The sequence below is a fragment of the Cinclus cinclus genome, chromosome 1, assembly GCF_963662255.1.
Source record: "Cinclus cinclus chromosome 1, bCinCin1.1, whole genome shotgun sequence".
Lineage (NCBI taxonomy): Eukaryota > Metazoa > Chordata > Aves > Passeriformes > Cinclidae > Cinclus > Cinclus cinclus.
The window spans coordinates 119,297,469-119,369,557 of NC_085046.1; the positions used below are offsets into that span (position 1 = coordinate 119,297,469).

Sequence of the window (72,089 nt, forward strand, 5' to 3'; positions counted from 1 at the left end):
TTGGTCTTTAAAGGCAGTAAAGGTGTTAAACCTTTAACCTCTGAAGGAGCCAGGGGTTCTTCGTAGCTCCCTTAGTAAGAAGGAGGTTACTGTGCTCCAGTGTTACACTGGGAATAGATGATCCTGTGAGATCTGGCTGTCTAATGATCTGCTGCCCTCTGTTCTCTACAAATGGTAAATGCAACAGCACGGGTTTCATCAGGTCTGTGGTGTGCGTGATCCTGTGGATGGTCAGGGAATTAGAAGGCTGTACTTTAGCATGAATCTTGAAGTTATCTCAGATGCTGTCTTTAGGGAATGTAAGTAGGAGGCAAGTTAAGGCACAGCGCCTTGCCTTTCTCAGCCTGTGCATTAGCAGTCTTGTACAATTGTCTGAGATAAACAACTGTTGGCCTGTGGTGTTCAGCTTAATTTCTCAAGAAAATAGATCCAAATGAATGATGTAACTGTCATAATTTATTTACTAAATTAGTTTTTCTTTTGATGAGGAAAGGCTCTAGTAGTCTTTGCAAGGCTAGAAAAATTGGCTGAATAGCAGCGAGTTTTCTTTAAACGGGACTACTTATGCTGTCCTTGCCTGCTGGTTATAGTCAAAATGGGTTCATTGGAGAAGAATCCTAGAAGCTCAAAACATCTGGGAACAAAATAGACAGAAATAGGCTTTGAAGTGATGTCTGGAGGCTGCCATAATCAAAATCCTGTTTATGGGCAAACATTTGGATTTATATATCTATAAAGCCAAGAACTTAGCGTAAGTGAAATTCTAACAGTTGATTCCAAGAATCATTATTAGTCTAGATCTATTTATTACAGAAAAAGAAAGAATACTTCTATGCATAAAAATATTCAGTAATAATAATAATAATGTTAAAATTGTTACACGCATATTTTTTCATTCCTATCCCTTTTTTCAAGCCATCCCTTATCATCCTATGCATGTGTTTTTCTACACTGTGTCCTATCTCTCCACATCTCAGGACCTCTGCTATCACAGCGAGACTAGATTTCTCTATTCTATATAATCATGTATGTAATAAATATCTCACTTGATGCATATCTGCCTGTTCCTGTTACCTGTATAAAACTATAACTATGGCATAAAAATGAAAAAAAAAAGTAAAACAAATCAGCCACCTGCTCAGTTGGAAGAAATCACCAATTTTTCTGCAGAAAACCCAAGCTAAACCAAGTAGATCAAAGTCACAGACAGGTCAAGAAAGTTTCAAACAGAGCAGGCCTGGCAAGCCTCAGTTCTGAGACCTTGCAAGGCTCATACCAGGTTACCAGCAATGACAGTGCTGCAGAGTTAACGACAGTCTCAAATCTGCCCAGTTAGTGTTAATGACTACTTAAAGTCAAGTTACCAGCAGAAGAGAACAAGCATTGATTTGCTTCAAGGCAGCATTTACATGTGTACTAAAGAAAATTTCTCCTTGTTTTCATTTGTTTACTTGGTCCAAAAGAGCTTTTTTTTGCTGCTGGTCAGTTCACTGGAAAGAAGTCTTTAGCTATGAAACCCACTTCTGCAATTAATTACAGAAAAAAAAAATTTCCTACCTTTCTTAACTTCCAAAGCACTAATGCAATGAGTCAGACACACGCCAGGGCTGTGTGTCTCTGTTAGAGGCAGTGGGAATACTATAATTTCCAGCATCTGGGATTCTGGTCCTACGTGAAGTTATAGCCACCATCATGTTTTCCCAAACTCAGATGTAAAGATTACCATGTACATCAGCTAGTTCATCCATTAATTATCAAAGGAGTTATTGATTAAAACTTAAGTCTTCTTTCCCCTCTCACACTTCCAAGCCTGAAACAAAGCTCCTGAAAATGGAAATAAGATAGGTTTATCTTCAAGCAAAGCATTAGGGATATCCTGAACAGAATAGGTTCTTTACAACACAGAATCTACACCACTTGTAACTGACTAATTCCACGTATCTTTGCATTTACTGCTCTTTAAAAGAAAGTGTTAATTTAGGTTTAATTAAAAGTAAACCAGAACTGTTCTAAAAGTCATTTAGGTGTACTCATTTACCAAGGCAAACGGCTTCTTTATGTAAAACCACTCAGATTGTTAAAAGAATCTTTCAGCCCAGGAATCCGTGTGCCTTGAAAACTGTTTTCTGAAATATAAGTCTTGCTGATTATTTAGCAAGTAACAATATAGTAGTTTTCTAAAGTCTGTTTTATGTTTGCAATTCAGCAGGTATTTTCTTGGGGCTTATAGATCTATATTCTATTTACATAGATGTGAATGTTCACAGCTGGATATTCATTAATACCCTGAAAAGGATACAATGAAAGTTAATTAGTATCTCAAAGAGAGACTGAGGATAGATACTAAGTGAATTTTCAGAAATGCAGTAATTGAAAGAAATAAGCACCTAACAAAGATTGTAATCTTTATTTAGACAAGTCTCCTTCTGTTTTAATAGTTTTCTTATTGCATGGTATTGCTGGGCTTAAATGATTCTCTGATATCCCTGATACCAGACAGATATCAGATAAAAGTTTACCTGAGTAGAAGATGGAAATTGTTGTTGTAAGGTTGTATCATTTTATTGAGTTAGTCTTCTAAATGCTGTCTAATGGCTGTCTAATCAAGTGTCCTTTTTTAAATAGGTATTGGTTCGCTTTGAAATATGGCTGTCAAGTTGCATTTAAACAAACAAGTAGCAGAAGTGAATCAGAAGCAGACCCTTCCAACTTCATTCAAAACAAGCTATTGATGCAGTGACTGATATTAACATGCTCAGGGTGTTCAAGACTTTGCTTGAGACCACATCACAACTTTTTCTTCAGATTTACATCCTCATAGGACATGGTAAAACTAATTTCTATCAATGTAAGTCTGTCTTTTTCCTTCTGTTGCAAGTTATCTTACCTAAAAAATACAACTTATGACTGCATAACATTTTAAACATACCTTGGAAAACATGTTCCACTGTATTATGACTCTGCACTTAATTTGAATTTCTGTCTAGTAGATGGTCCATTGTGCTAAATCGCTGAGAAGGAAGATTTCACTATAGAAATGAAAAGTCATATATGAATACTGTACATCATAAATATAAAAAGTTATGATATCTGATAGAAACATAATGATGCATCAATTGAAAATAAGCTCTTAAATGCAATTAGCATGTAATTTGTAGAGCAGTTTGTTATGTGGGGTTTTGCTTACAGATTCTTTTAAAACTGCTATTGGCATTTGGAAATCAGTAACACAATTAAAGCAGCCCCATGAGCTGTCACTTCTATCACCCATGTTACAGGTGAGGGACAGAGTCAAAAATAAATCTAAGGATATGTCAGTATTGTAGAATGCAATATGGTAAAGAGATACTGGTTCAACTCTCAGAAGAAAGACAGCAGTTGTACCATTTCCAGCTCTAAAACTAGCAGAATTATTGGCAGGACATTGACTTATTCAGGGTTGGAATTTATCTAACTAAAAGGGGGATACCTGCATTGAAATTCAGTGTTCCTTCAAAGTCCCTGGAGTCAAAATTTACTCAATGAAAAGGGGAAGGCAAATCTCATCTTGGATATGAACATGTGAAGGATCAAGTCTTAGTTATAGATTTCTACATTTTAGACACAGCAAACTCACATATATTGGTCGCTGAAACTTAAATTCTTATGGTCTATTTGCAATACTTTGGGAATTTCTAAGTCTGTGTATGGGGATGGCAAATATGACATGCAACTTAGGCAGGACCATTAAGGACCAGGGGCTGGGCAGGATAACATATGTGTACCAAACAGCATCAGATACCTAGATTTAAGTAACTGAAGTATGCCTCAAAATTAGGATGATTTGCTTTGAAGCAGAGAGTAAGTATAAAACTGGGATAAAGAAAGTGTTAGGAAAGCATTAAGACATTTTCTAAAACTTCATTCAGAAACCGCAGTGTAAAATATGTATCATTTTCTCTGATTTAACATTTTCTCCTTGTGTTTTGTTTAGATGCTGCCATTATTATATCTTTTGTTGGTATCTCCTTATCAATGGTTGATTATCAGATATCACTAAGAAAATCTCTGCCTGACAAAGATGAATTTCCTGTGCTTTCCAAGTTCATGTATCTCTTCTATAAATTGCTTACAATCACTTCTTGGATACTCAGTATTTCATTGATCACTCTTAGTGTCACTAAGTGTCAGAGTTTCTCTAATTCTACTGATATTTCTTTGGATCTGTGACTTCACTTGGACTTTAAAACAGCATACAACATTTTGCAAGTCTAAAAATATGGAATATCTGTACATAACAGTAGTTGAAATAATTCAATTTTTTTCATTTTTTAACATAAAGGGGAGAAGAACAAAAGTTTGCATTTCTATTTCTTTTGCTACTCATACTGTAAAGACTCTAGGTATTTTGTTTGTATATATGTTCTGGAAACCTTTCATTATCAAAGAAATATGTTTTACAATTCTAAGTGCCTTAACTATTTTGAGTTTGGTGTTAGGTATTATTTTTCTTATTGTTTATTACAGCCATTTTCATCCCACTATTTATTGCACACATCAGGCATATTCAGATGAAGTTGACAGAGTGGCAGGGCAAAAAGAACAAAAACTGGTAGATTTCAGAATTTCTTAATGCAATGAACATTACAGGTTTTTTTTGTTTGCTTGTTTTTTTGTTTTGTATTGGTTATTTTTGTAGCCTTAAAAGCAAATTCTTGCTGACAGTGTGTTTCTCTGTCATTATTACTTATGTTATTATTACTGAAGAGTACATAGTAGACTAGAGTTTTTTGTTTTGAATAACTGTTTTCCAAAATACAAGGACTCTGTAACATGAACATTTATGTACTGGTGAAAGTTACTTTTGGCAAAGAAATTATTTAATCTATTCATCCAACACAATTCAAAGCTTTAGTTTTCTAGCAATGCAAATGTAACATAAGAAAAGCTGAGAGTTAATTAAATGAAATATAGCATTCTGTGAACTTATGTTGATTCTGTTAAAAACAAGGCTTGTTTGGGTTTTTTTGGGTTTTTTATTGTTTTTTTTCCTTGCTGGAAGGGAAGAAGAGTGCTTTTAAAATAACTGAGGGCGTTAATAAGTGATCAGTTTTCTGCTTCTCCCCATTACTGTAAGAGCTGCAGTCCTTCATGTTAACACACTGGTACTGCCTTCTCCCTGAACATCCCCTCCAGAAGAATAGCTTTGATTTATGGCTCAATCACTGTCTTGCCACAAGGAAATTTGGGGAGATATTTTCAAGCATTTTATCATCTAGGTGTTTTAAAGACTTCTTTTGTTGATTTTGTTCTGTTAAACTTTCACAAAGTCTTCTGTATTTAGGGGTGATGGCAGCTTGTTCTGGGATGTGATAGCAGCCTGAGTGATTTATGGATGGCAACAGTAATCTTGTATGCAAATGAAGAACTATCCCATGAACCTTTCTTCTCATTTGGGCTCTAATATGCAACACTTTAAATGCTGATTTCCACTGAAATATGAGGCTATGCAGGGCAGGTAGTGGTACAGGGTCTCCTGTCTTTATCGCTGGGGAGAAGAGGACCAACTGTTCTGATAACTTGCACTCACAGGGGCAGGCAAAAGATAAAACTAGCTTGTCCATCAAGAATTTTTGGCAGAGGGCTGAGTGAAACTAGACAATATTTCAGTTCTGTGTTCAAATGCTAAATCAACAACAATGAAATAAGGTTGATAGCCACACTTTCTACAGAAATAAAATCTCGTGGGGGGGGGGGGGGGCAATATTTCAGAACTGCTGTGTTTTAAATCTGTATTATGAAAACCTCTCTCCTCCTTTCTCCTTCCATTAAGTCACATTTGCTGTAAGATCAGCCACAGGCAAAGGTAGGGAACTAGGTTTGAGAAAGGAGGTTAGAGATATGAAAAACTGATAAAGTTTGCCAGGAACCAAATCTGTTATTTATTGACAACAAACGTGTTTCTTTCCTGTTCCATGTCCACACTTCTCTTTACCAGGCCAACCACATACATCTCCTTGATTTTATACAAGGAAATTGATTTCTGTATGCATATCTTGGACTGAATGGTCTGCCTTTCTGAGGTTATATATGAGAAATTAGTGTAGTGAGGAAGAGTTTACTTCTAAAATCCTTCATTCCTGCTTAGGGGTAAAAAAATGTGGTCCAGAAATTAAGACAGAAAAGCATAATCCATGAGACAAGGCAATAGCTTTACTAAAAATAGTGTAAAAAACAGTACCTTCACTTCTTTCACTCTGGAAGAGAGATATCCAGATTTGTTAGCCCTGGAACATATTAGGTAAGAAGAAAAAGCCCAAGGTTTTAATGCACCGTGATTGTCCTAAGCTCTGTCTTTTTCATTGCAGAATATTTATTACTGGTGATGGTGTCCTTGGCAGCAAAACACAAGCCTGCTTTTAGGCTAAACGTACTCTTATTTTGCTGTGGAAAAAAATAGAATCCTAATTAGTGAAGACAATCCCTATTTGGCTTCCCACACTTTTACAGTTTGTCAATCTAAAATCCTGAGAAGAGACTAGGATAAGGGATGGTGGAATATGGAGAATATTATCTCTATCTTGCAGAAAATGACAAAATGTTGTCTAGCTATTTTTTTTAGAAGATGGCCTCAAACTTTATACGTGATCTGAGAAGCAGATCTCTGGGGAAATACGAAGTCCTAGTGTGGGCAATTCAGCCCTGGGGCCTCCAAGTTCTCTGTCTACTGCCAGAAATCTGGGGCCTGAGTTGTTCCTGAGGAAAATTAGTTTCTCGTGTAACAAAATAATTTGTCTTGGTGATTTTTTTCCTCCTTTCAATGAACTGACAAATTCCAAAGAGAAGTCTTTCATTGCCATCTCCCTGGCTAAATCCTAACACTCATTTTCTCTCAGGGGAGAAAAGCTGAACATTGTGCTGCCTTCTGTTGTTCTCCTTATGTCTCCTCACTCCCTCTTCTGTGCCCCTAAGAAGAATGTTACACTGAAGTTGAGTTGGTGAGCAAGACATCTAGGTTGTTATTTATATCACTCTAATTCAAATGCACACCAAACCAAATTACTTCAGTTTCAATCCTTATTTTATGCTTTTAAGTCCTAGTGGATATAAATTTAGCTGTATACTAAACCTGGAAATGGTAATTTGGGAAATAATTTAGTTTATTTTCATAAATCTTAAATATTTTCAGTGTCCTTCCACCAATATGTCTCCATTTTCCTGTCATCACTCAGGTAGCCTCAAGAGATGGAAATTCCTGGTGGCTTGCTCCCAATAAATTTTTATCCACAGGGGAATATTGGGAGAACAAAAAATTTTTAACTTTGACCTTGAGTTCAATCTTTTCACTTGATTCCCTTCATTTTCACTGTTATGAAAATGGCTTCTCATTCATCTGGTCGTTCTAGCTCAGAATCACTGTAGGAGGGAGGATTAGGAAGCACATGAATTGTCTCCAGACACATTTCATATCACTAGTGACCACTTCAGACAAAACAAACAAAGCCCCACTTCACCTGGGTGTAAAGTTCAAACAATAGACTTCATATATATCCTTTCTCTTTCCCAGCTACCCTTAAAATTCAGCTGCCACTCAGTTCATGCATTGCGCTTGACCTTGTCATTTTAATCTAACAGCAAATTGAAAGCAAATGTTTTTTTTCTTTTTTTTCTTCTTGTGTTAACTATGCCCATTGCATCTTACAAAAAGTATTTTAATAAGTTAAATAAAATTAATAAACAATTTCTTCCTGTTTTGACTACTGGCAGACCTGGGTAAGAAGAACAACATCCAACAGAGTTGTTTTAATTATCCTACTAATATTCAATGTGCCATTTGATGGCATGGGTGAGCTCACCTGATGTACCACAGATAGCACTGATTTATGAAGCCATAATTGGGTTTCCAATAAACATTTGTCAAAATAATGTATTCATTCAAACCAAAGCCTTCTTTATTTATTCATATAAAAGAGCACTTAACTTTCAGCAAAGAATTGCCTGCCATCAAAAACACTCCATAAAGGGGGGAAATTTATGAAGATACAGTACCAGAGGGTGATTGGTGGAAGACTAAAGTTTGCTTTAACCCTTCAAAGAGCTGACTTCCATGTCTTGTTTGGTACTGGTTCTGTATGTATTTCTCACTAAAAGCCTCAAGCCCAAACATTAAGCTTTGTACATTTAGACGTGAAATTACCATCTCTTGTTTCTACCATCGAGTCTTATATCTCTAAGACTGTTTCAAAGCTAACACCTCTTATTTTTACTGTACAGTCTAGAAGCATGCATACGGCTCAAAGTTCACTAGGCTTACCTACATTCTGCCCACAGGTTTCACCATGTGTACATTCTTCCAAAAAAGGCAAGCTTTGAGAGGTTAAACAACATATCTAGTCTTAACCTGAAGTAATACATGTACTTGTCATTAATTCAAACTGAATAATGTTCTACCTCTTTGTGTTCTTCTCACTTTAGTTTAATATTACACAATTTTAGTAGAAGAATAGCAAAGTAGATGGGCTATACAATTGATATTTGAATGGAGTACAGCTAACCTCTTGGAGTCCACCTTCAACAAAAAATGTTCTTCTTTTACCTTCAGTTGGCTAACAAATACAAGTCACTGAAGGTTCCCACTATGCAAATCTTAATGTTTATTAGCTTAGTAAAATGTAGACTTTGGTGTAATAGGGAGTGTTGCTTCAAAATTAATGTATTTTGCTAGCACCTGTTGAAAATACAAACTGCTCTAATCTTCCTGTGACTATATTCTTGTTTCCATATTTTTAGCATGCTTCTTATTTCAGACAGTGAACACAGATGTAAATAGCAGAGTAGAATGAGAAAGAATAGGAAGATTTCCAAGTGCACATTCATGCCTCAGAAACTTTGGTGTGATTTTGCTAATCTCAATATATATTTGTATATCAATATCATTACCATAATCATTACTACTTGTGGCATTTGTCAAGGTGAAGAGAAAGGCAATGCTTAGCAGAATATCTCTGTTGCAACTGGAATACAACTAAAAGTTAGTGGTAAAGTTCTGTAATGCTGTGCCTGCTCAGCACTAACAAGTAATCTTAAGTCTCCCTGATTTAGCACAGGTATTTTTTAATGGGAGCCTAGAAAAGACACAGTTAACTGTTTTGGTCTGTGGGCAGTAGGTAAACTGCTGAAAATAAAGGGCTAAATGTTACTGTATAGTTCCTGGCTGCTGTGAGAGAGTAAATGACAAAGCTACAGGTTTGCAGGTCACTTGCAGAAAGGTACAGAGAGGGAAAGACACAGTGGATAGAGAAAGAGTGAGCTGGTATTTTTTCCACATAATGTACTGCACACATTCAATATAACTTGAAGTGTGTTGTGCTGTAGTAGAGCAGAAAAAAACCTCCAACATTACTTTGTAGTTTGTCTTACAGCAGGATCTGTACAGCAGGAATGCTTGTGCCATTCCTAGTAGAAATTTTCTATCAGATTCTGAAAAATAGAATGTTCCAGTCAATCTTAATCAAGATCCATTCAAGATGTACACAGTCTTGTCAGTCAGAAGCCTCTTATGTTCAGACTCTCTCATGCAGTCTCAGCCCCTTGTCATCCTCCCTGTTTTACAGAGCAGACTGATTCCCTCTTCTGTGAAACAGATTTTTACATATTTGAAGATCATGATCATGTTCTCAGCCTTTTGTAAATGCCAAACACAGGAAACTACTTAATCATGATTGCCTTTTCTTCTAACTGACGTCCTTCCTGCTGCTTTCTCTTCAATTTCATCATGTCCTCCTTGAAATTCAGGGTCAAAATTGTTATGCAGTACTCTAGCTACTGCTGAATGTGTCCAATTGATTATTTCTTCTGTCCACAGGCTATAATCCTATTTTTGTATAGTAAATACAATTTTAGTAATTTTTTTATGATGTCATGACTTTTAATGACTCACAGTCATTGCACTGTACAAATATTTCTGTTCAGAAACATTGTCTTATCTGTTCTTTGCTCTTTGGGCATTTGATTTCCACTCCAAGTTCAGCTCCTGCCTTCTTAAATGCCTGGCTTCCTTCAGAGATTTGTTTTCAGGAATAAAAAAACATCTTCTCCTCTTCAATGGCAAGTATTTATTAAACCAAATTTGTCTGGGTGTTCACATAAATGTTTGAGGCACTTCAGAAGAGTACCATCAGTGTGGAGGTGCACAACACTACCATGATGGAGACTGCATGCTGTTGACAGTTTTGTAAGCCACCAGGTCTTTGTTATACTGTTTTAATTGCATGAAAAAGCAGAGTGAGAAGAGAGCATTTCTGGAATCTGGACTCCGAGAAATGGAAAATGTACAACGATACAGAAAGATTACATACTACAGATCTCTTCCATCTGTTTGGGACTGTATTTTGCTGGGCTATAGACATTCCTAAACTTAAAGTCTTAGTCACAGTTGCTTTTGTCACCACTCCAAAGCAAAAACAATACTTCATATAGCTCTGTGCTGCTTTGCCACATTCACTAGTATGTGGCGGTGTTATCTGGGTGGTACTGATACCCTTACTTTCAGGTTGGTATTTACCTCAAACTTTTTGACAATTAATTCAAATTGTATGTTAGGTTTATAGGGTTCTCTATAATCAGCAGAGAAAAAAAGTCATATCCAAGGTACTGCCATCCTGTCTGCCCTGACACCTGTTTAGTTTAGGATTTGGTAAGTGTTCCTTTACAGTTGCCCTTTCCCATTGATTACAGCAAGAATGTTAACAGGATGAGGTTTAGTTAGGTAAAACTTTGTTAACCTGGTACCCAAGTTACGACTTTCTGCACAGTGTTATGTGTTAGGTATTGCTTCAGTGCAAATTGCTGATATGTACCTATTTTCTCACTTGAGAAGAAAAGAGGAAGCAATTTACTCCTGGTGAGCTCTCCCTGGGTTCTCTACCATGACTTTCACTGCATGGTCTTAACTCATAGTCTGCAGAGCTGAGCAGCACAGTTGCATAAACACAAGGAAAACTGGCTAGGACCCACAATATGGCCTAATTCCTTACAAACAACTTCTTAAATGACACTACCAGAACTTGCATAAGCTAATGAGTGTGTGCTTTGGCAATCAGTTACCATAATCAACATGATTTTAAAAAAGCATAATATAAGCAAAATTATATTTCAAGTTGAATGTCCATTTCCACTATGATGTGTTAAACAGACTATTTTTATAAAAGAAATAAGCATGATGGTTTCAAGCAAGAATGAGTATTGTGTAGAAAAAAATAATATAAAATTATAATTAGTGATTTGACATCTATAATTATAATCAGACGTGGACAACAATTGTAACTATCAGCAACTCATTTATTCATTTCTTTGAAGAGAGAAATGAAACCCTAAAAGGCCCTTTCTCACTTATGTTCTGCCAGACAAAAAAATAATGTTTACATGTATGTATTTAGAAGTATAATTAAAGCATCTGGGTGTGGCCTTCCTCAATCAGAAAGAAAAACAAAACACAAACTCACAAGTTTTGTTTTTGTTTTTTTTTTTTTAATTTGGGTTTTTCTCAATAGTGAGGGATTGTCCATGGGAGAATAGAAACTAATAACTTGCAGGCCTTGTCATGGGCAATAATTGTTTTTCCCCCACCAAAGTGGGCTGGACCTCTGAGACTCAGCAGTCACCAAAGTACACATGTGAGGTGGGTGGCCCCTTGTTTCCTGGTTAATGGCTGTTATCCTTGTGTGCTTTGAGAAAGGTGTTCAGCTCAACCAATTGGGAAGAAAACAACTGAATCCCACTAAAATACTAGGTCTTCCAGCTTCTGTTTATCAATAACATTTTTAAATAGGTGACTGTCAAAGCAATGATAAATCTGTTGCTTAGAAAAGTACCAACAGTATTGTGTTGGTGGTATCTTACATGTGTCAGACAGCCATATACCAAGCCAAGAATTCTACATGATTTAAGACCTCCATCTGAATTTTTGTTTTAAAAAAGGGCTTTCTCAACAGTAGGTTGGAGAGACTCTGATACAGTTTGCTGCAGATAATCTCAGAAAATTGATGAGTGTTGCGCAGGGGAATAAATTGATTCATTCAATATATCACCATGCTAAAACAAAACAAAACCAACCAAACAAACAAACCACCCTGGTTCATAAATTTTAGAAGACTGGATTCTCCTACTGCCTGCTTAGCCCCAGAAGCAAGTTTTCAGCGAGAACAATTTACCATTGCTAGTGCTCTGGCAGTCAGAGCACAGCCTGAGAAGTCAAAACATGCAACATCCCAAGCCATTAAAAAATAATTTCAGAGAAGATTTGCCTGTAGCTTCTCCCTCTCATTCCTTCATTTTCTGTGAAGGCTCACCTGGTGCTTTTTCAGGAGTTAGCTCTCCTGCTGCTGTCCATTGGGAAACTATGCATAGGTAGGACAATATGGCAGCAGGATTTTGTGTACCACCTGAGTGGAACTGAGGTGTAGGGGAGAGAGAGGAAGAGAAGGCAAGATAGTCCTTGCTCTCTTCATAAAGTCTCTGTCCCCTATCTCCACTAGTCCCCCACTTGTTACTGTGAAGAGAGCACAGGAGGAGAGGGGCACAGCCTGGATGTGCAACCAGAGAAATGCCCCAAAGTGCAGATCTTCTACTATGCCGCACTGCTGCTGCTTATCTGGAGATATTTTGAGTGTTGCATAGTTCCTTTGCTTCTGCAGGCCTGAATATTGCACATACATGTCCTACTTTTTCCATCTTTTTTGTTTCTGTGCCAGTGTTCCATCCACACATTATGATGCCATGCAGCCTCCCTTCATCTTTCAGTTGAGAAATGCTAGATAGCTCACCTCCCTCTACACCAGAGGTTCTATAATACCTAAATCATATAATCCAACCCTCCTACTGAAGCAGGGAAACATGAAAGCACCTGGGTGGTTGTCAAAATTCCCAAAATGGAGTTGTGTTACAGTTACAGCATTCAGCAATGTTCCTGGCTTGGAATTTTTGGGCTGTGAGAACTTGAAGAAACAAACACACTGAGAAAATCTCCCAGATCCTGAAGTAGCATTGTGACATGTGAGCAGGCCATAGCACTTAGCATTTCCAGGTAAAACTGGGAAACATAAAAGGAACCAAATTGCCAGAAAGAGCTGTAGCTTTTACAAGGCTTTCAACACCAAAGTATTAACAGAAAAGCCTGATACACTCATCATCATTTAAATGGTTTGTGAGAAATCTCAGCCTACAGGTTGTTGCTCTATCACACAACGTTTCCTGATATTGCTGTTCCTGTAACTTCCCACAGAGCGAGGTTGAATGGTCACACCATCCAGGTGTCCACAGGAGCTGCAGACTGACCGTGCTGCAAGGGCAGGCACCTGGGGACCACCTCTAAACCCCTCTGAAGGGAGGCATTAGTGTACTCCAGTGAGCTGCTTAGTGGGCACCTTGGGCCCAGAGACTTTTTTACTGTGGATGTGGTGCTGTCTAAGAGTGTAAGAGTGAATAAAGGCCTCCGGTCTTCAGCCAAAATGTTCCTATAATGTTTCTCTGATCCATTTGCATGGTCTGGTTTTGGTCATTGAGTCCAGGACTCCAGAGCTACTGACCTCTCTTCCTTTTGACCTAAATCTGTGTTCCTATAGTCTGGTTTATATATGTCTGTACAATCTGCATTTATTTTGTCCTGTGTTCTACCTTTCGTACTCTATGCAATGTTGATGACTGCAAAAAGAGCACTTCTGCCAATGATGTCTTCTGGTGTAACAAACAGAGCAAACATGACACCAACAAAAATAGCACAAAGAAACACAAAATATTTATATATATATATATAAAATATATAATGAAAACAGATGGTATAAGCAACCTTAGGAGTGGGGGCTGCTTTTCATTCTCCTAATCCTTCCTTGACATACTTGGTCTGTTGCCTGCCAACTAATCTCCCTCATACATAAACTATTAACAATCAGTTCTAGCATTAATAGTGTGGTGATTGTCTTTATCTAGGCACTATTTTCATCTGAAAACTGTTTACATTAGAAACACATTCTTAGCAGAATTGCTAAAAAACGCTTTGTAGTTTTTCAAATAGGCATCAGGGCATTGGTATGGTGATTTCCTTGCATGGTAATAATGTCAGAAGTTAGGTTTGTGAAGAAAGCATTCTCCATTTCTTAGATTTAATTATCTTAGTGTTTAATAAAGAGAGGAATGCAACAGAGGGACAAAAGTAATTTCAGATACAAAATATTTTTTAGCAACTTTTTGTATGACTCCATTGTCTCCCTACTTCCCCTCTAACTGTCAGCATTTTCTTTTTCTCTTGGCTTACAAAGATGAGAGGTTAGCAGTGTCAGCAGTAGATTTTCTTTATATCCACAGAAATTTACAACACAGGTAATGGCATATTTTCAACCCACCCTGTCCTATCAAGGTTAGGCTGTTCATTTAAGTGGTGTCTGCCCAAAAAGAGGCCAGGTAGCAGAAACTTGAACATTAAATTTTTAAAGAAAAATTACCATGTGGAAAAAGTGACACCAGTGTCACTTATGTCAGTTAGAGTGTGGGATAAGGAATTATTAGCTTTCTTGTTTTGATACAGTAGTTAAATTGTTTCAGTTCCCCTATACAAGAACTTCAGTGGACCTTGCCAACTACCAGGGAAGTTCTAGTGAGGTATTTAACTCATGGGCTTAAGCACATCTGCAGCTAAGCAGTGAAGGTAAGCTACATAAACATGGGTTGAGGGTTTGGATTTACCTGAAGAATTATAATTATCCTAGGATTATTCAGCAGTCCCCGGATTATTAGAGAAATCTTTCAATCCCCTATTACCCAAGACTTAGTCTAACAGATCAAGGGTTGAACAGATGTTTGATTGAATGGGATAATAATTTAAGTAAGCCTGACCTCTCTCTGAGCTATAAAAGCTGCAGATGAACTCCAAACTGAGATAAAATTTTGTTTCTCAATGCTTTCTTGAAGGGCTTGTTTTTGCAGCAGTACCACGCCATTCTACAATTTCACAATGTGCTGACCTCAGATACTGAATGCAGTTCTTATTTCCCCATCTCAGAAAAAGAATGATTACAAAAGATTCTATGGATAGACAAGAATGATCAAAGCTATTTCACAACTTTCACAAAAAAACCCAAAACAGTTGTATCAAAATTCTTCCAACTAGAGGGAACTGAAAGGTGATATATTACACATCTACAAAATAAGAAAATAAAAGGAAATAATGATTCCCTATTTACTTACCTGTGGTGATATAAGAAGGGAGCATCAAATAAAAGAGATTTGCCACTTCTAAAACAAACGGAAACACACATATGCTATGAAAGCTCTTGCCATAGATATAGCAGATGTTAAGAGATTATGTGATTTTACTCAGCCACTGTGGGGATGGGAGGGAGGGGTGGGGAGCAACCGAACAAAAACACAGAGAATATAAATTATTTGAGGGCTATTAAATGTAGGCACATTTTTATCACAAGCTTGTCCCAGTTCTTCACCACAAGTCTAAAAGGTGCTTACCTCCAGTCCATTGCAAGTACTGGGCATGCAGGAACAGGACCTGGAGGTGAAGCTCTAGCACTGATACTGAGTTTTCCACATAAAGAGAGTACTGAAATTTGTCATTACAGAATCACAGAATGCATAAGGTTGGAAGGGACCACAGTCAGTTGTCTGACAACCTCCATCCCTGCTTATGCAGGGTCATCCTAGAGCACAAGGTACAGTGATCATGTCCAGATGAGTAACCATGTCCTAGTGTAAAAATTACAAAACAAAAACCAAACAGGAAACACAGCGATTGAATGTTTCTGTTCCAATCACTGAATCTAACTTTCTTGATATCTTACTAGGGAGACCAAGATTAAAGAGAGCAGCAGATGAAAAATGATGAATACTCCTTAGAAAACAGGCCATGAACAAGGTCCTTCTGAGTTTCAACTGATAGTCTCTGACAAGCTAAAATGACATTTTAGGGCCAAAATCCAGCCAGTGACACCAGCCCAGAGCAAAACCTAGGCTATTGCCAGGTCTAATGTCCATGCAGGAGCAACACTTAGGGCTGTAAAAGATTCCTACCGCAAAGACCTGGTGCCTGTTCAGAAAACCCCACAGCCAAACTTTAATGGGCTCCCGAGGCCCTGAACAGAAGATGTGTGTGTGTGTCCCAGGTGAGGCTGCTCAGGGCAATGGAAGCCAGTTTGTGCAGCCAGGGCCCTGACAAAGCCTAGGGAAACATCCAGCAGGAGCAAGCTAAATCAGTGTGTTTGGTTTGACAACCTCTGCTTTGTACAGGAAGTCAGAGGGAGCTTTCTTAGTCTCACTGACTAATCCCTGCCCATCTTATAATATTTATCTGCTCAAAACAAGCATTTTAAACTTAAAAACGGGTCAAGTTTTGTCCTGCTGAGGTCAGTAATGAAATTCCAATTGATTTCAGTTGGGTCAAGACTTTACCTCACTGTTTCTTTTCCTGAGCTGCTGTTTTGAAGTCCAACATGGTAATAAAAATAATTAGAGGAAATGCCGCAGACTCTCTTTTTCCAAGCCTTTTCTGGAAATCACAGACATCCCTCCTTTGAGTGCATTTTATACTCCCTACTTTGACCCTTGTGTCAGGCTAATGCCTTTCTGATTAAGAGTCAGATAAACCTGCTCCAGAGTGCATCAGTATCACTCCCTTTTGGCCAGAGGTCTAGGTCAGTGATGTGCAGAAATATGCCTTTCCTCCTGACCTGCTGATAGAAAAGTGTTGTGCTACTGTAGGGCTTGCTGCTCTGAGTTAAAGACCACCTAACAGATAAAGCAGAAGTGAAGTCCTTCCCAGGGTGATTCTTTATGCCCAAATTGTTTGAGCATTTTCATAGTAAATTTTTACTGCGAATACTGGAAGTGGATGAATAGTGATAGTACCTTCTTGTCATAGACCCAGGGATTTCTGATTGTTTATTTGTGCTTGGGAAGAATAAACAAACTGGGTCAGTGTGACTAGTAACATGCCAAGTGTTTAAACATATGAAATTATTAAGTTAATGCTTTCAGTGTTTTTCTTCTCTGAGGGCCCTCATTGTTCAGTGTTTGGCAAATAACTTTTCCTAAGATTATATTCTTCTCTGCTCTCAGTGAGTTTACTAAGGCAGTCAGAAATATGTGGACTTCCATCTTTTAGCTGGGAACTGTGGAAATGACACAATGCATGGGATTTAGGTGTCTACTTAAACTTACCAGTGAATGCATATGTACACTAGCTGTTGACAAACTTATAACTCCATAGGGAGCTCTTCAACTCACTGTCCAGTACCAATGGGATTCCCTTGCCTAATCATGTGTGTTTACTGCCATTTTTGATGCTCCAGAATATTTCACCTGGCTCCCATTTGCTGCTCTTGAAGGGCAAAAATTTTCTGTAGGTCTTGGGCCCAACCTCCCTTTGTTCTGTCCCAAGTATCCTAGAGCATCTCAAAGAGCTTCAACATCTGTCTTTAGGAGACCGAATACCTCTTTTGCTTATTTATCTTGGGATAAGGTGAAATTCTCTCCTGGCTTCATTGATTGTATTGACTAGGTCTCCACTGATTACTTTGAAAGTTTAAGACAACCTTGGCTCAGAGTAGGCAGTTAAATTCTGGTGACTTTCTTTCTGAAACCTACTCCTTGTGCCCCTAAATAAAAGCTCCCAAGTCTTCAGGATTACAATCAGTATTTTTCAACATACCCTGGTTTAAGGAATTATTATTTATTTGGGTCAGCTTGCCCTTTAATCACAGCATGCAGTGGTGCTGGTGTTCTCACATGAGACATTAAAGGGGATTTAAGATGCGGAAGAACTTGTATCAACAGAACACAACAGAGATCAATTTAATATTTTGTGAGTTTTCCTTTAAAACAAACTTACTTATCCAGGAGGTTCAGGTGTTTGACAACTTGCTTAATAGTAGCCTTTGGAAGACCTTTTGTGCCACTGCCAGAAGTTATTTTTTTTCTGATTGGGATGATCAGTTAATTCAATTATTACCTTTGCTTATAAATGGCAAAACATCATTGAGCCTTAATTTTGCTGTAAAGCCTTATTATATGACCTGATGATACATATTATTCAAAATTTATGCAGTATTTTGCAGTGTGTTTATAGTAGCAGCCTCATGTTAATAGATATTATTACTCCTTTGAAGGTATAATTCTCTCAGTGTGTTGCTCTGTATAGTTTATTTGTACTAATTTGTGAAGTGCTGAGGAATTAATAATAGTTCTACACTCTATGTAGGTATCATATGGTGTTCAGATCTGAATTTTTGAGGAATTAATGATTTGGGATAGAACAAATGAAAAATTCCTCTCTTGCCTTCCACTGAGAAGACATGAACCATGACCATAAAAGGGACTCATAATTACATTAATAATCTCTTCCACAGACTGCCTAATAGCTCAGTTAATGGATAGCAAGCTAGATTTATATTTATATGCTATTGTTACACTACAGATCAACAGAGCTTTGTAATCTTGCAAAGGAGACCTCAGCTTTTAGGTTTTTATCTTTACTTTGTTTTTCCCTTACAAAGAAGAGTTGACATACAGGCAGCAAGGCTCCATTGTATGCACATTTGATATGAGAATTATATATTTTTTTAAAAAAGTGCATGCTACTGCACTTCATGGTATGGAAAAAGACATATGATATATCAAAGATCCCACAGCAATGCATGTACCCAGGGGACAAAGTCTAAGCTATGGTGTGTAAACTTAATTTGATCATTTCCTGACTTAACTTGGCTGATGCTAACCCATTCACTTTCTCATGATGTTAATACTTATGTAGAACACATGGAAACGTAGACTATAGTTTATTCAATTTTTGTTTTAGTTATTTTCTATTCTAGTGCATCTGTTTCTACTGGAATAATTCTGTCATAATTGATTAATGTTAGAAAAAATTAAATACCTTATTTTATTTAAGAAAAAAGTTCCATTAAGAAATCTAATCTTTGCTTATACCCTGAAGGTTTGCTAAGCTATTCCAATAACTGTCTGTAAGGTGCTTGTTTGCATGCATTTGGAGGAGGCAGCAGTGAAAGTATTTGCAGGTATCAGCTCCTGATAGTATGGTTTTTTTAGTATGTTTTTTACTAATTTTGGATTCCAATTCTGCCTGTACAGCAATGAGCCAGTCAGAACTACTCCATCCATTTTAATGCTGCACTAACTATTGGAAAGGCTATTGCATTCTCTGTGCTCCCATCTTGAGCTCCAGGGAGGAATTTCCAGAAAAAAATGAAAATTCAGGCTTAATTTTCTACCTGTTTATGTCTGCTTTCTCTGCTTCCTTTTTTGACACAGGTCTAATCCTACTTGAGATTTATGCCAACCATCTGATAGATGATATTAGTAGTAGCATCCTGTAGTTTTATGAGTAAAAAAGTTTTGTAGTTGTTTTCCTATGCAGTTCATAGACCAGCTGGAGTGAGTGGGAAATGCACACCTAGCATCCAAACAAGGGTTGTACTATTCCTTGTGCAAGGACTGGAATAGCCGTCCAATGTCCCTGGAGTTCAGCCTCTTGAGCAAAATCTAGTCTTTTGGTGCCCAAGTTAGCCCTTTGGTGGCACTTGTAGTTCCTTCTTAACTTCTTAGAAAGTTCACTTTCAAGCTCATGACAGCAAATTCTAACTCTAATGTTTGTATTGTAGAGTTTTTGACAGGAACTGTGAAGAAGTGTTATCAAAAGCTGTGATTCAGATGGTAAGGGTTTGTTCTTGCATATGGTTGAGTTGGAAGAGCAAAGCATAAGGAAAAGTTTTTTCTTTTGGATAGTAGCATGGGTGAATCCCTCCCTAGCACTCAGCCTCTTCTACCTTTCAAACTGATGTTCTTTCTTAACTCTGCACATAAGCATGTGCTTTGCTAAGTCGAGCCATGGATTTAAATGCTCAGTGGCATTGCAGTCTAAAAGAGCATCTTAGCTTTTATATGGATTTAAAAAAAAGGTTTGATTTTTTTTCACAGCAGAAATGGTTAACTGGAAAAACACAGCCCAGCACCACAGGCTCTCTATATGTGCAAGGGCTTTAATGACCCCCAACTTTCAAAAATTTGTCAGACATAAAAGCAGTACTAATCCGATTAGTAACTGTGATTGAGTAAATCTACTGTAAAAATGGACCGTGCCCTGTTTTGAACATGATACCATGCTGGTCATTTGAGAACTGCCACTGTGAAACATAAAAGTCTCTTTGATGGAATATTTATTTCATGAGTTTGAAAAAAGGGATAATATAGTGCTGTTTGTTTTCAAAAATCACTTGTAGAATTTTATTATCCAAGGAGCCAATATTCAAAACAATGAAGAAAAGACATGCTGTTCGGTAAGAGAGAGATGAAAGCTCATCAGAGTCCTAGGAAATCAAGTGGTTAAGTCCAAGAATTGCTCACTCTAATTCTTTTTACTGCAGCACTCCATATAAATAAAAGGAAGACAAGCACTTTAGAAAACAGTATCTGTTAGGTTGATAAAGTCAGGACTCTGTTGTGTGGCCTTGGAAACTCTCATTGAGCTGTCTATCTGCCCTCCAGAATATTTCTGCATGTCACTTTGGCAGACACAGCTACTAATTTTAAAGCAGAGAAGTGTGTTCATTCCTTGGGGCTCACATGCACTGCAATTAGTCTTACTACAAAATGCCAAAAAATCTCTGGCAGCTAAAATAAAGTCCAGGGAAATGTCCACACCACTGATGAATGAGTTCCTTGAAAAGAAGTAGGGGTGGGCATGAGCCACAGCATTTGGATCTTGATCCAGGTTTGGAAAACCTGAGGACTGTGCTCTGGCTTGTCCCATTTTATATATATATATAGATCAGCAGCAGCATTTGTATCCTGATTTAATTTACTGTTTATTTTGAGTACATGCACATGTACACTTGCAGGTTTTACAATTCTTATCCAAACTTCAAATAGAACAATAAATAATGTTGTATATGTAACATATCATATTGCATTTACCCACATTTAGAAATACTTAATTTCTGGTCAGAGTGTCTAAGAGGTTGTCTTGAGTCAGGAATGCTTGACCAGCCTCTCTTGCTCCAAAACTAATGTTCTATTTACCTAATTAAATATTAGCTCAAGCTGTTTGCATGTCAAAACATGCCAGCTATTGAGAGGGGAAAAAAAACTGCTTTCCTAAGCCAGAATATGCATTTTTTCAGACATGAGATCTAATTTACCAACCCAGCTGAAAATCTTTTAATTTTTTAAATAAAATTAATTCAGCTTGTAATGATGTGCTTTCATTTTGTTCACCAAAGTGAAAAAAATGCATCATTTTTAGGATATATGGAAATCTGAATTTGTCCTGCAACAAGTCTCTTGCTTCATGTTCAGTTTGTCTGTATCTTTGTACAGAGGAAACATTTTAGACTGCATGCACAAGAAACTATCAGGACATTGCTCCTGCCTGCAATATCTAGCCATAAAATGATTTGCTTCTGGATCCAGGCAGCTATTGAGCACTTGTGGGAGAAATCCCAGGTGAAAAGTCATGACACTTCAGTTGGGGCAGAAGGAGAAGTCCTGAGCACTGGCAGTGTTAACAAATGAGGCTCTAAACTCCAGCTGTGAGACAGCCCTCTACAATGACTTTGCTAAACACTTGCTGTGAAATCTGCATTCCTTTGAAGAAAGTTCCTGAATTTAAAACTCATTGAACATTTTTGTTTGACTCCCTTATAGTAAATATAGACAAAGTAATATTTCTCCTCCATAAGCTGTGGTCTGTTCATTGAGGAGAAAGAGGAATAGATATTTTCAACCATTGTAACCATTCGAGCTCTTCATAGTTTTATGTACATATAGGTGTCTTAATATAGATAGATGCAAACTTATATTTTAAAGATATTTCCATAGACCATGACTCTTATGAAAACAGATGTGTAAAAAGTTAAATAGGAGGCTAAAGAATACTTCAATTAGGCTGGGGTAGGATTTCTGGAGTGTAAAGATCAGTATTCTTTGTTCCAGCCCCAACAACCTACATCTGTGTCTTACTTTTTTTTTTTTTCTATTTTGAATCTTAACTTATTTTTTTCCCCAACAGTTCAACAGGTGCAAGCTCTGAAAACAAATCACTGAAATGGCTTATTTTGGTAGTTTTCATCAACAGATCCTGCTGTATTAGAGGCACTGTAGAGAGGCTCAGCTTATAAATATGAAGTAAGGTAAAAAGCAATTTCCTAGGCTTGAAAAAATGTGTCACAAAAAGGAAGATGAGTGCCTGGAAGGGTTGGCAGATGGCACCTTAAGACTACAAATAAAGGTTCAGTACATTTACCTTCTTTTGAGTATTGTGCGGTTCACTCTATACAAAACCCCAAAGGTAACAGTGGCCATAGCACACGGTTATTATGATTCTAAAATGAATCTTTGGTCTTCAGAGAGTTAATTTATGACATAAATTGTCTATAAAGCAATTACATACATGCACGAGGACAAAGAGTAATAGATATATAATATTTTAGTGCAGGGTAACTATGGCAGAGTCAAGGCTGGAAATCTTAAGGACACAGCAAAATTGTCCCAGTAATTTCTGATCTCTGTGAAACATTATATCCTATAAAAAGGGGGGCACAAATCAGGACTGTTAAAACACAGTCTTTTTTTTTTTTTCACCAACATTTTACTTCCTGACACAAACTGAACTTGATCCACTGCTTTTTACATTTTCAACATATCCTGTTTCAGTACATTTCAAAATCAGACTATTTGCTAGAAAATGGTCTGTTTGTATATTGAAACACAGGAATTGCATATTTTCATCCTTCTGAACTAAAGAATCCCAAATGTATGGTGTCCTAGGGTGCTTGCTAGGGATGATGGTTTGTGTACAACAAGTGATAAACAACTCTTTGTTTCATTTCCAAACAGCTTTATAAATAGAGCTCATTTACAATCTCATAAACTTCATTCTATCCTGAGGCCTTTCTGAAGATCTTCATTTGCACACGCACAAATTGAGAATTTAAGAGGTTTACTTTAGTTTGATAATGATCTATTAGGGCTGATTATATACATATAAAACTTCAGTCTCTAGTACAAATATTCTTTCACATAAACAAAGCATCACCTCATTTCACTGTGGTCTCATTTCTGGATGGGCTATCAAGTTCATAACATTACTTCATGGCAAAGTGACTTGCTTTTGTAACATAGTGCTTTGGAGCTCGTGCTGTTTCAAAAACACAGAGCACCAGGTCTTCAGCATTTTTGTGTAAGATCCTTCTTAACAGAGGCCATAGTTGAAATCAGGTGAGATTTTACGTGTATGTGTATGATTTTATATGAGGTATGTATATGTGCATACGTGGAGCAGGGGGAACAGAGGTGAAAGGATGGTACTAGTAGTGGGGACTTACACTGTCCTTGTCATTTAGAAAGGGTATTTGGCTTGTCACTGGTTATTATCTAAGCTTCTTTGTTTTCAAGTTGTAAAATAGCTCAAATAGCAATTCCTGATCCCTTGCCCACATTCTTTTCTTTCAAATTCCTTCCTAGGCTTCTGCCTTACAAAATGTTATGCATCTTCCTAACCTTCCACATGCAGCAAATGACAATCCCTCTGGCCTGACCCCAGATTTGCGACTGGCTTGGAAGGTGCCCTGCACAGAGCTGTGGAGGGAGTGGTTGTGGTCACTGCCACAGCATTGCTACTCCCCAGCAGGATGAGTTGGGCTGGGGAGAGAAACTGGGAATGCATTGATTGAGGACAATTCAGGTTTCTGCCTTACACCAGCATCTGAGGTTGTCCCACAGACACAGCAAGGAGGAGGTAAGAGGAACATGCCAAATAGGAATAAGTATATCCCAGACACTGCATCTGCTGTCACGGCTTGTGCTGCCACACAGAAAAAGGCTCTTTTGGTGGTACTGGCTTAAATTGGCTGGAAGGAGTCCAAGGGAGGAGGGAAATTCACTGGGAAAGAGATGAAGTGCTGCAAGGAAGAAAAGAGGACTTCTGGAAAACCTTTCCCACCTGAAAAATACAAGAAATATCACTTTATCACTGAAATTCTCTGTGATCAGTGTCCAAAAGCTATTCTTCAACAAAGGAACAAAAGGAAAGTCTGGTCACCTGCCAGTGCCCCAGTGCACTTGACAATTCTACCAACCAGTCAAACAATGAAAATGTTCATCCCTCTTTAAACTGTGCCTGAATTATTTAATATAGACTGACAGTGCAATATCAGCAACGTATGAAGTACTGAAAAAGATTAATGCTATATTCCAAATGAAAACACAAATGAGTATGTTAACCATTTTTCTCATCCCTTTTTGACTCTATGCAGAGCAGATCCCAGTGGCTGGTTTTCCTCTGGACAGTTCATGAAACCAGCTATATCTGGAAAGACCGGAGAAAACACAAAACAATTTAGATTTTATGCCAAATCTAGATTACATTTAAAGCCCTAACTAACTTTTTTACCAAGCTTCTTGCACAGAATTTATTTCAGGTATGATACTGTACATTTCTGGTGCTGCAAGAAAGTCACAAAAATATTTCCTGGTTGGATTAGTCCATAGATAGGTGCTCATATATATTTATAACCAGCACAGATAATTATGGCTAAGAATATGCAGTGAAAAAAAAAAGGAAGGATAAAAATAATTTTAAAATCTTATCTAGATTCACTTATCTTTTTCTTCCAAAGGACTTTATTTCAGGAAAGCATTCCAAGAGAAGGCTGCAATAGTTAACTGTCAAAAAAAGGAGATTCTTTGTTAACTATTTAAGTGAGATCTATATATATAATATCCTCACATGTAATGTAAAGGACTGAGTCAGTCTCTGCATTCAGTTTGTTCCCACACTTGAAATGAACACCTTCTGAAGAAAACTGTAGTTCACTGCTGCCAAAGGAGTGACATGGATAGAGAAAACAACAGGGCTCCACTGCGGATGAGTATGTGGTTGAGGCCCAACATTGCTTTCTGATGAATATACAGTGATCATTAACTCTAAATATCACTAAGTATTGCCTACATTAAGCATCTTCTTATTTCTGAGAGAGAGACTATTTACAAGAGCACATAGTGACAGGACAAATGGTGGATGGCTTCAAACTGGAAGAGGGCAGGTTTAGACTACATGTTAGAAAAAATTCTTTACTGTGAGGATGGTGAGGCACTGGCTCAGTTTGCCCAGAGATGTTGTGGATGCCCCATCCCTGGAAATGTTCAAGGCCAGGTTGGATGGGGCCCTGGGCATCTTGTTACTGGAAGGTATTCCTGCCCATGGCATGGAGTTGGGAACTAGATGATCTCTATGGTCCCTTTTAACTCAAAATGTTTATGATTCTTATATGCTGAAATCCAAGTTTGAGCACCAGAAAGCCTTTCTCAAAGCATTATTTTTTGCTGGAGAATAATGTCAGGAGAAATGGGGAAAATTTTTATATATTTTCCTTTTTTTTGGGTAATAATCACTTGTTTTTTTGGTTATTCTGTATTTCTGAAGGTACTGTCTGACCTCTTGGGTAAGAAAGGACAATCTAACTGCTTGCAGCACTGAAATAAGGGGAGCATAAAATAACAAAGATGAAAGCTGTAAATTGACCAACACTGAAGTTAGACATCTCAGTAGTTCACGCAGAGTGTATAGTTGACAAAAGCCTATAAACCCAGGTATTGACCTCATTTTGCGGTTACAATCTGTAAATTAAACCCTGTTGGTCAGTGGGACCCTCAGTTCATACACCAGCACTATCCTAACTTCTCTCTGCTCCAGCCGATTTGTTCTCACACGTTTGCCGTCGGAGGCCGGGGGCTGCCCTGGCTTTGCTCGCTGGGATCCAGGAGCCCCTGGCATTCCCTGCAGCAGCGCCGGGAGCGGGCAGCGTCCTGCTCTGCCCTCCCTCCCGGGGCCGCCGCGTCCACAGGGAAGGACGGGGACAATTCTCCAGGAAAGGACGGGGACTTTTCCCAGGGAAGAACGGGGACATTTCCGTGAGGAAGAACGGGGACAATTCCCTCGAAAAGGACGGGGACATTCCCTAGGCAAGGACGGACACACTCCCCTAGGGAAGGACGGGGACAATTCCCTAGGGAAGGACGGGCAGACGGAGCTCTCCTGCTCAGGCCCCAGCCAGCGCGGCCGGCAGATGGCGCTGTCTCCCCGCGGAACCGCCGCCCTCCCGCGCCCGTCCCGGGGAATCCGGCCGGGAAAAAACGGGACATTTGGGACGCTGGGACATCGGGACACTGGGACATCGGGATGTTGGGACGTTTGGACGTTGGGACAGTGGGACATCTGGACATTGGGTGAAAATTTCTGCACTCTGAGCGTGGGGGTGGCACAGGAAGGAGTTGTCCGGAGAATCTGTGGGTGCCCCATCCCTTGCAGTGTTCAAGGCCAGCTCGGATGGACTCGGGGCAACCTGGTCCCCTGGAAGTTATCCCTACCCACGGCAGAGCATTTGAACGAGGTGATCTTTAAGATCCCTTCTGACTCAAACATGTATGTGATCCTGTGAAGCAGATTATGCTTTATTAATATATTTTATACTTTAGCAGCTGATGCAGATGCTCATCCATCAGACTGAATCTAACAATACCGATAAATAAAGAGTTTTTCAAGAAATGTGTAGGCGTCTCTTTCAAAAATTCTCACTACACAGATGTGAGAAAACAGAAGACTGTCTTTTTTTAATAGAAATGATGTCTACTGCAGCAACATTGTCATTTTTCTGGAAATTGTTACTTGACATTTTAAAGCAAAAAAAAAAAAAGATTGGCAATTCTAAGACATTCTAATTTTCAGAATGAAAATATTCAGCATTTTTCTGAAAAATCCAGCATATGGTGTTTCATACTGAGAACCCCAAATAACCGGTTGCTTCTAAAAAACTAAACCTATAAGTGCCGAACCTCTTACTGCCACTCTCTTCACTGATAAAAATAAAGTAGCTCAGATTGCCATCTGAAATATTTTGGCCTTTAGAGCAAACACAGATCTGCTGTCTCCTGAGATCACGGCTAAGTCAAGGCTATTTATTCAAACCTTTGGTTTTTCACTGGCCGAGCCTCAAAGGATCTGTGTTTACCTTCAACTGTTAATAACCACTCAACTGGAGAGCAACATAAGAAATGATGCTCAGTGCTTGGTTTCAGAGCCAAACACCTTCACAGCTTGTGGAGGAAGAAAAAACAGAAAGGTGGTTTGGGCATGGCTTTGGTTCATCCCTTTGTACACGGTGGGGCCCGCTGAGATTCTTGGATCTGGACCCAAGCTTTAAGACCCAGGCTCTCAGTTTGGTTTGGATCTACCTCTGTGCTTTGAACTGTTTGTGTTTTTACTTGAAGATTGTCCAACTTGTCCAAATTTTTTGAATCTGGAAAAAATGAGCTGAAAATGTGACCAACTGCCTCTTTTGTCTTATTTGACAATTTCAGTTCTCAACAGAAGCAAGAAATGAAGTCTTCACGTTTCAAAACTTCAGGCACTTAGCTGACAATTAGAGTTGGTTTTAACAAGGACAAAGAGGTGCAAATGTGAGCCTGCCTGAATGGTCATGGCTGTTACCTCCCTTCTTTCCTAGACTCGGAAGACCAATAGTGTGAAATGTCCTTTTAGGAAAAAATATTTTAGAGGGAACAGTACTAAGACAGCACATCCCCATAGATGCTTCAGTCAGAAACAGACTTCCCTACTCATTGATTCCCACATAATTTCCATTTTGAATTAGAAAGTTAAATGAAACAGAAAACTGTTATGTGTGCCTTTAGTTTTCTGGAGTTCTATGCATTTGAAACAAACTCTCACTGGTTTCAGTGCAGTTTTAAATGTTTTATTTCTATTTAAAGTGACTTGAATTTTAATGCATTGTTTTTTCCTCTTCCACCATATAAAAGTACATTTAACTAAATTGTAATTAATTGTAATTAATAATAATTATTAATAAATTGTAACTAATTGTACATAAAAATACAAGTGAAAATAATCAGATCATCTGCACTAGTCCATATTTTTATAATCCTTTCATAACTACACATTATTTTTACTTGAATTCTTACTCTGTTATTTTTGTTACCATGATAGTGTTCATAATCAATGAAACATGATTTTGAAAGTACTTGGTAGTCTGATATTGTTTGAATGTTTAATTAAAATCTGTCTGTAGTCACTGTATGATTTCATGTTGCCCACGTCATTTCACTTCCTATGTACTCCAAGTTTTCCTAATTTATTATAAACCTATTTGTGTCCACAGCTCCATTTAAATCTACTTTTAACAATGGGAATCCACTGTGTTCACTTAAAATTGCAGCAAAGTAAATATTCGCACAACTGGAATCTGAAGTCTGCGCAGGTTTTCCTTGCGTAATTCACAAAGTAAGATAGGGATGAAAAGTGAAAACGCAATGTTTATATTGTACTAAGAAAACCATATGTATCAGGTGGACTGTAGGCACATGCCGGGGAGGCAATGACATACACAGATGTCACTTATAGTAATGGTCCTGTCATTTTAGGGGTACCTGTGTTCAGCAGCTGCATGTGAAGTCAATTTTAAGAAAGCCTCCTGGAATTAAATCTGTGTAGCAAATCTCTGCAGATAGAAATCTGCGCTTTCTGGTGTCAAAAGTGCAGGTAGTTTAGCATCATTCTCTTCAACATGCAGAGTAAGTACTCAAAAGCTTTCTGGGAACTTTTCCATGTTACTGATGCTACATACCTCTCACAAAGTAATTGAATGATGACTATAACAAGTCAAAGATAGTAGCTAGAAATAAAAGAAACAGGGTCACAGCTTATTTCTCTTCTAAAATAGAATAAATTTCTTGATGCTTCAGGATAAAGAGCTTTAAATTTGCAGAGTGGATTTGCTTGAGCTGACAGCCTTTGAAGAGCCTGACCTGTAACTTGTATGCTCCTGTTCCACAACCAGCCCAGCCCCATAACTCACCCTGGGAGAGTGACAGCCTCACCTATAAAATTATGTTCTCTCCTCACTAGTGAGCTCAGGATTATTCTTGAAAATGCTAACTGAGGTTTGAAGGTATCACATGGCTTCCTGGGACAGCAGTAGTGATGTTTGTGGAACCATTCGCTGTCTCAGGGCTAATCTCCAGGATAATTTAGATTAACCTTATAGATCTCTGGAAACCCCGTTCTCCATGATGGACTATCCCTCTTATATTCAGTCTCAATCTTAAGGGTTTAACCCAAGCTGACATCATGATGTTATATCAAAAGCTTTAAACTGATATATATCTAAATAACCTTCCAACCTTCCTTGATTATACTTTACCTTTTGCTTTAAAGTCTCGTCACCCCCTCACATAAACACTATATCTACTGTGAATAATGTTAACCAGAGAAAGCAGGACATTTTGACATCTTCTTGTGTTTACTTTCTCTCAAGACAGATCACTGTGGCAAATAGATGTGATGTATCAAAGAACTCCCCCTCCTTGTGTTTGGGAACGTTTTGAAATCCATCAGCCCAGGGTGGGAAGGGAGCAGGGGCTTTACCTTAGCAAAGGTACCTCAGGGGCAGACTTTGGCTTCTGGCATGAGAAACCAAATTATTCTCTGTTAGTAAAAGTATTTATAGTCACCATTACAACTTCAGCTGTGGAGTACATGGCCAAAAGCCATTAGAAGCATAGAGAAACATGAACTAGAAGTGCAATTTAAGTCCAAAGCTGGAGTAAAAGAAATAAATCATGCTTTGCAAAAATATTTAAAAAAATTAGCTTGTCAAAAAGGATGCAAACAGATTTTTTTTCTTCTTCTTCTTCTGGAAAGGTGCTTTGCTGCTGGGAGAAAGGAGTTTATGCCTCAAGGATTTTTGCACAGTAGCCAGGGTAATTCTCACAATGCGTCTCCTGCTGAGGTGGCTGCCACCCGCTGCACTGACCAGCCCTATGTCCCTCCCCAGCCCAAGGCATGGCAGAAAGATGCTGCAGTGAAGGTTGGCAAGGTCTCTGCAGTATCTGGGCCTGGAGAGACTCTCCTTACCTATAGACTTATTTCTAATGACTCACCTGACCTAACTTGGTCTGCATCATCTGAGCCTTCTCACTGTCCCCAACAGACTTAGGAGTCTCAACAGAGTCATTCTACTGGTTTCTGCTATGTATGTGGAAAATCTTATAATAAATAAAATGTCTTGAGGGGGAGAAAGAGACTTAGGTGAGGTATACTCATCTTTTTAGGCAGGCACCCCCTCCCCTTTTCCGTGCCTGTGTTTGGACCACACTACAAAAAAGGTAAAATCCCTATGAAAGCAATAGATTACCTAACTCCTTGGCAAGTGATTCAAGTTGTTACTGCTCTCCCTGCATCATAGCAGAGAAGTTTTTACTTCTTTACAATTTTGAAGACCAGTTACAGAATAAACAAAAATTATGAACCACAGAAAGGCAGGTCAACCATCATGTTTCCAGCAACTGTGAATGTTTTTACTTCCAACCTGCTTTTTGAGTTCTAGTGTCAATGATGGAGCAATAAAAGCAGCTGCAAAATAATGATGCAAAGAGGCCATGTGTCTTATGGTTTATGTACAAGACAGAAGCTGACAGAACGTTAAAGACTATAACTGTCTGGGAGGCACCAGCCTTGGGAGAACATTTTTTTCCATTTCCATGTTGGTTATGCCCTGGGGAGTACTTATGGGATTGTTTCTCTGGTCTCTGTGATTTCACAATTACGCAATCTAGCTCCAGGGATATGATCTGTTGACTCAAAAATTAAAAGAAATTAAAACAAAAATCGAAATAAAAGTGAGTACAAAGGCACAATAGGAAAATAGTTTTAAGGAGAAAATGTGGAAATTTCCAAGCATTCCTACAAAGATGACTAAACGTAGCCATACATTTCTTCTACTTAAGTACAGAGCAAAGGTGAAGTAGACAGTGATGTGGTTGCAAGTCCTTCTAAAGCCATTCTGGTTGTCCAAAGTGGCTTTAAGCATAGCCTTGAGCTCTTTTGGTCTGTGTCCCATCCATCCCACGAAGTGATGATTTGTGATATTTTTGATTTAGGAATCCCCTGAGTAGTACATCTTCCCTGTGAAATTATCCTTATGTGTGTCTACTATGCCTACTCACCTGAGTACTGCATCTGCTCTGGTGTTAGCTATAGCTTCCTTATCTTGATCTGCCAATGCAAAACCACTGGCAAACTGATCCAAGGAGCAGCTACAGCTTCCTTCAAATAATTTACTGTGAAGTTTTGTCTTTTTGGCCAGTTGGTAACTCTTGATCTAAAGAGCAGGAAGTTAGGTAAGCCCCTGCTTTCAGCTCTGGCACCCATCAGATGCTTTCAGGGCAAATGGAGATACAAATTGTCCCTCAGCCTAATGGATGTGGACAACTGCTGTCTAATTTAATATCAACTGTTTGAAGAGCTAGGTGCCCTGCCCTTTCATTCAGACACTAGGTGACTTAATGGCTGTAAATAAAAGGCCCTTTAAAAGTTAAAATCACTTTGCTTCAGTGTTTTATAGATTCACTCAATATTCTGAAAGTAATGAACACAAAAAATCACAGGGTGTTACCTGTCTCACAAGCACCCCAGATAATGGAAACAAAATGAAGACTTTCAGTGTGAAATGGAATGGGAAGAGATTGGAGGAGAGTCCTCCTCAGTGTTTGTTTTCTTTTCCACATCAAAAGGAAAGGTTAGTCCCAAGGGTTTTATGTACAACTGGCAAGAACCAGGCAAGAGCCCAGAATCTTTCAGTGTTCGGATCTGGGGTTCCCAGCAGAGGAGCAACACAGACCTGTTGGAGTCCAAAGGAGGGCCACTAAAATTATTGCAGGGATGGATCACCTCTCCCATAGGGAAAGGCTGAGAGAATTGGATTTTTCAGCCTGGAAAAGATAGCTTACGTGTGACCTAATTGTGGCCATCTAGTACCTAAAGGGAACATGCAAGAAAATACGGAGAGGGACATTTTACAAGAGCATGTAGTGACAGCACAAGGGAGGATGGATTCAGACTAAAAGAGAGTAGGCTTAGATTAGAAATTAGGAAAAAATCTTTACTGGGATGGTGGGGAGGCCCTGGAACAAATTGCCCAGAGAATTTATTGATGCCACATCTCTTCAAGGCGAGGTGGTATGGACTCTGGGCAGCCTGGTCTAGTGAAAGGTGTCACTGCCCATGGCAGGGGGTTTGGAACTAGATGATCTTTAAGGTCCCTTCCAACACCAATAATTCTATGATTCTATGATTTTGTGCAAGATGAATGGTCTGAACACTTAATGAGGTTGTTTACTCATGCCTTTTTACAAAAATAGTCTTATATCAGAAAACTCTGACAACTTTCTTTCCCTGTGTTCAAATTCAGCTCCTGGCAACACAGGTACTAAAATTCAACTTAAAAGACAGAAAGTCTATTTAGTCTAGGTATGGTTATAAATAAAGTGATAAATTTGACAGTCAGTATAACTGACATGGGTTCTAACTGCATTTACAAGCATCCTTCCCAGTGCCTGCCCCAGGGATCCTCACTGTGCTGCAAGCGATCTCACAACCATTTCCTTCAGTCTGTGGTGGATTTAGCCTAAATTTCAACTACATTTCTGGTTTTTGTTCTGGAATCACTAATAGTGAGTCAAGGAATCAGTTCAAATGCCATGATTTATGTGAGAGTTAAATGCCTCTGAAAGGTAGAGCAACTGCTTCTCAAGACTGATTGCTGTTGCGATGTTTGGTGTTTTCCTTAAAAGTCCCAGGGAGAGTTTCATGAGAATCCAGTTACTTTAAATTTAAACTGAACCCCAACAAATTTATAGGTCCTCAAAAATTGTGAAGGAAACATTAAAAGAGAGGATTTTTTAATGGCTTAGAAACCAAAGAACCAAATATTTAAGTCAAGGAACTGAATGTTTAGCATTTGAATGATGATTTAAAACCCATTGCTGCTGCTTTTAAGATAATGATTTACGAAGGACTGCTTTGGTCATGATGAACATAGCCCTGGACCCTGAGGCTTTATATCCTCTGTGCTTCCTTTGGCCTTCAGGAAACATAGTTTTACTCCAGAGTTTAGAGACTCAGAGAGGTTTAATCTCATCTGACTTTGGTGATTAGATAGATGTCCATGTGTAACATAGATGCCCCCATTATAGTAGTCAATCTGAATAATTACTGAGTGACTTCAGCCTTCTGCAGGGTGACAAAGACCTGTTGGAAAAGTATCCTCACTGTGTACAAGAGGAAAAGGCTCATAACAACCACATGCAAGCTGAAGCCCTGGCACAAGGACAGAAAGCAGTTAAGGTAGGATGCTGAAGGAATAGGGTCAAAGAGGCTGACAGGAAGAACGGCTTGGGTACCACGGGCTGCAAATATCCAAGGTGGGCACATGGCTCATGGGAGTCCTGGGGCAGACTGTGGTCCTGAGGGCAGCCCATGGCAGGACTTGCAGATGGGGTAGGGAATTCACTGCCTGCAAGGACATCACAACTGCTCCAAGGAGCAATCCCTTTTAAAATTGCAAAACTGTATCTTGTATCAAGGGCAGGAGAACAAAAGCTGGCAAGGGTGGGGAAAGTATGGCAACGACAAGCTCAATGCAGTAATGCAAAGGAGATGAGGCTCCTGAAGAGCTATTTTTTTCCCTGCTGGGATGAAAAGGAGTAGTTTGGTTTGCGCTGATTTCATAAAGCAGGCCCTGGGAGGGAGATTCCTGAGCGTCACCTGTTGTGTGGTGTGTCAGTACCTCTGGGGCTCGTCAGAGGGAAATCCAAGGCATGGCAGTGGATGCAGGAGTGTGGTTCTGCAACTGGACTTCTGTGTTTCTTAAACTTAGTCTGCTTGTGCAGCTGCTCTTCATTGAATGAGAAGCAAGAAGGAACAGCTTGGATCAACTGTGGTCAAGGCCATGCATTTACTGTCTGACTTCAACAGTTTAGAGCAAATGAAAAATTTGTTTTGTAAGAAGCACGCTTTATGTGTTGACCCAAATCACATAAAATAGATGTGTTTGTGGAGTATGAAAGAGCCCAAGCTGAAGTGGTGAATCCGGTTAACTGCTAATTGCAGGTCATGTCACCCATGTGTTTTGACTGCTCAGATGGTATAAAAGGCTGTAACTCTCAAAACTAAAGCAGTTCACCATAATTGATTAATCTTTTGGCACAGACCTTTTTAAAGTGCTTTATTCTCTCGGTCCTGTTTTCCACATTTTGTCTTCTTATTAAAATCTACAGTCATCCAATCAGCTCTCAGAGACAATGACCTATGACTCATGTAACCATTGACAGACTGTTTTGGAACAGCTCACAAAAAGCTGAAATGCATTAAACTATTCAGTTAATATATAAATAGAATACAGGGTCAGTTTGCAAGCCATTTGTTAATAGACTAAAGAGCTCCCTTCCCACAAAAATAATTTAAACCATGATTTATCCAGCTTCTTCCAGAACAATTAATTCTTTCCAGAGTCTCCTCGATGTGAGTTACAGATGTAAAGTCTACTCTGGCTATAGCAGTCAAGGACAACCTTTTTGCAGGTTTTGGATAATTTCTTATTCCTCATGTGCTTGCAGGAGCCTAGCTGGCTGTGGTAACCTGGCCTGCAGATAAATTTAAAGAGTCCCCTTTCTATTGGTTCAATGGCAGAGCTTCCTTAATTTTGAAGTATTTGGCATTTTATGTCTACACAGGACTTTCTGGAGAGTTGTGGTGATCCTGATTGAGCAAGCTGATAAAGTAGAGAGGAAGCTCTTTATGCAAATAGGCCAAATGCTGAGGATGTGATCAAGAAGTTAATTGAAGGATTGGATTGGACTGAAAGAGAATTGGAAATTAATTTTTTCACATTTGGTTATGTTGAAAAATCTTCTCTTGTTCTGAGTACATGCAAGATATCATTGTAGAATGGTGGAAATGCCACCTAACTGCTAAACTGCTTGGTCCCTTCCATTTCCCCTGCAATGCAATGAAGAATATATATGAATATATTGGTATCAAGGAGATCAGAGGCTAATTTAGTCCATTATTCTGTTTTCAGTAGCATCAAATGACAGATGCTTACAGAGATGTAAAAGAATAGGGAAAATAGATAGTTCAGTGCCTGTTTGCAGCTCAGGGTCTTACTCACTTAGACAAACTATCTGGTTTTCTGATACCCTCAATGGAGCTTTTTGCTCTGAGTTGTACAGTCAGTGATTAATCCCATGCAATCTCTATCCATTATGTTCTAGGGATTTACTAGGGATAGGGCTAAGCTTCTTTTATTAATTTTGAGTATAATTCCAGATATTTTTGATTGATCCCACAGAATTTTATGATTGTGTGTAACCGCAAACACTTGCTTTCCATTCAACGTCATATCACACAAGATTTTGCAGATTGCCGTTCTACTGCCTTGATTGCCTCTTTTTCAGACTAAGCATTTTAATCTATGTTGAAGACATCTGATCTATCATTTACATCTTTCTATCTCAACTTTTAGTATAGACATTATGTCTCATTACTGGTACATATAGCTGAATGTGCCAAAAAAGGTTACTCTGTAAGTTTGAATTACTGGGTTTATCTGATAAAGATGGCTGCCAAACCAAAAACTTGTTTGTCAGAGTTGTAGATCTGACTGTGGATCCTCAAGCCTGTCATGCTCCCAGCCTCTCCAGAGCAGCAGAGTAGTTCAGTGCAGACCATGCTGGCTCCTTCTGTACCAGGCTCTTACTGGTCATATACATTGTGCTGGCAGTCTCTTCATACGCTCTGCCACACATTTTCAGCCAAAATATGATCAAACATAACTTTGCACCTGCCTGCCTGCAAAATGCAAATTCTTTCCTGCCCTGCCCCAGCAGCCCCTGGGCTGGCAGAGAGCACAGGCTCCAGGAACACTTCCCTGGCCGCATGCTTTGGAGAAACCCCTTAATATCCATTACCTAGGTGTCTAGGGGGAGAAACCCCCTATTGTGCTGGGGTTCCCTCAGCTCTGCTGCCTTGGGGATCCTCCTGAATCTGATGAGAACCAGGGGGCTACTGGCAGATGCAGACTGGGGGGCTGTGGTAATGTAAAGTGCAGATGTGATTAGGTGCAAACTGCAGCATGGTTTGGAGAGGACGGATGTGACTGGATAGGTGGAATACACACGTGGCATTATGTCACTGCAAACAGCTGGGCTTGACTGCATGGTCATAATTTTACATATAATTACATAAGTCCTTTCTGGTCTTATAAGGCTTTTCTTTCAAAGGTCAATCATGCTGTCCAGATATGTTTTGCTAATGCTTCAGTATTTAGTTATAATATTATAGAACCACGAAGGATGTACTGCTGGATTACCTATTAACATCCATCCTAAATTATTCATCCTGTATACAGCAATATATTTTGAAAGGAAATATAAGACTAAGAAAAGCAATCAGCTTTTGAGAGAAACACATTACCTTTTTTGTTTTAAAAGGTAAAGGAAGTTATAAAGATTCATTATTTTTCACACATGGTTGTGCTTTAAAAGGCATCAGATGGACAGAGCCAAGTTTCACAGCAAGATGAAAATCACTGGCATCCTCTATAAATCAAGCTTTCCTTTCTTTTACTCTCCTGAGCCAGGTGCTCTGAGGGGTTACCACTAGGAGTTAAATCTTTCCAAAGGGAAAAAATAGCAGTACATAAAAACATATAACTTGCAAAAAGAGAGAGTGTGTTGAGCTTTGTGCCTTTGAAAACTTGTTAAACAAAACCCGAGTTAAAGCTTTTCATTCAAACTTTAAGCTGTGAGCTTCCTGGAAGCACAGAAGTCACTTTGCAGATTCCTAGTCAAGACAGAGGACCTCTGAAAAACTCCTGAATAGAGAGTAGGAAAACTAGAAATGGAAAAGCATATTTTTGAAGGAAAGTAGTAAAATTCATTGTTGAGATTATCTGATCACTGTGGGTATTAATAAGGGTGTAGCTGCACTGTCTTATAACATTCCCATGTTTGGTTGATAGTGAAAGCTGGATGAAAGAAGGTGCTGTAATTCCTTATCCCAGAGATATCACTTGCTTGTTTTTGGCATATAAAGGAACTAGTCACTTATCAATCATGTACACTACGTACATCCTCAGTCCTAATAAGTTTTCTATTTAAGGTAAGATAGAAGAAGTAGAAGCACTAACTCTAACTGTAGGTATTTACAGGGAGAGTGAGTTCAGAAAGGTGTTGGATGCTACTTCTGATCACATAACTTAATTTGACTATACATACCTGTAAACACACATATGTTAAATGAATATATACATTATGTCTGTATATTATGTTTTATGCATATATATAAAAACAAGTGTCTCATAACATATGTGGAAACTTAAATACTCACCTCTTGCAGCCTAAAATCCTAAGGGTTATCAATTCTAAAACTCAGAGGTATCCCATCTGGTTTTATAAGTTGGGAAGCGATATAATCTCTTGATTCTATCTCTTTCTAATCAGTCGGTGGCAGGAAAAGAAATGGGAAACATTTTCCTTATGGGAAGGTTTTAGGACAATCTAGAAAACATAGTTCAAACCTTGTTGAGATGATCCTCCCTAGAGCAGGAGAAAGAGGGCAGAAAAATAATGGCTTATAGTCATACTCAGCTCTGATTTCAAACTCTACGAGAAGAACACCAGTACTGTGTTGGATATTCTTCCATAAGTCTGGCTGCTCTTCCCCAAAACTTATGTAACAGTATGGAGAATGCAATAGATAGGTTATGTAGGGTCACAGGAATTTTTGTCATTCTTTCCTATGGTATTACATGGACAGAGAGGGTGAGGCAGCAACACACACAGGCTCTTTCTCATCTTCACCATTATTAGAATTAAGTTGGTTCTGTTATTCTTACATGAAACAAATGTGTTCCTTATCATTGCTCTATATTGTCCTGAAACAACTGAAATTAAATATCCTATGTAATCATAAACAGAACCAACTTGTGTGACACCTTTGAAATGAGGATGCAGTGGGTATTGAGATGAGCAAAGGCCTGGCAATGTGAAATGAATCCTTTTTTGATTTTGACAGTTTTAACAAGAAATTGGACTGGACCATTTCTCTGTATTTTCTGATTATTTTTGGTGGCAGGAGAAAATCATTGCAGATTTTATCTGCCCATCTGCTTCTTTTGTTGGTGAATAGATAGAGAAGGATTTTATTTTTTTTTTTAGTCTGATCTAATATACTAACCATATTCCCAATATCTTTGTTATATTACACAGGATACAGAAACTCTCTAGATGTTTTATAAAAATACAAAATCATGCAATTCTTTGCTGTGGTGTTGTTTAGAAGACAGGTGCCTGGGATTGTCTACTTCAGATAAATCAGTGAATCATAGAGGATTAAACAGGGGGAAAAACCAAATGCTTCAAGTGACTTCTTTAGTCTGGCTTCTTGGAGGAGTTAATAAGGGTGTCAGAAGAAATATGCAGTGAATGTGGGAGAAGCTTGGCTAAACATGTTGCAGTCTTATAATAGTATGAAATAAAAGATTGCATGTCAGACTTGAAGTGGTATTATTCTCAAGAAATTCTTTAAAATAATTTAAGAACTAATCGACTGACTAAGCTATATCTTATAGCCAGGTAAAATATTCACTCTCATCATGTAAAATAGGGATCCAAAACAATTCTTGATGAAATTAATGAAACCTATACAGCATTGACTATATTTTTGCATGAACAAGCCTTCTTTCTGAAGCACCATGATTTTCAGGTGAAAACCTTCTCTGAACACAAACAAGACATTAAAAACCCCTGCGTAGAGATACAAACCCCATTTTATTGCTTCAAAATTAAATTGAAGTTTAAAAATGGCAGAATACACAAATCTTATTGAACTCTGTAAAAGCCTTCTGTTGCCAAGCTAGCATAACCCCATGGAGGTAGAAACAGAAGCACCCACCACAGCAGCCTGTGTCAGTAGTTTCAGTGTCATGTTTTGTAGGAAGATCATAAGTTAGGTATATGTAATTGTGCTAATGTTTTCTGCAGGAAAATAGAGAGGAAGTGGCTAATTTGTTGGCTGATAGCATTACACCTAAAGCTATTCTATGGGCTAAACTTATTTTCAAACAACTGTTATTACCTGTAAGGAAATCTGCAGCAAGGTTTGCTGCAAGTCAGTCAATACAGTGGGAACACGTTTAATGATGAATGTTTACCAGGGCGTCATAAAATAAAGAAACAGCAACTTCTTTATCTGTAAAAGCAATTAGATAGCAGTCTCACAAATGACTTGGCTGCTGAGTGGTGATCGGAGAAACACACTGCTTTCTCTTCACACCTGTCCTGTGTGGCATTTGACAAACAGTAGTGAGCTATTAGCAGTTATTGACATTTGTCAACTCTCTGGTTTTCTAGCAGGAAAACGGAAATGACAGCAATCATGCCCAATTTAGTTTCTCATGATGTCAGGACTTCATGGGCTCACACGCACATCAAGAAGCACCCAGAAAAGGTTTACAGATGTGCAGAAGGCAGTCGGCTATGACAGTGATGTTGCCAGTGTTGCACATGGATCAACCAACGATTAAGATATCAAAAGCGATCACCGTGGCTTACTGACAGCCAGCTCAATTGTTTGCACCTGTTTCCCCTGCATTACACATGAGTCTGGAACGGATTACCCTGCCTTGTGCTAGACACATTTCACCTTTCCACACCGTGATATACTCCAGCAACATCTCTGCTAAAGATCAGGCAACTCACTTTACCATAAGGACCAGGAAAAAGAATGGGACAATTTGTTGCCTGTTTTCTCCCTGGTGAAAGATTTCAATTGCTACGGTGATTTAAAAAGGACATATTGGCTTAAACAAGAACTTAATACTCCTCTGCAGAAATCAGGTACTGACTGGAAACCATACAGTCAAACCTGACCACTTAAATCCAGAAACAGGCCTGAGCTAGGCCTCCCATGAATTATAGTTACCTCTTCTGCTTACCATAGTATTTGCAAAGAAACTCTGAACACTTTGTGGTCAGATACGTAGCACAGAGGATTTTTTGATCAACCACTTTTGATCAAACCAATCCAGCACCAACAGAAATAAAGATGCAGCAGTTCAGATCCTTAAGAGGAGACCATAAATTTCAGAGCAGCACAGTTCTCTTGGACTTGGCTTCCAGGTTACCCAAACTAGTGAAATTTAAACTGTACCAGCTATGTCTGGCCATGCTGCCATCTGCCTCCTCTTGTAATATAGGCATAATTTCCATATCAGATGGGAGCAAGCTGCTTGGATCAGACAGCTGGATGCATGCACAGATTTTTTTTCAGTGATTATAGTGTGGAATTATCAGTCGGGAATTATGGCTCATTTATCCAGAAGTTTGTATAAAAGATCTGGTTCTGGTAGGGGGCTGGTGAGAACATTGGGTTTGGGGGTCTCAATTATAGCTGTAACCATTTAGAAACCAAGAAGATATCTTCAGAGAAAGCCAATGTCAATTCAGAAGTGGTTTTCCATGAAAACAGGCTAAATGTACAAAGAACATTCAGAACAAATAGTCCAGCTGTGTGTTGTGTACCAAATGTAGGGGCTGACACACCAGTTAGTAACACAGCTTTTCAACAATGAAAAGACAAAAACCAAGCACAAAGAACTTCACAATTAATGGATCATAAGTGTCACATTATTTTCTTGAGAAATATGAAAAGAAAATAACTTAATGAAATTTCAAATAATTTGCAATTTTTTTGCTACATAATGTTGCTACCTGTCACAGACTTCTACATATTTATAGTTAATTACTGCTTCATTTCAGGAAGTGATTTACCTGAAAAAAATAGAAAAAAATTCTAACCTTAGGGTATTTCAAGTTTTGCTTTATCAACACATTTAGCTTACTGTGATTACCACATATTTCTGTTCCATTTCTTCACTTTGTGGTATTTTGTCTTAATTTGGTATATCCCAAAGGAATGGAATGGGACATTTAAATGACAGGACCTTAAACTGCTTTTCAGTCATGCTCTTGTGGCTTTACAGTGCATAAATATCAGCACAGGCATTCTTTGAATACATAGGGAACACAATGTCCTCTTTGAAAACAGATCAGCTTTTAGACTGCGCTTCATCTCTTGTTAGGCTGAGGCTTTTTTCATCATCCATGCAATAGGTATGCATGGTTGGCAGGCACCATCCTCCATACCATAGCTCTGGCTGGTACTCACAACAGTTTAACCAGATGGCACTGCCCTTGGACTCAGAGGAGATGGATGCTATTCCCAACTTTGCTGCAAGCTGGCTGGTATTTTATCATTATAGATCACTGTTTTCCAACCTATAAATTAAAGGGGAAATTATTAATTTACTACATTATAGGTGAAAAATTGATGAAAATCCTTGCGAAGGTCTGTAATTCTGTCAACTTTTACAGAATCATAGAATGGTTGATGTGGAAAGGAGCCTCTGGAGGTCACCTGGTCCTACCCCCTGCTCAGTCAGAGCCACTTAGAGCCAGTTGTCCAGCGCTGTGTCCAGAAGGCTTTGGAGTATCTCTAGGGATGGAGACTCTAGAATCTCCTTGGGCAACCTTGGTGATCCTCACTTTGAAAATGTGTTTCCTGAGGGTCAGAGTGGTTTTACTTTGTGCCCATTGCCTCCATTGGACTGGAGACAGTCCTCTTTCCACCCTCCTTTCAGGTATTTATATATATACATCAATGAGATTCCCTGAGTTTTTCTCCAGGCTGAACAGTCCTACCTCTCTGTCTCCTCATAGGAGAGATGCTCCAGCCCCTTCATCATTTTTTTGCCTCGCATTGGACTTTATCCACTATATTCATATCTTTCTTGTACTGGGGAGTGGTATCTTAAGGAACACAAAAAAACCCCAAAACAAAACAAACCCCCCCCAAAAAAAACCCCAAAAAAGCCCCAAGCCAAAACAATCCATTTTACTTGTGTTGTAAGCTGTCTCTGAACTGGAAAGGTTTAATTCTGATGCCATATGTACACTTTAAATTCAGAAGTTGGCACATACCACATAGCGAAACCAGCTATGATGTCTGAGTGAGCAAGTACTTTACAAAATTCTATGGTATGTGTAAAAATAATGTAACAGACCAACTTAACTTAAGACAATGAATTTGAATATATCAATATTAAAAGTAACACCACCACCACTACCAACATCAATAGTAATTTAAAAATCACATTATTTTGCCACTGGTTTTTATTTCTGTTGAACCTATAAGATACTGGGAAGACCCAGAGTTGACTGAAAGACAGACAACAACTGGACTACAGTGGAGATGGTCAAGAAAGTGAATCGTGTTCAGAGTTTGGGGCTTTTTGTTCTTGGCACACATGGTTAAGAGGAACCAAGGATACCACATGGAAAAGTGAAGTAAACAGTAAAAATTCAAAATGACAGAAATTAGAAAGCAACATAGTGGCATAGTAGATATTTTACACTTCTGTGTTTTCTAATAAAATAAAATAACCATTTTTGTGCATTTTTGCTCTATTTATTTTTAGTGTGTATTAAAATAAAACCTGTATTTTAAAGGGCAATACAAAGGATATAATTTAAAGATCTCTGAAATACAAAACAAATTCCTTCAGCATACATGGTATCACAATATCTAGCCCTTGGCCCTTAGGAAAAAATAAACCAATAGTAAACTTCTATAGGGGTTTTTTTTCTTTCTTTTTCTTAAAGTCATTTATATGCAACTGCTGCTGATTGTTACCTCAAGTCATTATTTTACAAACATTAGTAAAGTAAGTGGGTCACAGAAATGGGACAGACATTAACTGAAGTACATGGTCAGATTACATAGATAAAGTGACATGCAAGAAGGTCTCAGACTATTGGGCCATAGTTCTAGGAAATATTTTTTTTACATTTCAGAAAGATGAAGCCACTACTAGTATATAAAGAATTCCCTTTATGCAATGCCATGGGTAGAAGAGAAAGGAAAATGCAGTGTCCAAGTGGAAGTGCATTATTTATTTGGATGTTAAGAATTAGATTAGAATTTTTGTCACTAGCTTTCATGCAGTCAAAATTAGTGCTTAAGTCAAAGACTTCAAAGGGAGCTAGGAGAGAAAAAGCTTTATTTTTATGACATACACATACACACACACACACACACACACAAACACATAATGAATATTGGGAAATGGATAAGTCTCCTCACAGAGAAATGAAAACATTTATAGTGTCCCTTACAAATGTGTCCTACAGAATAGTGACGGGGAAAGGAATAGCTCATTTTTTAAAAAAGTTGACACGGACAGTTTAGCAGGTATTTGCAATGCAGAAAGAATTCAGAGGTCTTTTATATTCAGAAATTACGTATCATTCACTATTATTATAATTGTTATTAATAATAATTAACAGAATCAAGATCTTCCCCATTAACTCGATTTTTGAGGCAGAAGAAAAGGCAAACTGACAGGGGTCAGCAGAGCAGCTAATAGCTAAAGCATAATTTTATATAATTACATAAAACATAGCAAAAAAGAAAAAAGAAAAGCAAGAAACTGTTACAAATATTTTGTGAGATTTGTTCAAGAGACCTTGGGATTCGAAGGCTTTGCTTAAATCCTAACAAGCTCTTATCTTTCACTACATGAGGTAGGAGGAACTTCCAAAGTTTAGACACCTATACACATTTTGTCTGCTTTAAACCTGTCACCTACTAATTTCATTTGATGCCTTTTAGACTGGGGTTAGGAAGAGACAAGAAGCAGTTGATCTGTATCGCTGTCATACCACTCTTTGTTTTGCAGACCTTGATCACAGTCTGCCTCAGATGCCTTTTCCAGGCAGAAAAGTCCTTACTGATTCCTCTCCTCTCCTCTCCTCTCCTCTCCTCTCCTCTCCTCTCCTCTCCTCTCCTCTCCTCTCCTCTCCTCTCCTCTCCTCTCCTCTCCTCTCCTCTCCTCTCCTCTCCTCTCCTCTCCTCTCCTCTCCTCTCCTCTCCTCTCCTCTCCTCTCCTCTCCTCTCCTCTCCTCTCCTCTCTCCTCTCCCTCTGAGTATCTTTGTTGCTTTTCTCTGAATCTTTTTCCATTCTAAAATATCCTGTCTGAGAAGGGGAAGATGTGGGCAAACTGTTTGTGCAGCTGTATGATGGCAAGTAGACCTTGCCTCCCCTGTCTAGGAGTGACACTGAGTGACACTGAGTGACACTGAGTGACACCAGTCTTTGAGCAGAGCCCTGGGAACATCCCTAGTGACCTTCTTTGCTTAGAAAATAACATTTTAGTACTAATTTCTGCTTCTATTTCTCACTCTTGCTTATGCAAATGTTAGGCCACTCGTTTGAAATACTGTAATAGTTTTTTTGATGCATGACATCCCTTTACAAAAACTGCTCATTCTTCTCTGGCACTGCTCATTCCATGATTTTCTGACGGTGACTGAGCACAGAAAATTATAGGGGACACATCCCAGGAATGTGGCCAAAAGCATCTTGTACAGATGCAGAACGTTTGCATTGTACACAGGCAGATCTGGAGATGGATTTTAACTCCCCACAGAAGGTAATACTTTAGAGAGTGTAAAAAGATAAATTTTCCAAAAATTGGCTTGCAAAATTTACTAAAAAAAAGTTTAAGACACTTTTTAAAAATAAATTACACCCTAGATATGAAGCTGTCGGTACACACAAACCCTTGTTTTATATATGCTCACTATCTAAACAATGTATATTAAAAATTGACAACCACTTCTATGAAACCTCTACGTTACAAATAGTTGAGGGAGTGCAGTTGAAACCATGGTCCTGAAAAATCTATACTTTCATTTTGAACCTTCAAACCCTTGGACTTTGTTCTCATTTATTTTCTGTCAGTTTTCTAAGATGAGATCCAGACTATATGAATGAAGTTCCCTTTGCTGTGGCTGGATATCTATTTCATACGTGGGGAACTGAGGCAGAAAAAGAGCAAATGAATTACTGAAGGTCACACAGGCCATGCAGAGCAGCAGGCGTGGAAGAGGGTTCACGTTTTCAGGCTCAGGTTAATGCTAAGCACAGGACCATGCTGCTCTCCTAAGTTAGGGCTAATTTCATCTACAATATTGGTAACAAAGGGGACAAAGACATTTCAAAAGGGTAATTATTCCTCTCCAGTCCTATTCAAACTAGCTTTGTGAGCACAATCTAGTGATTGTGAACAATCACAGGGCTTCACTGCTGCTAACAAAAAAAATGTTGCTTGCCTTGGGGCTATTTGAGCAGAAAGAGAAATGTCTCACAGTGTTAGGAAACAGTCTATCTTAGTCAAATGAATCATATATGGCCATAAGCAGTACAGATGTGTTGTAATCACTGCTTAATAATTGCTTTCAGATCAAATAATGTTCAAGAGACTACCGCATCTGTAAGATGATCTAAATAAAAGAACAGGACATTTTGTACAGACTGATTTAGAAAAGCAGGCTGTTATTTTTAGGGATGGCAACTTTTTGTACTTTATTACTGATGCACAGTGAAGCAGCATCTACATTTTTAGCACAAGAGGAATATAAATAATCTCAGTGCTTTCATGATTTTTGTATTATTAGCTAAATTTTCCTTCAGCATAGTCTTGATTTAGAAAGCACCTGTGAAACTCTGCATTTTGTGGATCCTCTTCTGTTTCTCCTGGATGGTGTTTGCCATGCTTCACACACATTATGAGCATCAGTTAAATTATTTCCCCTGATTGTCTGAAACCATCTCATCATAGTCCAGACTCAAATTAAGCACATTACATATGCTCATTTCTGTGAGTCCCATGTTATGTTTGGGAACTAACCAGCTACAAAAGCACCAACACAATAACCAGAGGATCAGCAGGTTTCAGCTCTGTGACCATTAGTTTTGTTTTGCTTTTCTTCCCCTCTCTCCCCCTGCTCTTTAGAAACAGGTGGTATTTATCTAAACAGCCTGCACTGGGCAGCTGGCTGATGGGTGCCTCCAGCTGGACATCTTCTCTACATTTAGCTCAACCACACCTGCTTCAGATAGCAAACAAAAAATGTTTTTATCTCCTGTATCTGGAGTAAAGGGGGGGAGGGGGATGTGAGGAGGAGGAGAATGAGAAATCTGGGTTAATCACATCTTTTTCAGTTGTAATATTTTGTGAAGCCCATCTGGTCTTGTACCAGAAGAATAAAGAGTGAAGTTCAAGAGCTTTTTATTTTGCTCTGTTACACTACTCTTTTTAACACAGTTACTTCATTATCTCTTGCTATCATTTGATCAGATTTATCTTCCATTAAAACTTCCTTTCCCTTGAAGTAGACAGTGACATGAGAATGCATGCCTTTCCAAGCTTTTATTGTTCTGAATTAAGAAATGGTAGAATAGTCTCATGAAAGATTAATGACTTCCTGTAAGCATCTTTGTACCTGAGGACAAGCAATTACAAAAATATGTCCAAAAGAAAACAAGAAAGGATATTAGACTGTATTGGCCAGGTATTTCTTGGCAGACAGCAAGCTTAGCTTGCTACACTGCCAGGATATTTAGAGCTAAGACAACTTCTGTCTTGACCCCATGTATCACGTTTTGTTTTGTACATTAGTAGCAATGTTGTCTTTTCAAGACAAACTCACACTCTGCAGATATTTTCCTTGATGCTTCCTTGTACTTAAGCTGCCATTTCTGAGCTACTGCCTTTTTTTGGGAGGCAGTAGGCTTTGAGTTGCACTCAAAGCTAGCACTTAAGGACTGAGAGCAACATTTCCAGTGTCTGGAAACTCATGCTTACCACATCTTGTTTTCTTTCCTATCTTATTTCTTTTTTTTTTCTCATAGAGGAAACTTTCACAATTCTTATTTTGGGCTCACTAAAACTCTTTAAAATTGCCTAAATCTTAAACAGCCTCTAATATTTTAAATACTGAAGGAAGCATTCACCATTTGATAGTCTGTTTGTGGCAGTCTTTAGAGAGGTTGGAAACCAAAGACCTTCCTCTTTCTCTAATAAGTTCACTGACAGTTCAGTGTGGCCTGATTGTTCTCCATTTGTGCCATGGAGATAGTATGTTGGAATTAAATGGAAATACTGATGAAAATATATTGTGGAGAATCTAAGTTAAATCTACAAAATCCAGCAGAGTAGAGACTCTTTACCACAGTTCTGACCTTGACACATCTGGGGAAGGGCAGTACAGACACCTGTGGGATCACCTCTGTGACTGTCAGCTAAAACATTTAACAGGCACAGCCTATGTAGCTGGCTTTGTTGGAACTATGGAGACTCCTGTGAAATCCCCACTGGTGGGTCAGCTTATAGGATCTATTTCCAAAAAGTTAAAGGGTGATCCTACATCTTGCCTAAAAATATGGGATTTGACTGGAATTAGCCACAATGCACTTGATTTCCCTGTCCAGCTCCTCTCTATTATGGTCATTTTAGCTTAGATGTCTAATCTATGCACAATTGCTGAATTTTGTCATTTTCCCCATAACCAAATGGGGATTTACTGATGTTGAAAACTCACCTGGGACCCTACGTAAGCACAATCCTTAGAGACGCATCTTTAATTAGATCTGAGATTCTTCACTGAACTGTGGTAAGAAGTGTCTCCTGTGGAGAAGGTGATATTCCGTGCCCAGATATGGGTGTAATATAGCCTACTGTAGATGCATAGGAGAATGCTGTTCATATTGGACCAGGGTAGCACAGTGTATTTTGACATCAAAGCAATTTTTCTGGTAAGTGGAACAGATGCAAAAAGGCTGTAACTTAATGGAAAGTAAAGGTGTGTTGCAATATTTTTTGTTATAGCATAACGAACCAGGATGAGTAAAAGCATAAAAAGAAACGTGCATTAAATATCTTTTTTTTTTTTGGTGAGAGTTCCTTAAGAAAAAGCATAGCCTGCACTTGATGTACTCTAGAGAAACAAGGATCTTTGGAAGTAAAACTATCTTTAGTTTCAATGGGTGAGGTTTTTTTTTTTGTTTCAGATAATTACCCTGCAGTGGCACTGCTAAAATCTGAGAGTGAAGGTTACAAACTTTTGGAAATACAGCAAAGGGTACATCAGCTGTGGTGGTACATTCGCTTCTTAAATGCAAGAGAAATAATAGCTCTTCTGACATGGTCACAAAATTTAGGAGGTTTTCTCATGACCTGTAAAGGCTACACTGGATGGGCTTACTGTATGATAAAAGAAAAAAGGAGGAAGAAAGAAAGAAAAAAACATAAATCTATTTTTACATGTGACACCTTTAACTTACACTATGAAACCTGCCTAAGAACTGGCTTAATTGTATGGTTCTGAAAGTGACATACCTAAATGAGGCAAAAAGACTTAATGACAAATAAATTAAAATACTGGGAAAAGCATTTATAAAGGCTAAAATATGTGAAGATTAAACCACAATTTTGACCCTAGTTATGGGCCAATTATTTTAAACACTAATGATTTGTACGTAGGATGGCCTTATAAAACCCTGCTGTTGTCTCTGTCTGGATTAGTAACCTTTTTCACTTCCAGTTTCCCACAACGAAATTAGGCAAATAACAAACCTTTTCTTTAAAATGAAATGACACAATCATTTCCCACAAACATAAGCACAGAAGACTACAAAATTAACTGGGGTAAGCAAAGGATTGTGTAGTCAAGGCAGGGGCAGTCCAAGCTGTCAAATGTTCAGGTGGGAAAGCAATTGCAGGACCTTGACTAGCTCAGAGAATGCAACTTTTTGCAACAGGAGATTGACTTCAGCATGCTGGATTTGCAGTTGTTGGTCTCTAACCTTCCTTTGGTGGTCTCTGAAATGTGCTGAGAGCTCAGGCACTGTCACTGAAAGAGTGTGAGTGCTGCTAAAAGAAATTCCTCTGATTTCTTATCATGTCTCTGTAAAATACCCGTGGGTGGAGTTCCCACTAATCCTAATTTTGAAGCTAAACAGCAAACATTACTAAATGCTCACAGATTATCTGTTTTTATATAGTGCTTTTCTTATACGTGATCTTACTGGCTTCTGATTTATTCTTAATTCCAGATAATTCACTTATTGTAATTTTTTTGTCACTACCAACTCTAGTTTGTTTAATGCTACATGTTCCTCATTGCAGTTATCATATTTTACCCAACTGTTAGGTTGGGGTTTTATTGTTTGCTTTGTTTTTGTTTGTTTAGGGCTGGTTTTTTTTGTTTGTTTGTTTTAATATGTTATTGGCAGGAAAAACTCCAAGTCAGATCAACTCTCTTCCTCCCGAGTTCAAATCATATTGCTGGAGAGTCTATAATGATACTGGGTAGAATAACTTTGCATACAGCATTTGGTGCATCGAAAATCTGTGAAAGTGAATGTTGAAGTGGACAGCAAACATGATGAACTGCTCTTTTTCACATGAGATCATTCCTTGAATGCTGGGACAAGCCTTAGCAGGTTATTTTCTTATCCATTATGATGTCAGGTGAAGGGAAGACTAATATGGACATAGATTAAAAATGTGAATTTTAAAAGTTACTGTTTGCAGAGAAATAAGGAAGTGTCTTCAGTTTCAGTTTCCTACATGCATCAATCCTGCCGTGGAAGGGTGGCACTCTCCAGCCTGTAGCCCTGATTGACTGAAATCCTCATATTAAGCCTTGACTGACTGCATGTAGGTCTTTCAACAATGGGATTTAACATTCTGACCTAACATTTAATGTATTAATCCTAATTTTATGCTGATACTAAGACTCTCTGCTGTATTAAATCTACCCAGGTTAATTCGAAATTACGTCTCTCCCACCCACTATCAATAGGTCCACTGTTTGGTTCACTAGAACTGACCACCCACTTTTATGAGAATCTGCAGTGAATTAGAAAATCTGTCATTGCTGGAGGACCCGGACAGCTAGGATACAGCCTGTCATTCCTTCCATACAATACACACCCTTTGTCTGCTATCTCCTAAACTAACCTGACATAACTCAGCCTCGGTCAATGGCATCTTTATTCTCTCCCAAGGAATGCTTCGCTCACCAGCGTTATTAAGAAATTTCTGGACAATGTTTAGTGGCTGTGCAATCATCCAAGGTTCTATTAAGAAGCCATCTGGGTAATTAATAGCACATTTGTTCTCAGCCTCCTCCCAATTTGTCCATTAGTGGAATAAAAGCACAGGACAAAGGGTAATGTGGTTCAGCTATATTTTACAAGAATTCTTCAGGAAGTTGAAAACACATGATAGTTTTCTAAAGATACATATGTTTATGGGCACTCTACGAGGGCTGCAAAACTGCACAAGGCAGAGGCTCTCAACCAGGCTTCTCCCCTATCGATAGCAGATCAGGCACCGACTGTGGCTCATGGTCTCCAGCCTGAGATGGGCAGGGCGCGTGAATCATCTCCTTCATCTCCATTCAGTTGCAGCTGATAAAACCCATTCCAAGATCCATGTCAAGGCACCACATCAAACACAGCACTAATGACTTTTATACTCTTTTACCTGATTTTCAAGGCTTTTCTGAGGTTTCTTTTTAATGTCTCTCCTTGAAAGCAGAATTACAGCCTCAGGCTGCACTCTCTGAGGTGGTTTTAGTATTTCCTTTTAATTTGCTCTTTCTTTTTCTCCTCCCTTGAAAGCACCTGAAGAAGCAACCTTTTAAGATTTCAGAAGTTTGTTGATAAAATTAAGAAATACTCATCCTACACTGGCATTTTAGTCCTTTTATTCTTTTTTAAAAACTCCTATGAAACAAAGTATTGCTAAAGAGCTGTGCTTTAGCTGCAGAGATTTCTCTTGTATCACAGATAATTAAAACAAATGTTTGTTTCTTTTCAGTTATAATCAGTATGAGGCTAGAGCTGGTGTAAACACAGTAATGAGCTCAATAGGACCATGATGATTTATACCATGACTGGATCTGGTCTCTTAAGAAAATGGGCCTGAGATTCATCAGCCAGAGAGATTTTTCATATTAACTCTGTTGACAAAAAGTTGGATTGTGGATAAAATGTTATTTTTCATTATAAAGCCTCTGCAGAAGTTTTTGTTTCTTGGGGTTGAAAAATGAAATTTCTGAAAAACAAGACTTATTTATTTGCTGATATTACCTCAGAGACTCATGGGGATTATATTTCCATTGTTTTACTTGTCTTAGTGGGCTGTGCACTGCAGGGGAAAATGCAGCTCTCAAAAGGGTCATGACATGACATTGTCATGGTTTACCCTCTCATGGAGATTGCAGCACATAGAGCCTGTCTAGCCAGTGTGTTGTGTCCAGGCTTTGCACATGTAGTCCAATCTATAGAGCACCCATACAGTGTTTCAGAAACCACCAGCCTCCACATTTTTGACTTTGATTCTAATTTTCTTGAGGTGAGGATGTTGGACTGCTTTATTGTTTTGTTTTGTTTGTTTTAGTTTAACTGATTTCCTGGGAGGTGCAGCTATTCAGTGTTGTTAGAGCATTTTTGGATCATGCTTTCCTTTCTTTGTTTTTACACACTAAGTGCAACCCTTGTTTGTCTTGTGTTTCAGTGGACAATTATGGATCAATAACAAGCACTGTGTGAAATCACCATTTTCACCATATCCGGTGAATTGTTGCAGCTGATGGGATTTCCACCCAGGTGGCAAGGAGCCATTCTTCATAACTTTTTTTCTCTGAACAACAAACAGAGTTGTTTATTTATATAACTTTGTTTGCAAATCAGTTTTCCATTAAAAAGTGGAAAAACATTCCTGGTTTATATGCAGCTCTAGTCTGGGACGTAAAAACTAAGTCTTATAGAAAGCTTTTTCCCACCTTTGTGGAGAGTGTTGGGATTTCAGTCTGGGTTGGAGCCAAAGCAAAGAAAGTAGAAGCACAGAAGCAACAAAACACACACACGGTTGGTTTTTAATTTACTTTGCACTCCAAAGCTTCCCCTTACTCTTGTGTGAAGAACCTCTTTCCACAGCAGTATAAATATTTGTTGACACTTCACAGCCTCAAGTGCCTGTAAGAACATTGTGTTTATAAAGTAAGTGCTCTGTAAATACTCAAAGGACTTAAGGTTGGTATGCTTGACTCTGCAGCACCCATATTTAAGCTTTGATGGTATGCTGTAGACCTACTAGCTTAAGCAGTGCTCTCAGTAAAGGTCACTGAAACTCTTCAAGTTTAACTTGCATTCTGAGAGTAATCTCATTAAAATTAACAATGCAGTTGTAATTCTGTAGATTCCAGTGGACCTGCAGCTGCCTGTCCGTTGCCACACCAGCCAGCAGGCTTGCCAAACTTTCTTGGCATGACACAGCTTCTCCTACACAAAATGTTCCTTAATATCTCCATCCTGTACATCACACTGATACACTCCTCAGTGCCTCTCTGGATAATATTTCTGTTGCGCGTGCTGTAGAAAACGAAGCAACTTACTCCACACAGGGCTCTGGGAACCTGAGCATATCTTGTGACTTCCTGGTGTGAAAGCATGTGCACACTTCTTCATACATTCTAAATTAAAAGGAGAGGAAGACCCCATGGAGGAAGAAAGGACAACAGTACCAATGAATCATGTTAAAAGTCTAAAATCACTTAGGTGCGAGGCACATGTAGCAGAGAAAGAGTTGAGAAAGACTTTGACCACAGTCCCCCAGCTCACAGCTTCCACAAATCCCTGACATCACATCCACAGCCTCTGGAAGCTTCTGGGCAGTCAATGTCTCCAGAGTTGTTAATGAAACCTAATTATCAGTTGCATGTGCCCCAATTTATATCTACATGAGCCTGTACAAGAGAAGCCTTAGAACAGTACTTAAACCTATGCCTGTGTCTGCTACTGATATTTAAAAAACCCATAATCTCTGAATCCATAAGAGGTGCTGGTCGTATGTGGTGCTTACACAAAATGACTGTACCCATTTTGTCTGAAGTTTTACATCCTATTATTTTTGTTCACATTTCCCCTTTAGGTTTCATTTTTTCATCGGCTCTCATATGAACAATTTCTTCCAAGAGATTTACAGAAATGTTTTTTTCATAGGGATCAAGTGAGATACAAAAAATAATTTTAGTCTTGTTTTAGACTCTTGTTCAAAGTTTACTGATGTCGAAGTGTTAGTTAACTTCCTCAGGTTGGTCTACAAGCTCAGACAGAAGACTTTTGAGAGAAACTGCAATTCTTCTGGTTCACAGGGAGCCAGGCTGTGTTTCAGTGAGGAGAGCAGGGCACTGCCTGTGTGTCTTGGATGAAGTGACTTGAAGAAATTGGCTCGCTTGCACTTGAGGTTTTTAACCAAACTCAGGAACTTTTCATTGCAGGGGTGCATTAGGTACAAGACAAAACTGACTGGTTTTCCAGATCATATAACAGGACATTTTCATTCCATACCTCTGTTTTGCTTACACCATCCTCTTTCACAATAGTAGAGAATTTTGTCTTTGCTTTTGTTTGTGAGACTATCTGTATACTGAAAGAAGACTAAGCTACTTACAGAGGATATTTCTGTCCCATTGACTTTTTGACAAATGAGAGCTGCCTTCTATAAAACTTAAAAGCAGTGCAAGCTGAACAGTTTCTGACCTGTACTTGACCTACTTAGCTTCATCTGCTCTTGACAGACTTTTCAACAGCAAGCTCACAAAACTCTCCACACTCTTTTTTTTTTTTTGCATTACTCTTGGATGAAGCCGTTAGGCTTTTTTTTGCCTTAGCTATTTCAGTTTCATTGAATTTTGTTTTTCATTACTTCTACTCATTTTTTCCTTCTCAGGTTCAGCTTGTAAGGAAAGCACAAAGAATATTCATTTTCCATTCATAGCAGAGTGCATTTCCAAACTGTGTGAGTGTGCTGAGAGCCTCACATGAAAGGACTAAATGGTTTAGGAAAAAACACTTCCTAGACACTTTATATAAACAGATGCTTTAGCTATTTATTTTTATTTAGAATATGTACAGAAATCTGCATATGGTGAGTTAAACGTGCTCCCTGGGGTACTCAGTTGTATATAGAGGTGGTTGAACTGAGAGGGAAAAAACCTCACAATTTCCTCTCATGGTTTTCTCTGTATTTCTCAAAACAAAATGTTTCATAGTCAACACGATTTCATCTTAAGTAGTTCAATTTTTAATATTTTGAGTCAGTTTTTTGACATATAAGTATATCCTGTGAGATGCTGAATATGAAAGCATTAGGACTTAAGCACTAAGCATTTCCTAAAAAGTTTTTCAGTGACTTCAGAAGAAGTATAAGTAAATTTGAAGTCTTTTTTCTTCATTGTCCTGTTCACCAGAAAGAACCATGTTAGACTGAGATGATTAAATTATTACTTTAGTTTACTTTCCATTCATTTTCAGTTTGTGCAGTGAACTTGGTATGATGTGCCTTTGTATAGAAAAATATAAATGGGAATTCATCCATTTTCTGCTTTATATAGGTAATTAAAAATTAGGTAAAATAGATGACATGGAGTCACCGAAGAAAATATTGTATGCTTGAGAACACTTTTATTTGCACAATTAGACAGCAACAAAATTCACCATGCAGTATCAGATCTCTGCAATAACTTGTTCCAATCATTAAAGGCAAAAATCTGCTATATAGAAATCAACATGGTTTGTTCCTATTAAGGTAAGCTCATTAGAAAACACAGGATAGAAGCATATGGACTACATTCAAACAAATAGATTAGGGACAAATTAACAGTATAGATCTACATTGTCTTGCTCTGTACTCATGAACTTCAGTGCTTGAATGTGATACACAAGGAAATCAAGGGGTCTGTGCATCTACTGTTTCAAGGAATTTTAGCTATTTGGATAAGTACATTGTCTTGTAGTTCCTGCTTGTGCTTTGCATATATACCTACTCCCCATGGAAGAGATGGTCTCATCACAGGTGCTGAAATGACATCAAAGTAATATTTCTAAAGAATTCCATACAAAAGAGAGAGGAAAAAGGAAAGCTGATGCTTACTTTACTCTTCTTTGGTGCCACCTAAGACAATAAAGTGTGTCTTGCTCTCTGTCCAGTGGAAGACTGCAAATCCATTTTAAGCACAAATATTTTTTTTTCTTAGAATAATTAATAAATTTAAAAATATGTCTTTACAATCCATCTTCAGTAGATTTCCTGTAGATACAATGCCTCTCTTACACAGGAAATTTGGAGTCTTCAGTACAATGAATAATAAGCTGAAACTCAGAATAAGAGCCATCATCCCTGATGATGCCGTCATGCAAGTCTGTAGGCATAGTATGAGATGTTCAGTTGTGTGTAGACAGAGAAAATATTATGGCTATACCCTGTTCACCAGCTTAAGCTTTCCAATTTTTTCCTATGTTCCATAAAGATTGTTGGCAGAAAAGGAAGGAATACAGGGAGACCTGGAATTCTGGAGTCTGAGATGATAACTGAGTTAGATTTGTAAATAGCAAACAGATGATGATGAAGAATTTTTTTGTTGACTGATGATGAAAGCCAACCAAAAAGTGCAAAGATTAAATAATAATGTGTCTGGAAGTCATACATTGCAATTAATCTACTTGTCCTGTTCATTTACATTCCTTCTACTGAAGGGCCTTTGCCAGAATGTAGTAATCAAGAGAAAAACATAGTTAATTCCCCATATCCCTACAGACCTCCTGATTAAAAGTTTACATTTTCAACATGACCTCTACTTGAATCAGGTTGTTAAAAACACTTTACAACATTAAATTATTTCTTTTACAGTAGACTATAGTTTTTAATATCAATTGTTTAAAAAATCAAGGATGTTATTCCCAAGCCAATATATGAAAATTACTAAAAACATTCAGATGTTTTTCTGCCTTCAAGCTTTCCTATATGGTCTCATTAATAATTTTGTGTTTCTGAGTCTGAAAAATTCAGACTTCGGTGCATATATAAAAATGTGCTCTTCCCATTCAATAGGAGACTTAATTTTTGTACCCTGGGGCTCTGAGATGAGATGAGATACACAACTCCCACGCCCTAACAATTTTCCTTTAGATTCTGCTGCTCTTCTTCACATCCTTCCTTGCTGCGACCCAAGTCTTCTGGTCTCATCTGATTCTTGTTTGATTTAGCACCACATTTCCTTTTAGAACCTCTTACCCTCTCTCACTCACACCACTTACCTTTTCAGTGTGTCCCTGGTCCTTAGGATTTCCCTTGGTTTTATCTTTATGTACACTTCAGCAATTGCCTCAGTCCAGGTTGTAATTAATCTTTTTATATTAAGAAATTCAGCCTGCTTTCAAAGAGAAAAAAACCCTTTCCTATGTTGTAAATATGAGCTTATGGTTGTAGAAATTATTTTAATGACTTTCAATTTCTCTCTTGCCTCTCAGGATTCTTGTCAGCTCAAAGATTTAACATGGATGACACATGGCTTCTGCACAAGTGATGTTCACACCTTCTGCTGCAGCTCCTAATTATTTCAGATGAATTGCCGTGGAAGAAACCTCACGCACAGAGCAAAATCCAAGAATTGGGATCTTGCCCTTCTCCATATAACTTCTGTGGAAAGTTTGTCCAATTGGCAAGTCTGCAGTCCATTTCATATGTTCTGTTCACTGAAGAAAATAGACTTCCTTATGTATTATATATCCGGTTAGAAAAAAAATCTGGTTGCTTGCTCATATTTGGTTTATTAGCTTGGGACTCTTATGCAACCATTTATTCATGTTTCTGCTTTTCTTCATCCTAAAGTATCCTGGACATTGAACTGCCTTCTCATTCCTCCTTTAATTCATGAATGTGTTGGAGCATACACAGCTTTTCTGATGATAAAGACAGCTGATTTAGTGCTGGTATGAATGAGGAATCCATAGCAGGACTGTGTTTTCTGATCTGGCTTAAAATCCTTTCTGAAAGTTATTGCCTTGAGAGATGAAACAAAGAAAGGAATACATAACTGGAAAGATTATTTTTTTCCAGGGAATTCCTCATAATCTAAATATTGCCATACAGTTCCTTCAGGCTATCTGTTTCCACAGTTATATTTGGAAAAGTAGAGGGAGAGGATGGGTGAAGTTAAATGCTAGGGTATTTGAAGATGTGTGATTGTAATTTCAGATGCTAGTCTTGTGTGTAAGGTTTCCCTTAATAGTCTGTAGAAGCTTTGTATAAGTCACTTAACAAGTATGATGGATCTTGGGGATTGAAGTGCAGAAATTGTCCACTGCTTGGTGCATGTGCAACTACAGTAAAAGTTTCAAAGGGAAGAGCATGACTGGAACTGGGAAAGTAAAAGGATATTTTGCATATTGGAGCAAGTTTACCTTTTGCAAGCTGAAGAGTGTCAGAAAACCTGTTATGCCTAGAATATGGAATTAAGTACTCTCAATATGAGAGAGGTTATCAGTTGGGGTAGAAATCCCTATTTTCTTCCTTGTCCTGAAATGTATACCTGTTTGAACAACAGCATGGATTGCCATCATATATTGGACTGCTTTTACCATAACTCACTAACATAACATAAATCACAGAAGTAAACTTCACTGGTTGTGCCTATCATTGTTGTTCAGCAGAAAGATTCCATTGGACTAAATGGACTTTTTATGTGTAGCATTCTGAAGAATTATGAATCAATCAAGCTTAACCTTAGGGCTTCAGAAAGATACAGAAACACTCTTACACAAAACAAAATTGTAAGCAATAAAGGAATGAGAAACAGTAATAAAAATATAAGTTATAATATGATGAGAAACGGTCAGAATGGATTGCCAAAAGCAGCTTGAGCCAAAGCTAGTTCCAAAGCTAATTTTCTTCCTTTCTGAATAAGTAGTGTGATGGATTGGCAGGAAACAATAACAGTGACATATTTTGCCTCTAGGAATTTTTTTTTTAAATGCATGCCCCATGTGCTGCACCTATAAAGAATGGGAAAAGAGTATTTTGGCTTTCCTAGGTCAGAGTTAGGTCAAGATCAGTAGATGCAGAATTGCTTGAAAACCTGCACTCAGACAGTAGTTATTACCAGTTTTCTTTTATGCACGTAAGTGGGACCCTGGAAGGACAACTTCAGTCTGTATCACTCAACATTTTCAGTATTGAATTGGCTGATTAGAGGTTGACGAACATGTTTACAAAATATACAAATAGCAAAAGTCTGTGGAAGGATTACTTGTAGACTAGAAGAAAGGATCAACCTTTAAAATACCTTTGAAAAGTTGAGAAGTCAGAAATCAATTAATTGAGTTAATTAAATTCAATAGAGAAAAATTCAAAGGAAAGAAACAAAAGACCTTTTCAATGTACAGGACAATTGGTTGAAGTAGCAATATACAAGTTAAAAAAACAAGGTAGGAATAAATGTGTGAAGAAATAAGAGCCTAAGAGAAACATGATTCTGGTTTTTAATAAAAAAACAATCTAGTTAGAATTCAAGAAAAAATACTTTATTTGTTTTTGTTAGGTTTTATCTGGACCAACAGTCCCCTATTGGCACACCTCCTTTCAAAAAAGGTGCAGATCAATTAATCCAAAATAGCAACAGCAGAAGAGCTTTATAAAGTAAAACTTGCAGGACACATTAAGTTAATTAGTAAAGATTCAACAGGGAAATAGGAAAAGATTATACCTGTGAGAGTCCTGCTGGGGATGTCCTAGACATAAAATTGAACCCACCTTAGAGTAAAGGCTTGACAATATTCTGAGACCCTTCTATTTCTGTGTTACACCGTTTTGGAGATGGACTCAGTACACTTTGCAGTGGCAATTGTCATGTTTTCCTTTTTCATGCTTTCTGAGCTGGTGATTCAGGAAGCTGGGGCAGTTCCAGGCATGCATTGGAGTTAATGGATGTTTACACAAGGAACAATATCTTTGCACTTGAGGTATTAAAAAACAGATGAAATCAGAAAATGGGCCTCCCTCTGTGGTGCTAAGGGAATTTGGATGCATGTCTGTGTACTGTGAAAACAGCCAGATCTTCCCCAGCACGTGAAAGCCACAAGCTAGGTCTGTTATCTATCCATAGACCCGATGATTAAGTGCTGAAGGTGTTACCTTGCCCACGTTGCTGCTGGTTTTGGCACACTTTTAAGACATGAGAACACCATTGTCTATGAACAGGCTCATGCACAGAATCCAGCAGTGGGTCATGTTGTTGTCAGACTCTTTGTTTCTGTGGAGTTACAGAGGGATGGACTGAGATGTCCACCTACAATTTCTGCAGGCACTGGAAATGTGGCTACTGTGTAGATGTGGAGACCCTGAGCTCTGGGCTACCAGGCAGGTGGACAAGTCATGGGCCACATAAAGTGTGTCAGGTCAAAAGTGCCCACAAGGTGAGCTGATAGGAATTGCAGAAATCCCACAGTTCCAGTGTGGCACTGGCATGCTGTTTCTCTGATTTTTTTTTTTTTTTTTTTTTTTTTTTTGAGGATGAAGGAAGGTATTTGTTGTGTCCTGCATCTGACATTTGGCTTGGAGTCCTCAGGGCAGTTTTGGGAGAAACTTTTCTGAGTTATGGGTTATGTGATGAAGACCATGTAACTCCTTAATACCTCATTTGTGATGGTGGAGAACACAGGATAAATGACACAAAAGAAACACAGAACTGTGACCTGATTCTTAAACTGATCTCCATGTCTGTTGTCACAGAGTATCTTGATGGATGGACAAAAGCAGCCTTGTCCAGTTTGGTTCTGCTAAAGGAAATGTACAATATGGCATTTGTGTGGATAAGAAAACTAGTCTTTGATTTCTTATTTTGGTTAGCTTGATACCATTTTTTTAAATTAAAAAGAAAAATAAAATTAGAGCATCAACTAGATAAAGATAAGCATGTGACATTTTACTTTAGTGGTACTGTCTTTTCCATTGAAGTTGGTAATTTCGGTATTGACAGAAATACTTACCAGTACTCGCTACATCAGTATTGAGATCAAAGTATTAATTGAAGAACTCATTGCCAGAAAATGCATATACAAATATGCAAATATTTTCAAATAAGACTTTATGCCTCCCCTCTACCTTACTCAGAGGAATGTAATAAAATGTATGGACAAAAAGTTGCAGTAGCTATTTGCCTCTCAACTAATTCTTTCCAAAACTAAAATTTGCAGTGTCAGTTCATTAACTTATAGCTTTTTGTAATGTCAGATACCAGTATGACCTTGTGTTATTCATGAATTACCGAAGAGTACAAATAGGATATATCAGGCAATTTACAATATCTTAGAGAGTTTTCATCCCTTCAACTTTATTAATTTCTTTGTTTTTTATGCTGAAGTCCAGGTGTCCTTGTCCTGAGCAGCCAGAACTAGCTGTTCATTGCAGACATATCTGGCTCACACTCACCCTGCTGTCTACATGTCTCTGGCACAAATCCCTTCTCTCTCACACAGTCCCATCATGCTCAACAGTGAATCCAAAGCCTCTAGTACAAAAAAATCCCAGAGCTTTAAAAGCTTTAAAAACTACCATGCACTCTTGAAAGAGATCAGGATTCACTGAGGGTTTTATCAATGCACCAGGCTGTTTTTACTGGAAAGGAATTTGTTCAATGAAGTTGTCTGTGAAGTTCATTTCTTGGGATAATTCCTCAGAGCTCCCAGGGAGCTGCAAACTCCCTTTCCCCTGCATATTCCTCAGTAGCTTCTGCCAATCTTTGTTTTTTTGGGAAAAAAGTCTTTAAAATTTGCTTAGCCAAATCCAAAGATTTTGTGTTCAGGTACTGAACAAAATGCTTCTGCTATTAGTGATTGCTTTTATTAACATAGCGCTATCACAGATGTATCTTTAAGTCTTATTTTCACTCCACATATCTGATTAAGCACTTAACCATATGCAGTAATTGTTCCTATTGTTGCACTAGGCAGAATCCTCAGTGAAGTATTGAATAGACTGCTATGGCACATTGAAATTTACTGTGCTAAAGAAGATAAAAAGCAACAAATATTTGTAGACAAAGTTATGTGTAACGTGGGGAAGATGAGGCCACAGTACACAGAGGTCTGATTTGCAAACAATTTTTGTAAGTCCCGGGCTAATCTTGGCTTTCAGTGTCTATCAGACTTACCTTTTACTTATAGTTTTTTAGATTTTACCTTTTACTTGCAAGTTTTCAAGTTTTAAATTTTATTCATAATTTCCATATGGGTCCCAACAGACACTTCAAGTCTTCAAAATCATGCTTCTTAGGTAATTCACATCCCAACCCCTTCAAAATGGTAAGTGTGGTTTTGCATAAAACAGATTCTTACCTTTAAAAAAGTTTGTTACAAGAGAATAGACTTCAGGATCAAGGGAATTAGGTAAGCCGTGCAATTACTAGAAAATACATGGTCCAGTGCAACTGGAAAGCACCATCTGGGACATTTCAGACTGTAACAGTTCTGCAGAAATCTCCTTGTTGAAAGAAATAGACACTGCAAAGGCATTTAATCATCTCACTTTCTTATATAAAAGGAAATCCCTGAACTCCTTTAGAATATCAGCTTTGAGTATAATTAGCCTGGTGATGATAATGTGCTTCACAGGGAGTGGATTTTTTTTTTTAAGATTTCAAATTACCTGAGAAACACATTCATCAGCTGATGTTATTTCTTGCCGCCATCATCCAGTGTCTTCAGTAAATGGAGCTGCAGTGACAATTTCACCTTAGCTACTTCAAGAGTTGTTAAAGGAAAGGCACAGGACTCTAAGTGTCTTTAAGATGCATCAGAAAATTAGGTTGGAACCATGTTTTTAATTTTGGATTATGATGCCTGCAGGCAGATTCCTCCTGGCCACAGGCTACATGACATTCTGTGCTAGCACGCAGCACAGATTTTAAGAGGGTTATTTTCAGCAGCTAGGGGACACAGCTAAAATGCCTTTGTATCTTCACAATGAAAATGACATCTTATCACTCACATTGGTCAGGTGTCAGCCCAGTTCCCTCCTGCACAGTTTTGAAGGCAAATGAATTATCCTATAAATATTATTTTGAAAATATTGAAAAAAATTGAAAAAACAGTCAACCAGTTTGCATCACTGACACTATGCTTTGCTCAGCAAGATGTGTTTGACCTGGCTTTTCTTATAGTGCAAAGAGAAGGAGCAGTAAAATCTCTGATGCTGTGTCAGGGATTTAGCATATTCATTTCAGCCTTTACCACTTGGGTAGAAGATGGTAGGTTTTGATATTCTTATTTACCAGTGATGTCTGCTTCTCTATACTGCAACTAGAAGAGACTGTTTCTCAAGGGCCCTTGCTCCTAACACCTGGACTCCCACCAGATCCTTAAGTATCAAGATGGTGCAGTTTACTTTAATAGCCATGTAGTGCACAGCAGAGGCTGAGTATGTGCAGATGTCTGAATTGTGGCTGTAGCACTGGGGCTATACTGAAACACTGCAGCTGATATAGCAAATGTCCTTGCACTGGACGGAAGGCAGACATGATCTAATGCTGATTCAAAACTGATGTGCTGTTTTGCTCTCCTAGTATGTCCCACACACAGCTCATTATGGCACTGTGCTAACATTGCACTGTGGATAGCTTATTTTGCCCACTGCATCCTGCAGACACCTACACAAGGTATGGTGACAAGACTTCTGAAGGAGATGCATCAACCTAAATTTTAATCAGATTGCCAATATCCTTCCAGAAAAAAAAGTTTCTTCTGGTGACAGAAATAGGTCATGGAGTAGTTGTGGTGCTTCCACTCACTTGCCATGCATTTAGGCATCCTATGCTGCTCAGGTAAAACACTTGACCTTGTTTGAAGTTCTCTTTGTTCTAAACCTGAACTGTGGGTACAGGATAACCAGTGACAAAACTAAACCTAACTGATAGCTAGGTGTCAGGGGAAAAGCATCTACCACAAGATACTTACTGACAAGAACATTATTTCACTTCTTCAAATTTCCAGACCTCTCCCTGACAACATAAGAATCTGTTTGAAGTGTGCAGAGGATATCTATAAATATACCCCTGCATTTTAATACCTACTTTGATACAAAATTTGCTCTAAGGTGACTGCAGTCATTTGTGATGCAGTTACCAGCACAATTATATCACATTATGAGCAGCTTGAATACCAGCAAGGCAATCCCAAGTACTCATTGCCTAAATCTCGCTTGCCCAAAATAAGCCAAAGTCTAAAACTTCTATTGCAGTATTGTGTAGTAGGGACAGTAGCTGGCATGCTTACTTATATTTTTTAGTGGCTGAACATAAAAGGGAATTTACACAGCCAGTTCAGGCAGCTTGGGTCCCCCTTTTCAGGTGTGAAACATGATTCTAAATCATATGAACAGGTACAGCAAAGGCAGCTTGTTACACAATGCCTGGCTTTGTTACAAGAGCAAGCTTGTCTTACTGGAACCTGAAGTTTTGCAGTCTATATGACTCTAATCAAACCAACAGATGTTAATCAGCTGACTTTGTTTTGTTCACATGGAGTGTTATGTGCTGCTTCTGTGGAAAAGGACTTACAAGAAAAAGCAAAGCACAGATGTCCTAAACTCTAAGCCTTGGTACCAGATGATGAGCTACACCAGAGCTGCTTTTAGTCACACCCCTTACAAAATGTTCAGTAATTAATGTATCTTCCTTCTCCTTATGGTATAAGCCATGCTGTTGTGTGCTTTAATCTCACAGCACCATTCCACCAAAACACAAGTCCTGTACCAAAATGTATTACTGTATTTCTAAGCAGTGGCTGTTCTGCTGGTATGTATAAAACTGCATTCTTCCTTGGAAAACACAAGATTTTGAGTATTTTGAGTAATGTTACCTGGCCTCTGTTATTCATCAGGAGTCTCTTCCTACAGTATGGATTTTGAAGAACAGCTACAACTTTAGATACTCAATATCACTGAAATGGAGAGAAATTTTCATTAATATTTTTTGCTTATGTTTGGCAAAGGGAATCTCTGTGTCAGAGTAATTTTTTTTTGCTGATTTTTCTGTTTTTTTGAATTTTGTATACAATTATTTATTGCTGTATGAGAAGTGAGAGAAGAGTGAAGATTGACATGCTCAAAGAGTCCTGACACAGCAAAGCACATGGAAACCATTTCAGTTCAGGGTTCAGCCACTAATTATCACAAGACTAGACTAGTCCATTGCTTGCTCACAAACAAGATAAAAATTAGGAAGATTCATGGCTAAAAAGGAAACATAGATTAAAAATGCAGTTTCAACATAAGTGAGAGGTGATCACTCATCAGCAGTACACATGAGAGAAGGGTGAATGGTTGAGGGTATCAATTGAGATAATCAGTTAGGGTATGGTTTCCATAGCTTTTACCCTTTTCAGCTGTAGTGATGGTATCTGAACAATTTGACATCAGCATTTCTGCTGTCCCAACATCCAAACTTTAACTACTTCTTCTTACTGAGATCTTGTATTTTTTCTGTACAGGAAACACTGTGTGGTCTCCAGAGAAATGGATTTTGTCTTGGGGTATTTCAGGCTCCCTTGCACAAGGAGAGCAGGTGGGAAGCCAATAGCCACAAAACAGGACATAGTGGGAGAAAATGAGTTTGCTGAGCACATTGAATTCACAGGGCCTTGCTATCGCAGTGCCACGTCAATCTAAAAATCTGCATGAAGAAGTGAGAAATATTGGAACAGTCTAATAGTCATATATCTTGAATCAACCTTATGCCATATCTGCCTTCAGTGTATTCAGGACCTATTATGCATCAGATGCAGTTTTGGATCCACATAAAAAAGGCAGGATATGTTTATCTTCAGCAAAAATGTCCAGAGAGTAGTGCTAATAATGTCTAAATGGTTTATACCTAACATAAGAGCTCAGAGTTTGCAGGAGCAAACTGCAGGAATTCAGGTGATGTTGCCAGAAGGACAAATCTCAAACAGAAATTTCATGGTGGTGGTTATGAGAGGCTCCAGAGATGCTGCCCCCAGTCTGCGCTCGTCATCACGTACTGGTTTTGGCTAGGACAGAGCTGATTTTTTTCATAGTATTTTGTATGGTGCTATGTTGTGTGATGGAAACAGTGTTGATTATACAGAGATATTTTAGCTATTGCTGAGCAAACCTTACACAGAATCAAAACCTTTCCTGCTCCTCACACAGCCCTGCCAGTGAGTATCTGGGGGTGGGCAAGAAGTCAGGAGGGGACACAGCTGGTACAGCTGACTCCACTGACCACAGGCATGTCCCACATCATATGAGGTTGTGCTCAGCAATAAAAATGGGGGAAGATGAAGAAGAGGGGAAAACTCTGTTACAGTCTTCCCAAGTAAGCATTACAAGCGATGGAGCCCTATTCTCTTAGAAATTACTAAATGCCTGTTTGCTGATGGGACATAGAAAATTCCTTGTTTAGCTTTGCTCACACACACAGGTTCTGCTTTGCCAGTTTAACTGTCTTCTTCTGAACCCACCAGTTTTTTGCACTTTTATCCTCTCAATTCTCTCCCCTAACCCAAGAGCCATGTGGGGTTGAGCTGCATTTCAGGGCTAACCCACATTACCTCATGGGCTTCAGAACATTGTAATTGAACACAAATCAGACTGCTTTGGTGCATTCAGGCATACTGACTCTTGAAGGTTCCTGACCAATGGTCAAAACGGCTGTTAAACTTTATAATTGAACTTCGTGCCTCATCTTTGCTTAGGAACATTTGATCAGATGTGACTAACACTGTAGCTGCTGTCATCTGCATAACTAGAATATTCCACAAGAGCATTTAATTTCATTTCTTGCAGATATGAATGATATGATACTCAACAGAAAGCATCCCATCCCAGCATCTTTCACCACATCACCTTTACAGGGATGATTGGGTTGCCCAGTCTTACAAACTGATAGGAAAGCCCACCACAAGAAAAAGGAGCTCACACGTAACCTATGTAGCCAGAGTAACAATCCTTGTTTATGTCCAGGAATACTTTTTCTTTAGCTAAACTGAAGAATTTAACTGGTAAATCTAAATTAGTGTCCTGTTTGCCTAACTCTTGCAGTGGGGTAAGATTTCCAGTGGCTACTCTCCATTCACTCTGTGAGCAGCCAATCTTGCATTTAGGTGCTTGATGTTAGGTAGCTTAAACCTCCCAGTAATATCTGGTAATTCTTTTAATACTTTTTTCTTTTTCCTAAGAATAGAGAAAGCAGAAATATGGGCAAATATTTTTCTCAAGCACTGAAACCCCTCATTTTGAGTATCATGAATAGTGATTCTGGAACAGAGGTGGTTTTTAAAAAAGGGAAATCTTACATATCTGGGTTAAAGTGTGAGCTTCTGAGCTTTGTGTAGTCAGCTCAGCTGTCATGTCAAGTTTGCTTTTCTGGGTGCAAAATCCTGTTTGGAGCTCTGAAGCACCGCTGGTTAACTAACACACCCCTCATCAGTGTCTGACACTGACATTCCACCACCGACATTCCACACCACCAGCAGAATAAAAAGATGGGATGTTGCCGAGGGGCATTCTTTTGATCCAGAAAGAAGACAAAAAAGTTTTGGCTGTGCAAGCACAATTTGTGACTATAGAAGTGCAGTTATTCTTTCTAAATTATCCAACAACCACAGGAGCACTTGAATCAAGTTCTTTTGTTTGCATATTTACGGTGTAATGTATTTGAGTTGCCACACTAACTTAATGGAAAATTTACAGGGATTCCAGCTCTGCTTCTACACTATGAACAAGTTGGTGCAAACCATGGCTAACAACCACTAGTCACTTCTGATTATAGACAGCAGACATTTAAGTTGCAGAAATCCTTCATCTTGTGGTACTGTCTGGAAAGCAGAGGCTTTGATTTGTGGGATAATCCCCAAAAAACTGAAGATTGTGGGATCTACCACTGTGCTTATTATTTTAGAGTTAGTTCAGGAGAAAAATGAAAAACTGGGAAGGTTAAAGTTTGCCAACCTTTAAGTCTGGCTGTTCTTCTCTGTCATATATATCACAAGAAAAAAGTCCAAGAAAAGAGAGAATACGAGGGAGCACTTTGCTTGGCAGTTCTATATTGCTTTCTGCCATGTTATAGTTTTAATTTTATATTGAGTTCTGTTCTAGGAGATTGCATCTGTTATTTGAATTTTAATGAACGTATTTTTCCTTCCTGAGCATAAATTTTATTATCCTAATTTCCCTACCATTTATATGCACTCATTTAATCAGTTGTAGAATAAAAATTATTATTCAAACTATAATAAACTTCTGAAATTAAATAGGATGTGTACACAGAGATTGATTTTATTCTCTCCTTTCTGATAAACAAAGGAGGCCTGAAGATTTTGTCAGAAATACTTTTTCCTCCATTTTTTTCCCATGAATACTTTAGACCCAGTCCTATTTTTCCTGAAAGTCTGCAGGAAACCTGAAAGCCATTGTGACATCTTTAAACAGACCTGAACAATGAAATTAATTGAAACCATAGAGTATTTCTTCTAAGGAAACAAATGAAACTCTCGATTTTTTTAACAAATAATTTGGATCAGAGAAAAAAATCCTTAAAAGAAAAAAAAAATATTCCTTCAGTTCAATACTAAAAGAACTGCCAGGATAGCAATACATGAATTTCAATGAGTTAGAAATGAAATTTGATTTTCATCACTAGAATGTTTTTTTTTTCTACTCACTCTTCATATTCACTCTTGCAACCATTCTAGTAAACACTAAATTCCATGGAAAATTAATTTTCAGTCCATGCCAAAGTTAGTGAAGTATATCAAGTATAACAATCTCCGGAGCAGCAGAGTTTTTTGTCCGAATTTCTCATTAGTGTTAAGATCCCTATCAACTCATTTTGGCAAGTGAAGGCATGACCGAGATAATGCGTGCAGGTCACTGTTCCTTCAATTGCCTTCAGCCTTGCTGCACATTTTTACTAGATCTTTTTCCTGTTTGTTTTTTTTTTCCCCCCTCTTCTTTGTGTGGGCTGATGCCTGGAGATTCAGCGTGAAAGATCCTGCAGACGTCTGACCCTGCTTTCCCACAGAGACCATGCACATTCATATATGCTACAATAACAATTTCCCTTTCACTGCAAACCCTTCTGAAGGACAAATGAGCACAAAGAGAAAAATGAAAGCCAAGATGCCATACAATAATCATGAAAATGAATCACCAGAGGAATTAGACACAGATGTATTTTTCAGGATCAACCTGAATATTGGAAATTTGCAAAGGCAAATGCAATATTCACACACACAGAGTACAGAAGGTGAGATCCAGTGCAGCCAGACTTTAAGAGAATTGGAGTGATGTAATCCATAGCTGTTCCTATAGCAATCTTGAATATGCAACTAATCTTTGTAGCCAGTTGCACTCTGAATCAACAGCTGCTGATGGATTAATGGAATATTTTCTCAATGGTTATTTCAAGCCATTTATCTTCTTTCTGTGCAGACTGAAAACTTAAACATTCAGATAGCTGACATACTAAACTGCATCATGCACAGACATACTGTCTCTCTTCCTGTGGTGAAAAAAAATCACCCTTACATCTTATATGTTAGGCAAAAACACAGGGAAAACTAGCTAACCTTGATGGCAATTTCAACAACCTCCCTCCAAACAGCAGTGTAAGTGCATGCAGGGTGAAAGTAAATTTACCATTGAAGTTGTGTAGCTCCTCAGTAATTTTTTCACATACCATTCAACTTACTGTTTGAAATTCTGATGTATCATGGATCTAGAAGTACAGATTTATTTCTCTATACTGAGACTTGCTTTTATTTTAGAACTATCCTGGCACCAACCTGCTCCATGCTGGAGTAGCTTCCTCAGACGGTATTAGGAGGTGTCTCAATTTTGTGCTATGAAGATGGAAAATCTCATTCCTGAGAACATTAATCATTTCCTTTTTGAGCTAAGTGAGACTCTGGGGACAAGAGAAGCTTCTGGGGAGCCTTCTTCCTTTACATCTATCTAGAGAAGAACAGAGATGACAGTTCTAGATGCACAGTGGTGGGTATGTTGGCTGGGAAAAACAATTGGGGAAGGGTTTTCTCTAACCACATCTAATGTGGTTATGCCAAAGTTATGCCAAAATTAGATTGAGAAGGGAAAAAAGCATCTGAAAAATTGCAGCAACTTAAAGCACAGTATTTTAGTGCAAGTCCAGGGCAACAGCAGGAGTGTAGTGATATTTATCAATAACAACAACATAGAGTTCCAACAAAAGGAGAAGGAACAAATTGCTCTCTGCCCTTGGCATGCTAATTTGCCTTTTACCTTCTGCATTTTCATATATTAGTTTGAAAAGCAGAGGACCAAAACAATCAACAACAGATGTTCCATACAATCAGTGTGGTACATGAATTCAGTTAGCATGCAAATTATCATCCCTGGGCTATTCATGAGGACTGCTGGGAAAGCAGGCAGCCTGCTCTGCAAAAACAGATAGAAGGGGTATGATTAAAATGTCTGGATTCAATCACATGTTTAATCACCATCCACTATTTTAGCTCAGCTACAGTGACTGGTAGCTATTATGACAAAAATTTGAAAATGTGCATGATGCACAGTGGCACCCAGGAGCCCGATAGGTGGTCTGTGCTTGATCAAAGTGATCAAAGTTTTGTTCTGTGTTCCCCTCTGGTCCATTTCACCACAACAACTTTAAATGCACAAAATATGGTTTATAGGAGGGTGTTCTATACTTTCATTTTTAGGCTAGGGTCTTTCGAACTGTGTCTCAGTTTTTTAGTGAAAGTAATAAATTATTTTTCTCCCTCCTTAAAAGTAACAATAGAGGACTGTGTTATCTATTCAGAACTGGGTAAAATTGGAAAATAGAGAATTCTAATTTGTCTACACAGAAATAAAAGGTGAATCCCAAGAAAAATTTTGATGTGTCCCACAAAAATCTTATTCTAACAATTCTGAAATTTAAGGGTCAGATAAGTCCTCCTTGTGCCATTTTGGTGCTTTCTTTGTAGTTGTGGATGGATGTCAGAAGGGTAGGAAAAAGTAGTAGCAAAAATTAGAACCCCAATTTAATTTTTAAAATCAAAGAAGTAGGTTAGTTAGAATTTTTGGCAATGATATATATTATTTATTCAATGAATGAAATTTAACAAACAAACAAAAAAGAGCCACCTCTGAGGGATAGACTGGAAATTTTACTCTGGTAAATGCTTGCTCATTTAAAGATTCTGTTGTTTTCAAAAGGACCCTTTTTTAACTTGGATAATATAGCCCAAAATTAACCCAAGTTAGCTTGGAAAGGAAAACTGTCAAGTGGACGGAAGAGTGTTTATATTACACTGTATATTAGGATCATCGTAAATGGCAAAACATCAAATAAAGGGAAATTCTCTAATAGGATGATCTGAGGACCAGATGTAGTACAGTACTGTATTGACAAAGATATAAAAGTAAAGGCCATTTTAAAGGACATTTCAGGACACTATCAGACTTAGAATATTCACAAATATGGGCAAGATAAGCAGAATTTCTCGAAGTCCAGGGAAATTAGCAACTGGGTTTAAAAGGATAAAATAGGATCTGACTTGGGAATATGAATGTTATGAAAACAAAGGAGAAAATAAACTGAAATACATAGTAGCAGAAAACAGGATAGCAGAAATGCCAAGAAACAGAACTGAAATGAAAGCTAGTGGCTCTACAGCTGCTGCAGCTGGCAAGGTGAGCTTGGAGTTCATGACACTGGTTTTGGCTTTGGTACAGGGTTTGAAATTTGCACAAGTGGGGACATTAGCAAGAATTCATAGTTTTGAGAAACAAATGGCATCCGAGATGACTGCACTTCATTGGAGTTCTATGCTGGCCTTAATCAATTACCTCTGACCTTTGCTGCAAAGCCCCTTCATAAGCAAAAGGGCAGGAGCGGTACAGTGATTTTAACTTTCCGAGGCTAAAGTGGGTGGATGGTTTTGAAGAATTATGCCTTTCAGCCTGCAACAAATAGAACATCCAATAATTCCTGTGTCCTTTCAATGTGCCTTGAGCTATGACAACCCAGCTTCTCCCTGGAGTACCAAAACAATACCCATGTGTCTTCCATTACAGAACATCTGTGACAGAAAATTTCAAATATGGAGTAAAGAAGAGAGATGGCAAGTAAATAAAAAAAGAAGCATGATACTGCCTGTTAGATGTGCTAGCACACAGCTGATGAGCTGTAAAGGCAGCATTCACTCTGCTCTTGTAACAGCTCAGTTGGCAATGGGAAGCTCATATCATTACTTAGAAATGAAAGTCTGTAGCTGAGCCACTCAGAATAAAAAGAAAGACAGTGCTATAAGAAGAAGGGTAGCATATGCCAGTGGATCAGATGCAATTTATATATTTTAACATTGAAACATTCTGTCCTGATTAAAGCTTAATTGGTCAAAACACTGACTCTGTAGACTTCTTGGCTACAATGAACACAAATATTTAAAATGCACAGTTCTTGATTAAAACAGTGACTGTGCACTGTGACTAGCAACATAATTATTTAAACAAAAAGGAAAGGAATGAAAATATAGAATGTTCCCAAGTTACCCAAATAGAACTGCAGTGGTAATGTTTCTGAAGTTGGTCATTGTAAGATATAAAAATAAATATTTTATATTTATTAAAATAATAGAAAGTATATTAAAATAAATAGAATGTAAGCACTCATTAATTTTGGTTTTTAAACTGGGCTTGGTTGGTCAGCTGACCTTGTCACTTTTGAAAAATGCCTCCAAACCTATTTTTCATAATTCTTATTTACCAAGCAATTTCAATCATTGCCTGTATCTTCCAGTCCTGGAGAACAAAACTGAAGAAGGAATTCTCAGTTAGCTGCTAACAAAATGGCCTAGAGAAGTTTTAATAAATGGTTTTCTCTTCCTCCAGCCATTGTTCATTTACCCACATGGGCAATTCTTCACTAATCCTGCCTTTGGTTCAGGGTGTTTTGAACAACACATTTGAAGATGGAGGCCAGAGGCTAGCAGAGAAATCAACAGCTGTTACTCACAAAAGCTGATCCATTTTTTGTCTTTCCATCCGTTTTTATCAAGGAGTATGTAAGCAGGCTTTTCCACTTGAGCCTAATGGCAGAACTCAGCAGTTCTTCTCACAATCCAGAAATTATGCAATCTACATTCTAATTTGAGGACAATTCATAAGAATGTGTCGTGGCATTAACTTCAGATAATGTGTGAAATATCCAAACCTCCATTTTCCAGAAGAATTGCTCATTTTGCAGGAGCAGGTCTCAGGTTCTGGCAGGTCCCTGAAGTACAGAGCTACATGGCTGTTCACCTGAAGTTTAGACAGCCCTGGAGTAGCTCTCAGCACTAGAATTAAGAAGTGAGTCTGCCTAG

General features: G+C 38.3%; 1 protein-coding gene across 1 annotated transcript; it reads left to right on the plus strand.

The window, feature by feature from the left end:
* The first annotated feature begins 2,718 nt into the window (after positions 1-2,718).
* Positions 2,719-5,399, plus strand: XKR9 (XK related 9). Its single transcript, XM_062502324.1, is given in 3 exon segments — positions 2,719-2,848; positions 3,974-4,137; positions 4,139-5,399. Coding segments are annotated over 3 exon segments (735 nt in total). The 5' UTR covers positions 2,719-2,751; the 3' UTR covers positions 4,613-5,399.
* Positions 5,400-72,089: the final 66,690 nt, after the last annotated feature.